Consider the following 71,809-nt stretch of genomic DNA (forward strand, 5'->3'; position numbering starts at 1 on the left):
GATGGGGAAAGACAGAGTCCCTTCTGAAGGTATGAGCTGACCCAGAAGACCTGTATGAAGTCTTGTGGCTTGTTATGTTTCCGAAGTGCTCTCAGAGCCAAGAGAACAGTGGTCTGAAAGAAAAGGAGAGTGGTTAGGAACTGTGCGCCCAAGAGGGACCACATTAACTTCGGTGGTCCTTCTTCCCACCCAAGGAACACACACACCTTTTGCCTTGGGTAACCACAAGTTTGTATTCTATGTGCAGTTGGCTGCCCCATCTGGTGGGCTTTGCAGTAGGCAGTGGGGAGGATGTTTTGTTAATGGAATTCAGCCTAAAGCCTGACCACTGTTTCTCCCAAGGGTAAAAGAACTCTCAAGAACACCCATAAGTTCCAACAGGCAAGCCCTCAGCACGTTCAGTTTGTTTACCTTGGTTGCTTTTCTCACTAAATGTTGCACCATTGTTATTTTTTCAAAAGGGCAACCGTGAATAATCCTTGCCTCCTTGAACCAAGCAAAGGGATGGTATTATTGAGAGCAGGTGATTGTTTAGACAGCAATCAGCAGAGTTCTCTCTGGAATGGACTGGACAGTAAATATTTGGGGCCTTCTGAACCATATGGTGTCTTGCAACTCATCAAATAATTCAATTTGAAGTCAGAAAGCAGTCAATGTGGCTTTGTTTCAGTAAAACCTTAATATTTGAACTTCACATACATTTTATATGTACTTATACTGTGTTCTTTTGATATTTTTCAGCTATCTAAAACCGGTTAAACCATTCTTAGCCTAAAGATTATGCACATAGAGATGGCAGGCTGGATTTGCCCCCATGGTCCATGTAGGTTGTTGACTCCTGGTCTAAAGTAATGAAAATCAATATTTTGGAGTAAAAAAAGTGCTTTATTTATTTTTTAAATTTACTCAGTTGAATTTTATTGATTACTTATTTTTGACTGTGCTGGATTTTCATTGCTCTACATGGTCTTTCTCTAGTTGTGGTGAACGGGTGCTACTCTTCATTGCAGTGGGCAGGCTTTTCATTGCAGTGACTTCTCTTGTGGAGCAAGAGCTCTAGGCACGCAGGCTTCAGTAATTGTGGCTTGCAGGCTTATTGAGCAGAGGCTCAATAGTTAAGATATATGGGCTTAATTAATCTTTGACACGTGGAATCTTTCTGGACCAGGGATCAAACTTGTGTCCCCTACATTGGCAGGTGGATTCCTATTCACTGTACCAGCTGTTCAAATGGTCAACTGTATTGAATTATACTTTGCATACAATAAGAAGTACCCATTAAAAATTTTAGTAGACTAATTTTCAGAACAGTTTTAAGTTCACAGCCAAATTGCGTGCGAAGTACACAGATTTCTTATATACCCCATGTCCATATTCATGCATAGCCTCTTCCACTGTGAACATCCCCCACCAGAGTGTGCATCTGTTACAATCAATGAACCTGCATTGATATATCACTGTTACTCAATGGCCATACTTTACGTTAGGATCAACTCTTGGTGAGGGTTTCTCTGGTGGCTCAGAAACTAAAGCATCTGCCTGTAATGCGGGAGGCCTGGGTTCGATCCTTGGGTCGGGAAGATCCCCTGGAGAAGGAAATGGCAACCCACTCCAGTACTCGTGCCTGGAAAATCCCATGGACAGAGGAGCCTGGTAGGCTACAGTCCATAGGGTTGCAAAGAGCTGAACATGACTGAGCGACTTCTCTTTCTCTTTTTTTTCTTGGTGATGGACATTCTATTGGTTTGGGCAAATGTATAATGACATGTAACTACCATTATAGCAGCATACGGAGTAGCTTCATTGCCCTAAAAATCTTCTGGCTCCACTTATTCATCCATCCTCCCCATTAAATGTACCAATTTAAAATTTACAGTTCAATGATGCATCTTTGCTCAGTCATATCCAATTCTTTGTGACCCCATGAACTGTAGCCCACCAGGTTCCTCTGTCTATAGAATTCTCCAGGTAAGAATACTAGAATGGGTAGCCATTTCCTTCTCCAGGGGATATTCCCAAGCCAGGGATTGAACCTGGTTCTCCTGCAGTTCAGTAAGTATTGACAATTAATCCAATCATGTAACCAGACTGCTACAATATAGACCTTTCTAAAGCCTCATGAAGTTCCCTTGTGCTCCTTCCTAGCCACTCTACCATCACCTCTAGCCTTAGACAAGAAATGGTCTGATTTTTGTCATTTAATAGTTTGGACTTACCTTTTCTAGAAGCTGATATGTAGCATGTACTCTTTTGTGTCTGATTTCTTTTGCTTGGTGTGATGTTTTTGAGATTCATCCATGTTGTTACATGAAACAACAGTAATTCTTTCCTTTCTAAGGCTGAATACTCTCCATTGTGTGGCTGTACCACATTTATTTATCCATTTTTCTATTGATGGACTTCTGGGTTTTTCTCCTTTATTTCCTATTATGAATAAAGCTGCTATGAACTTTGATATACAACTCTTTGGGTTAAACATATATTTTCATGTATTTTATCTAGATATCTAAGAGTGGAATTGCTGCATCATATGATAAGTGTATATTATTTGACTTTATAAGAAACTACCAAATTTTCCACAGTAATTATACCATTTTACATTCTCACCAAGGGAATTCTTATTATTCCACATCCTCACCAACACTAGTGGGGTTGCAGAGGTTTCAATTTGCATTTATCTGATGACAACAAGTAATGTTGAGCATCTTTTCATGAGTTTATTGGCCATTTGCTTAACATCTTTGTGAACTGTCTGTTCACATTTTTGCCTATTTTAAATTGAGTTGCCTTCTAAAGTCTTTTGATCAGCAGATGTTTTAAATTTGATAAAGTTATATTTATCAATTATTTTATGACTTTAAGGGAAAAATTCCCTTTCAATATTTAAAAATCCTATGGATGGATCCTCATATTATGATGGGTATATTTTAAGATCTATCAATTGAGAAAATACATAAAACAAAGGCTACTCAAGTTTGTTTCTTTTTATACAGCTTTACTGAGATATAATCCACACACTATCAGATCAGTTGCTCAGTCATGTCCGACTCTTTGCGACCCCATGAATTGCAGCATGCCAGGCCTCCCTGTCCATCACCAACTCCCGGAGTTTACTCAGACTCACGTCCATTGAGTCAGTGATGCCATCCAGCCATCTCATCCTCTGTCGTCCCCTTCTCCTCCTGCCCCCAATCCCTCCCAGCATCAGAGTCTTTTCCAATGAGTCAACTCTTTGCATGAGGTGGCCAAAGTACTGGAGTTTCAGCTTTAGCATCATTCCTTCCAAAGAAATCCCAGGGCTGATCTCCTTCAGAATGGACTGGTTGGATCTCCTTGCAGTCCAAGGGACTCTCAAGAGTCTTCTCCAACACCACAGTTCAAAAGCATCAATTCTTCGGTGCTCAGACTTCTTCACAGTCCAACTCTCACATCCATACATGACCACAGGAAAAACCATAGCCTTGACTAGATGAAACTTTGTTGGCAAAGTAATGTCTCTGCTTTTTAATATGCTGTCTAGGTTGGTCATAACTTTCCTTCCAAGGAGTAAGCGTCTTTTAATTTCATGGCTGCAATCACCATCTGTAGTGACACTGTTTCCACTGTTTTCCCATCTATTTCCCATGTGATGGGACCAGATGCCATGATCTTCGTTTTCTGAATGTTGAGCTTTAAGCCAACTTTTTCACTCTCCACTTTCACTTTCATCAAGAGGCTTTTGAGTTCCTCTTCACTTTCTGCCATAGGGGTGGTGTCATCTGCATATCTGAGGTTATTGATATTTCTCCCAGCAATCTTGATTCCAGTTTGTGTTTCTTCCAGTCCAGCGTTTCTCATGAGTTATAAGTTAAATAAGCAGGGTGATTCCTTTTCCTATTTGGAACCAGTCTGTTGTTCCATGTCCAGTTCTAACTGTTGCTTCCTGACCTGTATACAGATTTCTCAAGAGGCAGATCAGGTGGCCTGGTATTCCCATCTCTTTCAGACTTTTCCACAGTTTATTGTGATCCACACAGTCAAAGGCTTTGGCATAGTCAGTAAAGCAGAAATAGATGTTTTTCTGGAACTCTCTTGCTTTTTCCCTGATCCAGCGGATGTTGGCAATTTGATCTCTGGTTCCTCTGCCTTTTCTAAAACCAGCTTGGACATCAGGAAGTTCACGGTTCAAGTATTGCTGAAGCCTGGCTTGGAGAATTTTGAGCATTACTTTACTAGCGTGTGAGATGAGTGCAATTGTGCGGTAGTTTGAGCATTCTTTGGCATTGCCTTTCTTTGGGACTGGAATGAAAACTGACCTTTTTCAGTCCTGTGGCCACTGCTGAGTTTTCCAAATTTGCCGGCATGTTGAATGCAGTTCCACACACTATATGATTTAACAATTTAAAGTACAAAATTTAGGGACTTTCCTGGTGGTCCAGTGGTTAAGACTTCACCTTCCAATGCAGAGCGTGTGGGTTCCAGGCCTGGTCGGGGAGCTAAGAGCCCACAAACCTCATGGTCAAAAAAATAAAATATAAAAAAACAGATGCAATATGGTAACAAATTCAATAAAGACTTTAAAAATGGTACACATAAAAAAAAAAACTTAAAACAAAATTCAGTGTCTTTTTATTATACTCACAGATACATGTAACTGTAACCACAGTCAATTTTAGGACATCTGCATCACCTCCAAAAGAAATCCCATACCCTTTAGTCATCAGCCTTTCATCTCCCCATTGTTTTCCCCAGGCCTAGGCAACCACTAACCTACTTTTTGTCTCTACAGATTTCCCTGTTCTCAATATTTCATGTGAGTAGAATAATATAACAGATAGTTTGTGATTGGTTTCTTTCAATTAACATAACGTCTTTAATATTCATCCATGTTATAGCATATATCAGTACTTCCTTTCCTTTTTATGGTTGTATAATGATGGCACATTGATGGACAGTCACACTTTGTTTTTAGTTTCATCAGCTGATGGACATTTGGGTTGTGTCCATATTTTGGCTATTATTAACAATACTTCTCGAAACATTTGTGAATAAGTTTTTGTTTGGACATTTGCTTTCATTTCTCTTGGGTATACAACTAGGAATAGAATTGTTGGATCATATGGTAATGTTGTGTTTAATCATTTGAGGAATTGTCAGATTGCTATAGAAAGTGTCTGCGCCATTTTAGTTTCCCACCAGCAGAGAGTGAGGGTTCTGGTTTTTCCACATTTTCGTCAACATTTATTATTATCTGAGGGCCTCCCAGGCAGTTCAGTGGTAAAGACTCCACCTGCCAATGCAGGAGATGCAGGAGATGCAGGTTGACCCCTGGGATGGGAAGATTCCCTGGAGGAGGAAATGGTATTCCACTTCAGTATTCTTGCCTGGGAAATCCCATGGACAGAGGAGCCTGGGGGGTTATAGTCCATGGGAGCACAAAGAGTTGGACAAGACTGAGCGATTGACTGACATACACAGAGCGGATATGAAGAGATTCCACTGTAGTTTCGATTTATATTCTCCTGATGACTAAGGAGGTCATTTATTGTCTGGTTTTATACCTTCCATTGACAAGTCTATTTGTTAATAGATCTTTTGCCTACTTAAAAAATTAGGGTTTTGTCTTTTTATTACTGAATCATAAGAATTCCTTAATCGTCTGGATAAAAGTCTTTTATATATGATTTTCACATATTTCCTCCTATTATGTGAATTGCCTTTTCACCTTCTTGATGTTGTCCTGTGAAGCACAAAAACATTTATTTTTGATGAGGCCCAATATATCTACTTTTTTCTTTGTTGCTTGTGTTTTTTGTGTGTAATATCTAAGAACTCCATGCTAAATGCAAGATCATGAAGATTTCTCCTTATGTTTTCTTTTAAGAATGTTATAGTTTTAGTTCTTACATTATATTTTTGCTCCATTTTGTGTTAATTATGTTTATGATTAAGGGTCTGATTTCATTCTTTTGCATGGGGCTATTCAGTTGTCCAGCACCAATTGCTGATAAGACTGTTCTTTGCTCATTGAATGGTCTTGGTACGCTTGTCAAAAATCAGTGGAGCAGAGATGTATAGATTGATTTCTGGACTCTCAATTCCATTCTATTGGTCTATGTGTCTATTTTCACGCCAGTAGCATATTGTCTTGATTACATTGCTTTGTAGTGAGTTTTGAAATTGAGAAGTGTGAGTCTTCCTACTTTGTTCTTTTTTTCAAGACTGTTTTGGCTCTTGATTGTCTCTTGCAATTCCATATGAATTTTGGAATCAGCCTGCCATTTTCTAAAAAGAGTCAGATAGGATTCTTATAGGGATTGCATTAAATCTGTAGATTAATTTGGGAAGCATTGCCATCCTAACAATGTTAAATCTTCTGTTTCTCTATTTATTTAAATTTCCTTTAATTTCTTTCAACAATGTTTTAAAGTTTTCACAGTATAAATTTGCACTTCCTTTGTTAAATTTATTCCTTAGTCTTTTAATTCTTTTTGATGTTATGGTAATGGAATTGTCTCTGAAATTTTGTTTTTTGGATTGTTCATTGTAAGCATATAGAAATACAATTGATTTTTATATATTGATTTTGTTTCCTGCAACATTATTGATTAGTTTTAATACTTTTTAGTGTATCCCTTAGACTTTTCTATATATAAGATAATATTATTCACAATAGAGATAGTTATATTAATATTCCTTTTCCAAACTGGACAACTTTTGTTTCTTTTTTTTACCTTGATGTCCTGTGTGGGACCCCCAGTGCAATGTTGAATGGAAGTAGTGAGAACAGATATCTTTGTCTTATTCTTGATCTTAATGGAAAAGCATTCACTCTTTCACCATAAGTGTGGTCTTAGCTCTGTGTTTTTTGCTCATGCCTCTTATCAGGTTGAGGAAGCTCCCTTCTATTCCTAGTTGTTCAGTGTTTTTATCGTGAAATGGTGTTGATTTTTTAAAAATGCCTTTTCTGCATTTATTAAGATGTTCATGTGATTTTTTGTTTTTCACTCAAATTTTTAATAAATTTGTATTATTAATAACAATGACATCTACATGATCAAGAAAAATTATTTCTTCAGTGTACAGACTGATTGGTTCACAATGTAGCCTGACAAGCTCCTCAGTCCATGGAGTTCTCCAGGTAAGAATACTGGAGTGAACTGCCATTCCCTTCTCTGGGGGATCTTCCCCACCCAGGGATCAAGCCCAAGTCTCTTGCATTGCAGGTAAATTCTTTACCTTCTGAGCCAGCAGGGAAGCCCATTAATAGCAATGGCATCCACACAGTCAGGAAACATTATTTCTTCAGTGTACAGACTGGTTGGTTCACAACAGTGGATTCTTGGTTGTTTTGAAATGCTGCTGTAAATCTCAAATCCTGTAACCACAAATTCAGAAGAAGTGAAGTCGCTCAGTCGTGTCCGACTCTTTGCGATCCCATGGACTGTAGTCTACCAGGCTTCTCTGTCCATGGGATTTTCCAGGCAAGAGAACTGGAATGAGTTGCCATTTCCTTCTCCAGGGGATCTTCCTGACAGGGATCGAACCCAGGTCTCCTGCATTGCAGGCAGACACTTTACCCTCTGAGCCGAAACAAATTCAGAACCACTTCTCAAATAACCAGATGTATTCCTAATAATGGGGAGTGCTCAGTGCTTTACTTTGTGCTACTTGTCAGTTTAAATGGTGTTGCCGAGTCCTATAGTTAGAAGAGACCTAATTGCTTAAGCTGTATTCTGTCCAATGCAGGAATCTCCTGTGCAGTATCCCTAACACATGGTCATCAGCTTGGAATACACTTAGTTAAGAAAGCAGATATTTTGGAAAAGGAACAAAGGGCATTCTGTTATAAAGCTTTGGTATCATTTTCACAAAGGCACAGGTTGGGTTTTCTGTATATAGTTACTTGATATACTCAGAGTCAGAAACTCAGAATTTCATGCTTGGCCTCTACCTTGATTTGCTGTGTAACTCTAGTCAAGTCTCAGCTCCACTAAGCCTCAGTTTCTTTCTCTGTTAAATAGTAATAATAATGATAATAATAATGATAATGATGATAATAGCATCTCATTAAGTATATGCACGCATGCTCAGTTGCTTCAGTTGTGTCCGAATCTTTGCAAGCCCATGAATCATAGTCCACCAGGCTCCTCTGTCCATGGGATTCTCCAGGGAAGAATACTGGAGTGGGTTGCCATTTCCTCCTCCAGGGGATCTTCCTGATCCAGGGATCAAACCTTCAATCTGTTATACCTCCTGCATTGCCAGGCAGGTTCTTTACCACTAACGCCATGTGGGAAGTGACTTTTTCATAGAAACTGGGAGGCTTAAAACAGTAATTTATATGAAGATAAATAATATAAAATGATCTTCTAAATTCTAATTATTAGTATCAGGCTACCTTGGGATTAATGTCTTTAAAAGCTAGGCACTCAGTATTCACATCAATTCCTTAAAATTTCAGAAGAGCAGAGCCCAAGAATTTGTTTTCTGTTGGTGTAGATGAAAAGTTCCATAGGTACTTGGGTTGGAGTTGAAACCTAAGTCAGGCGAAAGGGCGTTGGCTGAAGAACTTAATGATAAGGGAGTACTGTGGAGCCGGATAGAACACCCCAGACTCCACTCCAGGACAGAGCTCTTCTATGAAACTCCTATGGGGCCTCCTCCACGCCTAGTATGTGGCAATATTACTACAAAGAAACCATCCCCACAAAGCACTCACAGTGGCAACATTGCTTTGGCTGCTGCATTTCAAGTCTGGAAGGAAGATTATAAATAACATTCTGATACTAACAGAGAGTTGTTTGGAAGACCAGTTTTGTAGCTTGTTACCTTATATTCAATAGCTGATTTCTCCTTGTACTGACCTTACCAAGAAGAAGCTGACAAAGAGTGGAGGAGTCAACCCTTTCCTCCTAGAGCAGGTAGCTTTGTTTTCCTGGTTCTTCTGCATCTGAGGACTTCATGTTGGCATTTGCTCTGAAGGGAAAGTAAGAGCTCTCAGAATATTTGTATTTCCCCAAGCAAACCATAAACCTCCAAATTTATTTCTCACGTCTCCCTTTCCTGTCTCTCTCTATATAAATCTCAAATCTAAGTACCCATGGTGGTTGTTATTCAGTCGCTCAGTCATGTCTGACTCTTGGCGACCGCATGGACTGCAGCACACCAGGCCTCCCTGTCCTTTGCCATCTCCTGGAATTTGCTCAAATTCATGCCCATTAAGTCAGTGATGTCATTCAACCATCTCATCCTCTCCTGTCTTTTCCTTTTGACCATGGGCTCCTATTCAATTTAGACCTTAGGCATGTAGCGCCATGAAAATATTTGAGCTAAAATCTCCCAGACAGGATCAGCATCACTTGGTTTCCCCCTTCAGGTGCTGTGTTCTGAACGCAAGAGCAGAGGAAATCAGATGTGAACTATGGAGAGAGTTTCTTTCCCAGTGCCCACGCTTCTTTCCCAGTGCCCAGGGGAGGTTCCCTGTCCTGGGAAATTACTTTTTAGGGGGAGAAGAGGGCATCAGAGAGCCCTTTGCTTGACCATCTGCAGCAGGAGCTGGTTTGAAAATAGCAAAACAGTAGCAGTTGCTGGATTGATCCTGTCAGCTGGAACCCTTGCTCCCCCGAAGAGCTGAGGTTAGCAGTTGTGTTTGTTACTCTGTTGCTGTCCTGTCAAGCTGGAGAACAGTCCAGCATTAAAAGGACCTGGGTGCGTGGGAGCTTAGAGCTCTTAACAGGCACTGCACTTTTTCAAAGGAGGCACAAGTGTGTTGAAAGTGGAGCACAGCCCTGCCAAGGTCCTTTGCTGGGGATGACAGATTGCATTGTCTGTTCTTTGCTACTTTGCTCTGATGCGGTAGTGGGCATCTCTGAGTCCATGGGAGGTGCTGGGGCCTTGTAAATGTAACATTTCCTGGGAGCCCATGGCTCCCACCTTCTTTTGCTGTTTTGTCTTAGTTTAAGGACCAAACCAGAGGTGATTGCTTGGTTTTCTTTCCCAAACACTCAAGAGTTCGGTAAGAACCCTTCAAAGAGTGTATATAGCTGAAGTACTTCCAGAATCTCCTGGGTCTGCCTGGCTGGCACAGCTGGTTGGAATCACAGTAACAAGGGCAAAGTGCGGGTCCTTTCCCTTGTGCTCCGCTTAGCTTTGTGCTGTTTCATGGCCATGGGCTACACCCTCTACCTCAAACCTGGTAAAATGTCATGGATGAATGAATGCAGATTAAATGTCTAACACAGCACCCAAACAGTAGAAGATATTTAATCTATGTTTGCTCAATGAATGAAAGCAAATCCACTAGAGAATCTTAGAATGACAACAATAAAATTGATTTTAGGGTTTCCCTGGTGGCTCAGTGGTAAAGAATCTCCCTGCCAATGGTGAAGACATGGGTTTGATCCCTGATCTGGGAAGATCCCACATGCTGTGGAGCAACCAAGCCCAGGTGCCACAACTACTGAACCTGAGTTCCCAGCTCTAGAGCCTGGGAACCACGACCTCTGAAGGCTGAGTGCTTAGAGTCCATGCTCTGCAACGAGAGAAGCCCCTGCAATGAGAAGCCCACGGACCACAACAAAGAGTAGCCCCCGTCCAGTGCTACTAGAGAAAAGCCCACACAATGAAAGAAGGACCCAGCACAGCCAAAACATAAATTATAAAAATAAATAAAGCAATCATTCTTAGAAAAATAAAATCTCATTGCAAACCCAGGGTCACATAGCTTTTCTCCTATGTTTCTTTGGAAGTTGTTAGTATCGCATTTTATATTTAGGTCTATGATCTATTTTGAGTTAATTTTTTGTGAAAAGTGTAAGTCTGTGCCTAGATGCTCTTTTGTTTTGCATATGGATGTCTAATTGTTACAGTATCATTATTGAAAAGACTATCCTTTCTGCACTGAATTTCCTTTGATGCTTCTTTGTCAAAGATTAGTTGGTTATATTTGTGGGGGTCTATTTCTTGGCTTCCCTGGTGGTTCAGTGGTAAAGAATCCACCTGCAACGCAGAAGACACAAGAGTCTCAGGTTCCTTCTGTGTATTGAGAGGATCCCCTGGAGAAGGAAGTGGTAACCCACTCCAATATTCTTGCCTAGGAAATCTCGTGGACAGTGGAGCCTGGCAGGCTGTAGTCCATGGAGTCAAAAGAGCTGGACATGACTTAAGGACTAAATCATCACCACCAGTAAGTCTTGAGGTCAAGTAGAGTCAATCCTTCAACTTTGTTCTTGATCAGTATTGTGTCGGCTCTTCTGGGTATTTTGCCTTCCTGTTGTGTTTCAAATCTCTTTGACTCTTTGCGTCCTAGCTCAGAGCCTTAAATAATCACAAGTTCTAAGTTAATCGTTCACTGTTTGTCTACCCCAGGGTACAGCTAAAGCCATTTTAATATTGCTTGAAAAGATTCTTTTTTTTTTTTAAGTTGTCTTAAATTTTCCTTCTGAGACATTCTCAACACTATAAATTTTGTATGTAATGCAAATGGATTATTATTAGTACTAGGCACCAGAATTATTCTTAGAGAAAAATGTGCGTTGTTTGGGAAAATATAGAAGGCATGAGACAAGACAACAGAAGTGGTGACAATGTTCTGAGATTGAAACAGGGAGAGCACTCTCTCTGTTCTCAGGGAGATGGTCCAGAAAGAGGGAAAGAAAGAGAAAGGAAAAAGAAAGAGTTTAAAGGAGGTCCACATTCAATGAAACAAGCGATAGAAATTCCACAATTTAAGATTAGGGACTTTCAGTGTTAAATTGGGCTTCCCTGTAGCTCAGCTGGTAAAGAACCCACCTGCAATGCAGGAGACCCTGATTCGATTCCTGGGTAGGGAAGATCTGCTGAAGAAGGGATAGGCTACCCACTCTTGTATTCTTGAGCTTCCCTGGTGGCTCAGCTGGTAAAAAATCCACCTGCAATGCAGGAGACCTGGGTTTGATCCCTGGGTTGGAAAGATCCCCTGGAGAAGGGAACGGCTACCCACTCCAGTATACTGGTCTGGAGAATTCTATGGACTGTATAGTCCACGGGGTAATTTGAAAATCTTCACGTTGCTATGATATAACACCTATTTTTGTCTCTCATCACCTCATTTTTAGTGAAGTTGGCCACACTTATGAATACTTTGAGTGAAAAGCTCTATTTTGTTTTAGGAATTCAAGAATTTAAGTTTTGCTTCTGCAGTGAAGAACAGAGATAGCAAATGTGGAAATTGAAAATAAGATGAATCCACCTAGAAATTGGTAACCATCTTACTGAATGTTAGAATTTTGATTGGGCAGGAATGGAAGTTTAAGCTAAGCCTATGTGGCTCTCAAGGGGCCAGAAGACCCCAGCTAAGCTAGCATTGGCATTATACATATTACAGTAAAGGCTCCTTTATAATTCTCAAACTACTCTAATAGTACTTTTTCTTTGACTCCATCAACAATCATGTAAAGGGAATCTTTTCTTTTTTTTTTTAATTTTATTTTATTTTTAAACTTTACAATATTGTATTAGTTTTGCCAAATATCAAAATGAATCCGCCACAGGTATACCTGTATTCCCCATCCTGAACCCTCCTCCCTCCTCCCTCCCCATACCCTCCCTCTGGGTCGTCCCAGTGCACCAGCCCCAAGCATCCAGTATCGTGCATCGAACCTGGACTGGTGACTCATTTCATACATGATATTATACATGTTTCAATGCCATTCTCCCAAATCTCCCCACCCTCTCCCTAGCCCACAGAGTCCATAAGACTGATCTATACATCAGTGTCTCTTTTGCTGTCTCGTACACAGGGTTATTGTTACCATCTTTCTAAATTCCATATGTATGTGTTAGTATACTGTATTGGTGTTTTTCTTTCTGGCTTACTTCACTCTGTATAATAGGCTCCAGTTTCATCCACCTCATTAGAACTGATTCAAATGTATTCTTTTTCATGGCTGAGTAATACTCCATTGTGTATGTGTACCACAGCTTTCTTATCCATTCATCTGCTGATGGACATCTAGGTTGCTTCCATGTCCTGGCTATTATAAACAGGGCTGCGATGAACATTGGGGTACATGTGTCTCTTTCAATTCTTGTTTCCTCAGTGTGTATGCCCAGCAGTGGGATTGCTGGATCATAAGGCAGTTCTATTTCCAGTTTTTTAAGGAATCTCCACACTGTTCTCCATAGTGGCTGTACTAGTTTGCATTCCCACCAACAGTGTAAGAGGGTTCCCTTTTCTCCACACCCTCTCCAGCATTTATTGCTTGTAGACTTTTGGATCGCAGCCATTCTGACTGGCGTGAAATGGTACCTCATAGTAGTTTTGATTTGCATTTCTCTGATAATGAGTGATGTTGAGCATCTTTTCATGTGTTTGTTAGCCATCTGTCTGTCTTCTTTGGAGAAATGTCTATTTAGTTCTTTGGCCCATTTTTTGATTGGGTCATTTATTTTTCTGGAGTTGAGCTGTAGGAGTTGCTTGTATATTTTTGAGATTAGTTGTTTGTCAGTTGCTTCATTTGCTATTATTTTCTCCCATTCTGAAGGCTGTCTTTTCACCTTGCTAATAGTTTCCTTTGTTGTGCAGAAGCTTTTAAGTTTAATTAGGTCCCATTTGTTTATTTTTGCTTTTATTTCCAATATTCTGGGAGGTGGGTCATAGAGGATCCTGCTGTGATGTATGTCGGAGAGTGTTTTGCCTATGTTCTTCTCTAGGAGTTTTATAGTTTCTGGTCTTACATTGAGATCTTTAATCCATTTTGAGTTTATTTTTGTGTATGGTGTTAGAAAGTGTTCTAGTTTCATTCTTTTACAAGTGGTTGACCAGTTTTCCCAGCACCACTTGTTAAAGAGATTGTCTTTAATCTTTTCTTTAGATTGTATAAATTTAACTCAACCTACATTAAACTGGACATTGTGACAATTACTAAGAATCTGCTTGTATGACATCCTATGAAAGTTAAAAGTGAAAGTGTTAGTGGCTCAGTCGTGTCTGACTCTTTGAACTATAGGCCCAGTCTGCCACACTCCTCTGTTCATGGAATTCTCTGGGCAAGAATACTGGAGTGGGTTGCATTCCCTTCTCCAGGGGATCTTCCTGACCCAGGGATCAAACCCAGGTCTCCTGCATTGCAGGTGGATTCCTCACTATTTGAGCCACCAGGGAAGTCCATGACAAATCATATGCAAGCTTAATTTTTACGTTTTAATGCATTCAAACATATGGCAGTAGGAAAGGCCTAAGAGCTTCAAAAATGGAAGAGAAGTCATTGAATGTAGACTGACAGAGCTGGAAGAAAAGTTAGGGACTGTCTTACCGATGAAGAAGTTAAGGTAAAGGGAATGAATGGTTTTCCCACAGCCACACAACTTTTGAGCAGTAGGTTTACTGGATCAATTTGAAGAGAAAGTCTTTTTTTCTCTGCTACAGGAATTTCTACAGTGGACCACCTCCCTATAGTACTTAAAGATCCTAACTTGGCCTTGGAAGAGAACTTGACCAAGTCAAGAATGTTTACATCTTTAGATCCTTGCCTGTGTTTCATAAAATAGTACTGGAGGATGGGAAGGGAGGGAAGGCTCAAGAGAGAAGGGATATATATATATATATGATTATGGCTGATTTGCATTGATGTATAACAGAGATCACCACAACATTGTAAAGCAATTATCCACCAATAAAAAAATACATAAATAAAATAATACTGGAGAAAAAAATGATCCACATAATCATAAAACACTGAACTTTAGTTTTCTCAGAAGTACCCCCTTCTCTGAGTCCAGATTTTGGAGGACATTGGTGAATGAGGTGCTGGCAGACAGTGAAGTAGTTAGGTAGGCTTTTTCCCACTTACTGTGTCTCCCAGGACTGAAGATAGTCAACTGAAAACCAATCAATATATGTTTCACTTTTGTTTTCTGTATAAATAGTTGTCTTATCTGAAATGACCTTTTCCAAGAGCTAATAGCCATAAATTTTTGCAGCTGGATATGTTTAGAAATGCCTCTTAGCTATTTTTGTTGATTTATTTTCTTCGTCTGTATTTGAGCAGTCCAGCTTTGGGCATGGAAGCAAGCAGCCCTGGGCACTAGACCTTTACCTCAAATGATGTAAACTCAGGGAACACAGTCTCTCTCCTGTGGGAAAGACCCCATTTGGAATCCCACAGAGTTATAGCTCAGCCCAGGAGAAATTACTACATGTTGGAGAATCATCTTCAGTTCCCTTCGTGGTAACTTTGGTCTGCTTCTCCCCAAGCCTGTTTTGAAATCTTATCTACCTATCTACATATCTATCTGTCTTTCAATCTCTCTATCTGTAACTCCAATGTCCAATAATACAGTGGTTATACATTGAAGTGAAAGTCACTCAGTTGTGTCTGACTCCATGGACTCCATGGACCCCATGGACTGTAGCCTGCCAGGCTTCTCTGTCCATGGGATTCTCCAGGCAAGAATACTGGAGTGGGTAGCTGTTCCCTTCTCCTGGGGATCTTCTCAACCCAAGGATCAAACCCAGGTCTCCTGCATTGCAGGTGGATTCTTTACCATCTGAGCCACTGCCTGCCAGTGCAGGGGACACGTGTTTGATCCCCGATCTGGAAAGATCCCACATGTCATGGAACAACTAAGCCCATGTGCTCCCTAACAAGAGAAACCACTGCAATGAGAAGCCCGTGCGCTGCAGCTAGAGAAAGCCTGAGCATCAGTGAAGACCCAGCACAGCCAAAAATAAAGTAAATAAATTTTAAAAATTATTTTTAAAAAGGGCCACAAAAATGAAAAGGCAGATAGTTTTTGCTATGTCACTTCATGGAAAAGCATATGTAAGATATGTTAAGTGAGCATTGCATAGAATTATAGTATGCAAATTTTATTTATACATTTGGGTAAAATTTGGACAATTTTCTCAAAAAGAAGAAAGTGAGCTGACAAATCTTTTTTTAAAGTCTTTATTGAATTTGTTATAATATTTTTTCTGTTTTATATTTTAGTTTTTTGGGGCATGTGGGATTTTAATTTCCCAACCAGGGTTTGAACTCACATCCCTGAACTGGAAGGCAAAGTCTTAACCACCAGACAACCAGGGAAGTCCCTGAGCTAACAATTCTTAATGACCTAATATATGTTGAGTTATCTCACTTAACGCTTAGAATAACCCTGTAAAAAGGCATTATTGCCTCCATTTAAAGATGAAGAATCTGAGTCTCAACAAGGTCAAATAACTTGCCAAAGGTGAGATAGCTCATATAAAGGTACAACCAGTGTTCCAGGTCAGTCCTAAAGCTAAAATCCGTGTTGTTTTTACTATGCCATGCTGCACTGAGAGAAACCCAATCAATTATTGGTTTAGGTAAAGAGCTTAGAATTATGACATTTTTTGGTTAAAAATTAAAATAAAAATAAATACAAAGATATTTTTGCTCTCTGTATTCACTGAGTAACTGATTTCTGAGTGAGGGAAGGAAACAAGAATGGTACCATGGAGGGAAATCATCATCCATCCGTCTTTTTACTGTAACCCCTTTCTTGACATCCATTTCCCAGGCAGCAATATGCAGGCTCTGAGGTCTAAAGTCAAAAGGCTTCTATGAAAAGAATGCAATCATTTAAGCCCTGAACATAAGACAGAGCAATAAAGCAATCAGTATGGTCAGGACTAAACTTAGATGCAATTTAGAAATAGAATTCTTTTTTTCTTTCTAAACCTTCAGCATTCTTTCCCCTCTCTTTTATAGGGATCCATTTTCAGTATCACAAGCTGTCTCTATTGAAATTAATAAATTTATTCCAGACTTCTGAGTGGTTCCCTGAAGACAATTTGGTTTTAGAAGCTGCTATAGATCCCACTAACACAGGCTTCCCAGGTAATACTAGTGATAAAGAACCCACCTGCCAATGCAGGAGACATGAGATATGTGGGCTTTGATCCCTGGGTCAGGATGATCCCCTGGAGGATGGCATGGCAACCCACTCCAGTATTCTTGCCTGGAGAATGCCCATGGACAGAGGAACCTGGCAGGCTATGGTCCTTAGGGTCACAAAGAGTCAGGCACAACTGAATCAACTTAGTATGCATGCACATAGATCCCACCAGCTACCCTAATGAGTGAGGGGCGTGCATTGTAAGTTTTGAATAATAGAGTGACTCTAGGAAGAGTGAAGAAGGTTCTAGAGCTACTTTTTAGGCTCTATAAGTTTGGCTTGGTATTAAATTTGAATTATTAAACAAGTCAGTATTTTAAAAAATAAACATTAATATCAGGGGATAAATGATTGAAGTTTAATTCACTTCTTTTCCTAAGATTATTTATATTTTAGCTGGAGATGGAACTCTTAGGGTTCAAGAATGAATCTCTAGGGGTGGGATTTCAGATATCAATCAGCAGGTATCAATTGATCAACAGGCCTCCATTGCTCCTGAAATTACAAACTTGGTATCCCTTATGAATCAGACATGGGACCTGGAAAGCTGAATTGATTCAGTTCACCACCATAAGGGTTAATGGATCCATTTGACAAAGGAGTAGCTGAAACTCTGAGGAGCTGTGGAAATTTCCCTGCATCTCACAGTTTGTAGGTGATAAATGGGTTAGAACCCAATACCTCTTCCTATGGGGCTTCCCAGATGGCACTAGTGGTAAAGAATCTACCAACCAATGCAGGAGACTTAAGAGACTTGAGTTAAATCTCTGATTGGGAAAATCCCCTGGAGGAGGGCATGGCAACCCACTCTAGTATTCTTGCCTGGAGAATCCCAAGGACAGAGGAGCCTGGAAGGCTATACAGTCCATGGGGTCGCAAAGAGTCAGACATGACTGGATTAACCTAGCACCCATGCACACCTCTCCCTAGAATTATAGAACCAGAGGGCTGGCAAAGATTTAAAGTTGCAACATGCATGTCTATCCTCCTTAAGACCTCCTCCCCAAATAGTTGTCACCTCCCCCAGTGACAGGGAACCTCCATCAGCCCAATGATTTTTCAGACATCGCTGTTCTGAGTGCTATGTCACCTTGATGACTCCACTAGGAGGACACAGGAAGTCTAAAATGTCTCTTCTCTTCTCTGACCCCTCTGTTTCAAATCCTTGCCTTATCCCAGTTGTACTTCTCTGAACTTGCTACAGTTTACCTCCAAATATGGGGCTCAGAACCAAACCTAGAGCTGCAGGTGAGGTCTGGACTCATTCATTCAGACCTTCATTCAACAGACATCTGTTTGATCAGTGCTAAACTTCATTCAGCTCAGCACAGAGTAAAGAAAGATGCTTCACCCCATTATTCAGGGCAGGATATGGTTTTGGTTGCTATCCAAGATCAAATTCATTCTGGTTTTAAGGGTTTATGGTCGGCTAGCTCTCCTAGTTTCTTTCCTATGACCTCCTGTTGCAGCGTGTGCCTCAGTCTCTACCACTCTGTTCCTCTGTGTGGAACAGAGGAACTTCCCCTATTTGTATGAAGACCCAGTCTGCAACTCTGGGGCGTGTGCCTACACAGGCTTTTATAAAACCCATTTGGATTGTAGTGAAAACACCTTTCCTCAGATCCCAGTCCAGCTTTTTTTTCCTTCCTGATGCCAAAGTTAACATATCCCCAATCTATCTCTGTAATAAAACCTAATTGCCAGGACCGGGAGCCATCTCTGCACTCAGGGGTCAATCAGGAGCCATGCTCACATGTACACGCAGATGCTTCGGCAGGCTGTGGAAAACTACCCATCCAGTCCCTTTCCCATGGCTTCCCACTCTGTTATCCCTCCTTCCCTGCCATTGCTTGTCACATGCACTTGAACTGATTCCGAGCAAAAATAGGCAATAGCCCAGTAACAGGGCACATAATTTAAGTCCAGGTCCAAATAGCATTTCTGGAGCCAGGATTCTGGAAACAGGAGGCTGCAGAACTTTACCATCTGTACTATCCTACCTTGCTTGTGTATTTCCTCACTCACACCATCCCTCCTCGCCCTGCTGTTTTCCCTTTCTCTATTGAAAGAGCTCCTTTCAATGGAATCTCTTGATGCTAATTCCACATTTATGGAGGGTCTTGTCTACCCATTAATCAGATAAGCAAGATTTAAATTCCAGAGAAATAAATCATTTGACCCTATGAACTGCTTTTAATGGTCATCCCCTTCCCCTTCCTACCTGTTGCAAGAGGAATAACAAGCTTCTCCTATCTTTATGACAGGAGGTAGCTCTGCAGCTTAGAAGGAGGTTCTTACCCAGTGACACACACTTGGAGATAGGGGTGCTGGATCCTTCATACTTCGTTTCAAAGAGATGGCTACCAGGTTCTTGACAAAGACATTCTTGAGTCATAATATTGACAAAAGACTTGTCTAGTCTTCAAAAGGATTTATATACATTTCAAAGAAATGTTGTTAATACCTTTAGCATCATCGACTCAACGGACATGAGTTTGAGCAAACTCCTAGAGCTGGTGAAGGACAGGGGAGCCTGGCGTGCTGCAGCCCATGGGGTCACAAAGAGTCGAATACAACTTAGCAGCTGCACAGCAATGCCAAGGACCCTGGGACTGTTGTCCTAAGCTTCCATCATCAATTCACTCTTTCAGTTTGTACATTTCATGAAGGGAAAGAGCTTCTCAAGAGAAAAGCCTGCACCCTCCAGAAGCACCTCCCTTCTTCAGTTCAGAAGCTTCTCACTCTTGTATCTTTGTTTTGTCGGTTCTTGTCACAGGAAGGAGACGTGGACCTTCTAACTGAGTCTCTGCTAAAGCTAAATCAGCATCTCCTCGTGTGCATGTGCTGTGGCAAGCCTCCCAGTACCCGTTCTTCACCTCACTGTGCAAGGCATGGGACCTGCACGCATTCACCTCTGATGAGTCAGATCTTCCTCGAAGGGCGGGGAGATTGTCAAGAATCTCCGTATCAACAAGCTCTCAGCATGGATTGAGGGGGAGATTCCAAACTTTTCCGTGAGAGAGAGACATTTCTTCCCCATCCTCCAAGTTCGTGCTGTGAATATTCCCCGCATTCTTTTCCATAAAAGAGCTCAGCAGAGCAAAATCATTTTTTATCAATTTTGTTTTCAGTTGTCATTTAGATCAAGTTTAAGCTTTTCTAGTTTTGAGTTGGAGTTCTGATGCCAAGTCTTTGCAACCAACAAAGACCTACCATATAGCTCAGGGAACTCTCTGCTCAATACTATGTAACAACCTAAATTGGAAAAGATTTCGCAAAAGAATAGATATAGGGATGGGCTTCCCAGGTGGCTCAGTGGTAAAGAATCCACCTGCCAATGCAGGAGATGCAGTTTGATCCCTAAGTTGGGAAGATCCCCTGGAGAAGGTAAATGGCAACCTACTCTAATATTCTTGCCTGGGAAATCCCTTGGACAGGGGAGCCTGGGGGTCTACAGTCCATGGGGTCACAAAGAGTCAAACAAAACTGAGCAAATAAACAAACAACAATGTGTATATGTGTAACTGATTCACTTGGCTGTACACGTGAAACGAACACAACATGTTCATCAACTGCTGTGCTTAGTCACTCAGTTGTGACTTAGTTGTGTCACTTAGTTGTGTCTGACTCTTTGTGACCCCATGGACTGTAGTCTGCCAGGCTCCTCTATCCATGGGGATTCTCCAAGCAGGATTACTGAGGTGGGTTGTCATGCCCTCCTCCAGGGAATCTTCCCAACCTAGGGGTTGAACCCAGGCCTCCCGCACTGCAGGCAGATTCTTTACTGTCTGAACCACCAGGGAAGCCCAAGAATACTGGAGTGGGTAGCCTATCCATTCTCCAGGGGAACTTGCCAACCCAGGAATTGAACTGGGGTCTCCTGAATTGCAGGTGAATTCTTTACCAGCTGAGCTACCAGAGAAGCCCACTAATCAACTATAATCCAATATAAAAAGTGTTTTTTAATTGTGCTGTCACAAGGCATAGTGCCTTCCTCACCCTGTGAATCTTATCCACCTTATCTATCTCTGCACACACCCTTTTGTAAAGTTTAACGTTACTGATTTGGCAGGAGGAGGTGTAAAAATTATGTCAGTGTTAAGACAGGACTTAGTCCTGAAAAATGTGTTGTCACGGAAGCATGACAGTGACTGACAGGTGTTAAATGACACCCACTGTTCCCAGTGGTGCACACACTAGGTGTTTCCAGGTGCAAACTGCTCCACAGGAGTGCAGGGAAGAGTAGTCTTTCCTGTCTTCCAGGGTAGTCAGAGTGTGTTGTCAGTCTCTTCTGAGTTGGAGAGGGGGTGATAAATGCTTCTGGATTACCAGGTTAGCCAAACATCCAGAAAATTTGAGTCCTTTCAGGATTTTCTAAAATTAATTTTGGCTGCACTCTGTCTTCGTTGCTGTCTGGATTTTCTCTGGTTGTGGCGAGCTGAGGTTACTCTCTAGTGGCAGTGTGTAGACTCTTCACTGCAGTGGCTTCTCTCGCTGTGGAGCACAGGCTCCAGGGCACGTGGGCTTCCATAGCTGTGGCACGTGGTCTCAGTAGTTGCGGCTCGTGGGTTCTAGAGCTCGGGATCAGTAGTTGTGGTGCATGGGTTTTGTTGTTCTGCAGCATGTGGGATCTTCCTGGCGAGGGCTTGAACCCATGTCCCCTGCATTGGCAGGTAAATTCTTAACCACTGGACCCCTAAAGAAGTCCTGAATCCTTTCAGTTTTGAGCAAGGGATTAAATAGAATGATCTGGGTTTTCCTGGATTACTGTTAAGTCCCATATATATGAATCTTCAAGTTGTAAACTTTCAAAGATGCAAACACACGTTAGCATGTCCAATCACCTAAGTTAGTTCGAGGGTCTGGTGTACACTGTCACGTGTAGACAAGTGACTGTGCTTTTGTGTACTTTGTACTTACAATACTTTATGGAGTATAGTCATAGAGTGTCTTTATTTCAAGCCCAGGCTATCTGGAAGCAAGTGTAACAGGGGTGGTGACATGTCTGTATTACTGTAGTTTTCAAGGTGTAGACTGTATGATTAACTATGTTTTCTTTATTTTTTGTGCATGTTTTTATGCATTATTTGTTTGAAAAATATTATAAAAACCTATTACAGTACTGTACTATAGAGCCCATTGTGTTCATTGGGTACCTAAGCTAACTTTGTTGGACTTAGAAATAAACTGGACTCACAAACTTGCTCTCAGAATGAACTCATTCATATGTAGGGGACTTAACTCTCTCGAGGGTTTTTTCTTTCTTTTTGGCTGCACTGTGGGGCACATGGAACTTGCCCAGTAGAGGATCGAACATGTGCCCCCTGCAGTGAAAGCTCAGAGTCTTAACCACTGAATTACCAGGGAAGTCCCCAGAGAGCCTTGTGAAGCTGTCAGAAGTTTTAAGAGGAGGAGGCTTGAGAAGAGTGTAACAAAAACTGAACATCTGTTCTCTGTAAAAAGAATAAGCAAACAAAACAAACAAAACGGATCAAGCCCCACCCCTAACTCCTCCCTTCCTGGCTGGCTTCTCCAGGTAGCTCTCTCTTGTCCTGGCACCCGTGAGACTGAAAAGTGCTGCAATGAACATTGGAGTACATGTGTCTTTTTCAATTACGATTTCCTCAGGGCACATGCCCAGTACTGGAGTGGTTGTGTCATAGCGTCATTTTAGCCCTAGGTTTTTAAGGAATCTCCACACTGTTCTCTATAGTGACTGTGCCAATTTGCATTCCCACCGACAGTGCAAAAGGGCTCCCTTTCCTCCACACCCTCTCCAGCATTTATTGTTTACCAACATGGATTTTTAGGCTTAAAACAATCCATGACTATCCTTTGAATGTTCCAAGGAGAAAATGGAACTTTCCTCTGGCTGTCACCCCTTCCTCTCTGCCCCAACACCTCCATGTCAAGGACTGTGCCCATCACTGAATTGACTGGAAACAGGTGAAGATGGTCCAGTTAGAAGGGGCTGCACAGGGCTTCCAACCCAGATCTGTATCCCAGATCTCTCCTAAACCCCGCATCAGGCCCCAAGTAAGCTCAGGAAGTAAGTCCAGGCTGTGTCTGGAGCCTTTGTACAGGTCAGAGAAGGACACACGACGGGAGACCAGGGTTTTGCTTTCCCTTGCTGACTTTTGACAAGCTAGACTGTCTGGGAAAGTTTGCACGAAGGCCAAGTCTATGGCTAAACTCGGAGCTCCTCACGTTCCAGGACTATCATTTCTGACCCTTTTCTTGGACAGTAAATAACTCTTGGCTTTGACAAACCAGGCCTGGTGACACATTGGTGATGGCTGTGGGTGGGGCAGAGTCTGGGTGTCTCCAAGCAGAGCCTGGGGCTCTGAGCCTAGTCTCACCCTCTCGACTCCTATTTCCTCATTGCAAAGATGGTGGTAACTGTGGCCCTGAGAGTGACCAAGACCGCGGTCAGATGTCTTACAGTGAGTCCTGTGGTGCTCCAGGCTCCAACACAGGGGAGACGCAGCCCCACAGCTGCCAGGAATATCAATGGTGATGACCCACAGCGTATCCCTCAGGGGCCAGCACCTCACCTGGAAAGGCACTGGATCACCCAAGCTTACTGCCACTTGCAGGAGGTGGCTGATACTGGGATACGAGTGCCCATCCTTTTCTTCACCTGGGACATGTGGGCTTTGGGGCTTCTTAAAGTAGCAGGTGAGGACTCAGTCATAACCTGCCTTAGGGGTCAGCTTCTCCGACTCCTCACCCATGTCATACTCACTTCCTCACAGGCAGGAGAATGTCCTGCGCTCGCCTCAACAGAACTACTGCCTGCAGCTCTCCCACCCAGGGCACTCAAACTAAGTGACTTTCTCTTTATGGCCACCATTCCCTCAGAGGTCAGCTTTAAGACGCGAGGTATTACTTACACATGTAAAGCTGACAGCCAGTGCGAAGCTGCTATATAGCACAGGGAGCTCAGCTTGGTGCTCTGTGACAACCTAGACTGGTGAGAGGGAGGCTCCAGAGGGAGGGGTTATACGTATATATGTAGCTGATTCCTGTTGCAGAGAAGAAACCAACAGAACATTGTAAAGCAATTATTCTCCAATTAAGAAATTTTAAAAGGTACTAAAAAAAGACATATGGTATTAACATCACCCCAGAAAAATGACTCGTTTTGTAGTTAGAAGGAAAAAATTTTTCAGGTGTATACCTTTGATATTTATTTCCCTTTCTGGAAGCTATAGGGCTTTCCAGGTGGCTGAGTGGTAATCTGCCTTCCAATGCAGGAGACGCAAGAGATGTGGGTTCGACCCCTGGGTTGGGAAGATCCCCTGGAGGAAGGCATGGCAACCCACTCCAGCATTCTTGCCTGGAGAATCCCATGGACAGAGGAGCCTGGCGGGCTAGTCCATGGGATCGAAAACTGACACAACTGAAGGACTGAGCACGCACGCACTGGAGGCTATGGCTTTCCTACAGAGGCCTGGGGAGGACCAGTGGGACCTCCAGTGACAAAGTTCCAGTGACTCTAAAAATCTGTACAAAAAATAACTTGAGAGACAGATTGAAAAGGAATTCCAAACTCCACAGACTTGCTAAGGTGAGATGCTGGAAGACGGGGGTGAGGTTAGCAGAGTTTTGAAGGAAAGTTAGGAAAGTGACAAGGAGGTGGGGAACTTTCGAGGGGAGAGATTTTTCTCTAATTTCCTGGATTACTTTTAATGGTTAAAAAAAAAATCCACATATGTTCATTTACTGCAAGAGTTCTTGTAATTTGAGAGCCTTTCAGGAGAGGGGAGGATGGCTGTGGATTTATACAGAGGGTTAAATCTCATGACATGAACAAGCAACGGGAGGCCCCACCTGTGTGTACAATGTACTTAAAGGATTAGAGCAAACTTTGGAATTATGATATGTTTTACCTGGAGCAGGCACCTTACTCTTTAAGCTGTTATTTCCTTGAAGGAGGTGGGAGGAAAGAAAACCATCAAGTCTCTCAGGTACTCAGGTGCATAAGACTCTCTGCTTGTGGGACTTAATGAAGATTTAAGTGCAGGTGGATAAAAGATGCATTATTGATATATTTTATTTTAAACCTTTTTTTCAATATTTGTGATTTCGGTTCCAAGGTGTTGCTTGCCTGTGCCCTGAATGAAAATGACATTTTCAGGGAGATACAGAGGCCAAGGGGCCAGGGAAGCAGTCATAGTCTAAGGGGCTAGTGAGTGTAGAAAGGGGAATTTTTTATTTTTTCTGTCTCGGTTTAAAACTCCATGTGTTCTTTTTTATGTGAAATTTAAAACTTTTTCTTTAAACTGGAATATAGTTGCTTTAAAATGCTGTGTTAGGGACTTCCCTGGTGGCTTGGTGGTAAAGAATTCCCTTTAGGAGACACTGGTTCGATCCCTGATGTGGGAAGATCCCACAGGCTGTGGAGCACTAAGCCCATGCACCACAACTACTGAACCCGTGTACTCTATAGCCTGGGAGCCACAACTACTGAGCCCATGTGCTGCAACTACTGAAGCCTGCTTGCCCGAGAGCCCGTGCTCTGCAACAAGAGAAACCACCACAGTGAGAATCTCAAGCACAGTAACTGGAAAGTAGCCCTTACTTGCTGCAACTAGAGAAAAGCCTGAGGACCAAAGAAGACCCAGCACAGCCCCCACACCCAAAAAATTCTGTGTTAGTTTCAGGTGTACAGCAAAGTGAACCAGATATACGTATACATACATCCCCTCCTTTTGGGATTTCCTTTTAGGTCACCACAGAGCACTGAGTAGAGTGCCCTGTGCTATACAGTAGGTTCTCACTAGTTAACTACTTTATACACTTGTTGTTCTTGTTCAGTCACTTAGTCTTGTCCAACTCTTTGCGACCCCATGGACTGCAGCATGCCAGGCTTCCCTGTCCTTTACTATTTCCCCAAGTGTGCTCAAACTCATGTCCATTGAATTGGTGAGGCCAATCAGATACATACGAGCATATATATGCCAATGAATTTCAAAAGAAGTGTTGCTTCTTGGGAAGTGGTTCCCATGTTCCCTTCAGGGTCTTCAATAAATAAAAGTAAATACTCAACATTCTCAATTTTTCCAAATGTATCCCTGGGCTAAAGGAGGTGATTGTTAAAATGACACAGACATTTCTTTCCCCTCCAGGTGATTAACCAGTAACAGAGTGGTGGTGGTGTTGCTGTTTAGTTGCTAAGCTGTGTCCAACTCTTTTGCAACCCCATGGACTGTAGCCCCCCAGGCTCCTCTGTCCATGGGATTTCCCACACAAGAATACTGGAGTGGGTTGCCATTTCCTCCTGCAGAGGATCCTCCCAACCCAGGGATCAAATCCACATCTCCTGCATTGGCGGGTGGATTCTTTACAAGTGAGCCATCAGGAAAGCCTGTAACGGAGGGTAGAACATTTATAAAAGAATGATCATCCTCTGCTATTCACTAAGCTACTCATTTCCATTATTTACTCTCCATAGATTAGTCAGGCAGGCGGGTGGGAGAACATGGTAACCAGAAAAACTCAGTAGCATGCACTCTTTAGGAAGCAGAAAATCACACACAGGTATGTCAAAAATGACACAGTACTTTATTATTTTAAAAACACTCAGGTGTTACAAAAAATACATAGAAAAATAAAGTTTGGGGTATTTGGCCAAACTTCGACTCACAGATTTGTGTATTAAGATTGGAGCAGAGTCCATTATACACATGGAGAACCTAAACCAATTTATTAAATAGGATAGACACAGGTCTGGGTCCGGGGTGCACCCCCCCCCAGTGTACCCATCAGGAATGGATATATTAGCTTTTCAAATGTTGTTCTACCAGTTTGGCTATGGCTGAGTGACTATGGGGGAAAAACAAGATGGATTCACCAAAACAAATCATTCTAAACAAAGACTTTTTTTTCCTTTTTGCAATGCAATGTATATCACAGTAAAATGTTTAACACTGCAGGTTTGGGGGCTGAAATAATTCAATGCAGAGAGATGCAGAGAAAGGGTCCTGACCAGAGAGTGAGCACTGAATGCTTAAGACATGTAAGTAGGAGAAAGCCCTGCCTCTGTGCCTCCATTTCTGTGCAGGCAACACGTGGCATTGGACAGTATTTCAATGTGGAGCTCAAACAACAGAAAATGAAGTGAAATGAGCCAACCTTCTATCAACTTTGGCAGTTTTGCCACAAACAGTAAATTGGACTTTTTTAATAGGAGGAAATTGAAAGGTTTCTCACTGAACAGAATTAAGTAGCGGGATCAAGAGATTTCCAGGGCTTGGGATACCTCATTAGTAACTGGCTTTTTTTTTCATGCTGATGTCTCCCCTCTCCCAGGTCACCTGAGATAACAGAATAAAAGCAGAAGCATGGCCAGAGTTTTCCTGTGCCCTCTTCTCATTCTCTCTGAGGTCACCAGGTAACTCACTTGGGGGGAACCTCCACTTTTTTGATAAGCATTCAACACAGTTCCTGAAACATCTGGACAGTTTCATTGGCTTGGTGATGGAAGCCACTATGATGTGTTCTGAAAATGGTTTCCTTTTTTTCTTAGCCTCTTCCAGCAAAGTGCCATCAGCCCCATCAGCTTGCTCATGGGCAGGGCTTCCTAAGGCCCACACCCCCTTCCTTCACACCCCGCCCCTTATCCCTGGATTCCCACCAGACAGCTCCATGGCACCTGACCTTCACTCTGCTGTGTTCTTCCTTACGGTGTGAAAGCTCACTACCTTTTACCTCCTTTGCCTGCAGGGATCCCAGAGGGTTTTGACTTTGAACTGTAACAACAGAGCCACCAGAAAGTCCTATAAAAGCAGCAGTGACCTTCTGAAGCTGTCATGTCTTTAAATAGATTTGGGATTTAATGCTGTATATTTTTAAAGAAAAGACATAAGAATTGTTAGGGTTTTTTTTAACATGCATGTCTTTTAGCCAATTCAGAATCTGCTCCCCCACTACTTTCCTTTTTTTAAACCCAGGAAGAGATAAAGCTTTGGTGGGGGGTAGGGGAGACAAGATCTCAAGGCTATATAAGCAAGGTGTATGTTAGGTGCAGTCATAAAAGTCTGGACTGAAAAGAAGTGCTTCAGTGGGTGACTGCCATGGAAAAGGAACAAAAAATAAAAGTAGGAGGAAGGAAGGAACTTAAAGAATTATGTGATCTGTCACACTGTAGTATGAATTACAGCCCGAAAACTCCAGGAACCTTCTTATTCTAAATTCTCAGGCCCAGAGCAAAAGGTCCAGAAGAGGATTTTTTTTTTTTTTAACCTTTTGCTAAGGACTCTTCCTTAGATCACTGTCTTGGATATGCAGAGATTCTCCTGGCCTGGGCTCACCTCCCGCAATAGAGTTTGGTTTATACAGCTTGTCTTAAGGCCACAGTGAGTGCTTCTTGTTCTACACAGGCCACTCTGTAAATACTTAAGTTGGCATATTATTTTAAAAGGAATAATCAGAAGCTTCTATTTTCATCTCCTCCTTCCCATCTCCATATCCTGTGCCAACCTGTGCTGGGCACGAAAGGTTTCTCTGTGAGGTCCTCTGTTTCCGTCTGTCCCAGAGACAAAGAGAAACCTTGGTTGTAGTCCAAGGCCAATGAGAGGCTTTTGACCGTCAGTTTATTTCAGTAGGTGACATCCTGAGTTGTCCTCCCCGCCCCCTCCTTCAGGTGGGCTCTTTCCAAGTGGATGCTCAGTTACACAAGAGGATGGAGTTGGCAAGAACAGAATCCTCAGAAGTGATGTGGACAGATCCTGAAAAGTCACCCAAGTGCCAGAAAGAACACTTGGCTCTATCCCTCCCTACTTCAAGCAGGGGTCTAAAAGCAAAAACAATCCCCCCTTCTATGTTGGGGGAACAATTTGGATATGAAATCATTCCCTGTCCCAGATCTTTCATTGGCCCATGAGTGAAGAATCTGGGATTTCCACACAAACCTCCATGTGTTCTGGTCTGTCTGTCTCTCACTGCCCAGCCCTTCCTGAACCCGGGGCCCTTCCATCTTCCAGATGGGCCACCTAGAGAAGACAGTTCCTGATCTAGTGTGGATGTCAGAGGTGGTGTTACCAGAAAGCTGGACTCCAGCCACCCAGGCAGTAAACATAGGGGTAGTAAGGGTAGGTATTGTGCACAGAGATGAGGGAGCCCTGTGAGAAGCCCTCCTCTTTGAGAGCTGGCAAGGAAGAGTGCTTCTCCAGGTTGCCCAGGTCCGAGGTGAGCTGCTTCCGCTTGGTCTTATAGCGTCTGTTCTGGAACCATATTTTCACTTGGGTCTCTGTGAGCTTGAGGTTCTTGGCCAGGTGAGCCCTTTCGGGGGCCGACAGATACTTCTGATGGCTGAACTTCCTCTCCAACTCAATGACCTGAGTGTGAGAGAAGGCAGCCCGGGAGCGCTTCTGAGGCTGCTTGGTGGCTGGGGGTAGGCTCTGTAAGGCGCTGGGAGGGTTTTCACAGTCCAGCAGATAAGTTTCTAAGTGCCCATCTGGAAAGGAGAGGGGAGAAGCCGGGGAGGGGAAGGAAAACGTTACATGGTAGCAGCAAAGAGAACAGAATTCTATCTACCCTCATCTCTTCTGAGTGAACAAACAGCCCAGTGTCAGTTTGGATACATTGCACTAAGGAACGCCTTAGTTCTTACGACCAACCTAGACAGCATATTCGGAGAAGGCAATGGCACCCCAAATCCCATGGATGGAGGAGCCTGGAAGGCTGCAGTCCATGGGGTCGCTGAGGGTCAGACACGACTGAGCGACTTCACTTTCACTTTTCACTTTCATGCATTGGAGAAGGCAATGGCACCCCACTCCAGTACTCTTGCCTGGAGAATCCCAGGGACGGGGGAGCCTGGTGGGCTGCCGTCTATGGGGTCGCACAGAGTCGGACACGACTGAAGTGACTTAGCAGCAGCAGACAGCATATTAAAAAGCACAACATTACTTTGTCAACAAAGGTCCGTCTAGTCAAGGCTATGGTTTTTCCAGTTATCATGTATGGATGTGAGAGTTGGACTGTGAAAAAAGCTGAGTGCCGAAGAATTGATGCTTTTGAACCTGTGGTGTTGGAGAAAACTCTTGAGAGTCCCTTGGACTGCAAGGAGACCCAACCAGTCCATCCTAAAGGAAATCAGTCCTGGGTGTTCATTGGAAGGACTGATGTTGAAGCTGAAACTCCAATATTTTGGCCACCTGATGTGAAGAGCTGACTCACTGGAAAAGACCCTGATGTTGGGAAAGATTGAAGGCAGGAGAAGGGGATGACAGAGGATGAGATGGTTGGATGGCATCACCGACTCAATGGACATGAGTTTGGGTAAACTCCGGGAGTTGGTGATGGACAGGGAGGCCTGGCATGCTGCAGTTCACGGTGTCGCAAAGAGTCGGACATGACTGAGCAAGTGAACTGAACTGAAGAGTTCTAACTCCTAAGAACTGCTTAGGAGTAAGGAACTCCCTGAGTTGGGCTGCTGGCCAGTCATGTAGATTACATGTTAGTTTCTTAATAGTCATCAAGTCTCCAAAGTAGGAGAGGCTAGTGCTAGAACTTCCTGCCCTATTGCCCTGTAGAGTTAAATAGGGATTCTGTATCTGTTTGGAGGAATGGGAGACAGGAGGCAAGAAAGACTGAGAAATAAGATATCAGTAAAGTGGGGCCCCCAAGGCATCCAGAGGGTCATCCAGAGTTAACATTTGGGTGACATGAGAGGGCTAGTGTGGTAGGAGAGTTCATTCTCTGGGTTTAATTCCCGTTTGCTTCCCTTGTGGTTCACCTGGTTAAAGAATCTGCCTGCAATGTGGGAGACCTGGATTCAATCCCTGGGTTGGGAAGATCCCCTGGAGAAGGGAAAGGCTATCCACTCCAGTATTCTGGCCTGGAGAATTCCATGGACTGTATAGTCCATGGGGTCACAAAGAGTTGGACACGACTGATTGACTTTCACTTCACTTTCCCTCAATAAACTGTTTCTCTCTCTCTCGCTCTGCACAGTCATGTCTGAACTCTTTGCAACCCCACAGACTGTAGTCAGGCTCCTCTGTCCAATGGGATTTTCAGTGAGCCACAGCCATACCTCATAGGAAAGGTGCCTATCGTATGGTGAGGGTGGATACCTAGGCTTATTGTGGTGATTACCTTGTAGTGTATACAAAGATCAAATTATGTTGTACATCTGAAACTAATAACATATTATGTTCCAATTTTACCTCAATTTAAAAAACTGATAGAAAAAAAATAAGTCTACTCTAAATATTCCCATGAGGTTATATATATAGCTCCTGGAGACCAGAGGAGCTCCTTGACTTACTAGTCTGTTTATTTTTTGGCGGGGGGAGGGGGCTTACTTGGACCATTTTTTAAGTCTTCATTGGAATTGTTACAATATTGTTTCTGTTTTTTGTTTTGGTTTTTTGACTGTGATCTTAGCCCCTCTACCAGGGATGGAACCTGTACCCCCTGCGTTGGAAGGTGAACTCTTAACTGGACCCCCAGGGAAGTCCCCAAGACTTATTGTGTTTTATTGCCCATGGGACTGGGAAGCAAAGGGCATCTTTGCTGATCAAACCCTGACTTATTAATATTAATATATTATTTATCAATAACTCGTTATATGTTAGTTATTGTGATTGCCAAGAGGTAACTGGGGCTGGCGAGGATCAAGGGTCGAGAGGTGGCTGGGATTGGTTTCGGGTTTCCATCTGGGACTGGAGCGTGGTGGGCGCTGTGTGCGTGCTCGCCTTTGAGCTCTGGGCACCAAGAACCCGCTGCGTAGGGCACCTTGCGGGGCGAATCAAGTCCATGTCTAAATCCTGAGCAGCCCTGATGCCGGGGCTCAGGGTTAAGCTCCGAGGCTCGTCCGTGGCGGAGGCCGTTAAGTCCCTTCGCCTGTCGCCGCGGGGCCCCGCAACCCTGCCGCCGGAGCTCCGGGAGGTCCGCCTAGCACCCGCCCTCACGCGGTTGCAGCCGGTGGGCCTGCCCATTCTTCCTGGGGGACCCAGCCCGGCCTAACCCGGCCTCTCCAGCCTCGCCGGCTTACCTGGCTCGGTCTCCACCGGCTTCTCGGCCTCCTCGCTCCCGGCGCGGGGCTGGTCGCTCTGCTGGTCCTCCGGCGCCTGGGCGCAGCCTCTTCTTCCCTGGGGCTCCGGCTTCGGGTCTCGCCTCGGGTACTGCTGACGCGAAGGCTGCGGCTGTGGGCTGCCCGCGTGACCTCCGCGCCGGTCAGAGCCGTCCCGAAGGATGTCCTGGATGAGGAAGGAGGTGAGCGGCTTGGTCTGGGTGGGCGGCACAGCCGGGGGCCTGCAGCCCGCGGCCCCCGCGTTCCCCAACCGTGGCTCGGGAGTCCGGAGCATCCCGGCGTCTTGGCCCCGGCGCCAGCCCTCAGGCCCCAGATGCAGCGCCCAAGCTGCGCCCGCGGCTCCCGCACCACTTTCACTTTCCGCGGCCCCGCGTACTTATAGCCCTTGGGGCGAGCCGCGCCGCCTTCCCATTGGCCGCGCGCCCGAACCGCGCAGCTGATTGGCCACCCGGCGATCCAGGTGAACGAAAAGGGAAGTCCCTAGCACAGTCTCGGTCCAGTCCTTACCATAAATGATTTCTTTCACAAGTTCCTTCTTCAGGATCCTGGCTTGTTTTACCAGGTTGAGAGAGAAAAGCAAAGCGGATCTCCTCCGCTCCAACCCACAATATGTTTAGCTGCTTCTGGGGAATCATGATGCAGAAGAGAAATACTCTATTTAGCTCTTGCTGCTGCTGCTGCTGCTAAGTTGCTTCAGTTGTGTCAGACTCAGTGCGACCCCATAGACGGCAGCCCACCAGGCTCCCCCGTCCCCGGGATTCTCCAGGCAAGAACACTGGAGTGGGTTGCCATTTCTTTAGCTCTTAGAGATTGTTAAAGTGCCTTTGCGTGCGTGCATAGTCATGCAGTCGTGTCCGACTCTTTGTGACCCCACGGACTGCAGCCCCCCAGGCTCCTCTGTCCACGGGGATTCTCCAGGGAAGAATGCCGGAGTGGGTTGCCATGCCCTCTTCCAGGGAATCTTCCCAACCCAGGGATGCAGCCCAGGTCTCCCGCATTGCAGGCGAAATCTTTACCATCTGAGCCACCAGGGAAGCCCAAGAATACTGGAGTGAGTAGCCTATCCCTTCTCCAGGGAATCTTCCCCACCTAGTAATCGAACCGGAGTCTCTTGCATTGCAGGAGGATTCTTCAGCTGAGCTACCAGGGAAGTCCAAAGTGCCTTTACTCACAAAGAAGTGGGTGGGGCAGTTTCCTTCATCCAACCTTACAGATGAGAATTCTGGGTGCCCGTCGACAAGGAGACATCTACTAAATCTAAGACTGTCAAAGAGACATGACAGCTAAGTGCAGGACCTGACCCCTGGCTGGATTCTCTCTTGCACTTTATTGGGACAGTCAATGAAAGTGGTCATAAGACTAATGGCTTAAAGTGCTGAATCAGTGTTACATTTACTGAAGTTACTAACAGTACCGTGATTGTATAAAAGAATATTCTTGGGAAATAATCACTAATGTATGTAGGGGCAAAGACCCATAATATATGTAACTTACCATCAATTGGTTTGGAACCAATGATACAGATAAATTCTATATGATAAAGTGAATGGCTTAAAATATTAATTGGTGAATCCAGAGAAAGGGTATATCGATGTTCTTTTGAACTATTTTTATATAAGCAACTTTTCTGTGGGTCCTAGTCTAAGACACCTTTCATTCAACTGAAAACTTTTCAAGACGATCATATGTTTGTGTGTCTGGGAAGGAGGGAAAGGAAGCAGGTTATCATGGATAAAGCAATTGCTAAAGAGATCCACACTCTACAATGGGAAGGTCTTTGGCAAAGATAGTTTTCTTCTGTCATTTTTCATTTAAAAAAATTGTTATGTTTTCTTTTGAAATAGTTATAAATTCCCAGGAAGCTTCAAAATCAGCACTCCTAACTTCCCCCAATGGTGACATATTATATGACTGTAGTATAATATTAAAAAACAGGAAACTGACATTGATACACACCATTAACTAGCCTACAGACCTTATTTTATTTTTACCATTTAAAAAGCCTGCATTCATGTGTGTGTGTGTCTGTGTGTGTGTAGCTCTATGCAATTTTGTCACATGAATAGATTCTTGTAAAGCCACAATTAAGATACAGATTGTATTTTTCCAAAAAACACCACCACACACACACAGAAAACCACCCTGATTTAGAATTTTACCAACATTATTACTTGTACATCCCCTTTTACATTAAATATTCACTTTGTCTTTTTCTGTCATATTCAAAATTCTATTTTGACTTTATTATCTGCATTTCAACTTTGTAAATGGTGTTTGTCTTTAATTACATGATAAAAGTAAAAAAAAAAAAAAGGATATGGAATTGTTCCATCACCACAAAAGTACTCCCTGTGCTATCTCTTTGTTTTTGTGTACCCAAACCCCTTCTGTCCATCAGGCACCTCTGGTAACACTAATCTATTCTGTATAATTTACTACCAGGAGAATATTCTATAAGTGGAATCAAGCATCATACAGCATGTGACCTTGTGGAATTAGGGATTTTTTTTTTGCTGAGGATGATGCCTCTAAGGCCACTCAGACTGTTGCATGTATTAATAGTGAATGCTTTTTAAAATTGCTGAATAGTATTCTACTATATGGATCTGCCAGTTTGTTAATTGTCCACTCACTGAAAGGCAAATGATTTGTGTCCAGGGTTTTTTTTTTTTTTTTTTCTCTGTTTTGCTATTTTGAATGAAAGTGTTGTAGACATTCATGTACAGATTTTTGTATAAACATGATTTTTCATTTCTCTCAGATAAATGTTAAGGGATGCAATTGCTGGGTCATAGGGTAATTATATGTTTAGTTTCGTAAAAACTGCCAAACTGTCTTCCGGAGTGGTTGTACCATTTTTAGGTTTCCACCAGTAACGTATGAGAGTTCCACTTTCTCCACATCCTCATCAGCAGCATTTGGTGTTATTGTTATTTCTTATTTTAGCCATTCTAATAAAAAAGAAAGCTTAGCACCGAAGAATTGATGCTTTTGAACTGTGGTGTTGGAGAAGATTCTTTTTTTTTTTTTTTTTGGAGAAGATTCTTGAGAGTCCCTTGGACTGCAAGGAGATCAAAACAGTCAATGCTAAAGGAAATCAGTACTGACTGTTCATTGGAAGAACTGATGCTGAAGCTGAAACTCCAATACTTTAGCCACTTGATGCTAAGAACTAACTCAGAAAAGAATCTGATGCTGGGAAAGATTGAAGGCAGGAGGAGAAGGGGATGACAGAGGATGAAGTGGTTGGATGGCATCACTGACTCAATGGACATGAGTTTGAGTAATCTCTGGGGTTGGTGATGGACAGGGAGGCCTGGTGTGCTGCAGTCCATGGGGTCGTAGGGTTGGACATGACTGAGCGACTAAACTGAACTGAATAAATGTGTAGTAATAGCCCATTGGGATTTTAATTTTAATTTGTATTTCCCAAATGGCTAGTGATGTTGAAAATCTTTTCATGTACTGTGCCTTGCATGTCTCCTCTTTGGTGAAATATCCATTCAACTCTTTACACGTGTTGTAATTAAATTTGGGGGGAGTTGTTGTTGAGTTTTGATGGTTTGTGTTTTTTTTTTCACATATTCTATATATGTCTTTGTTGAATGCTGCTGCTGCTGCTAAGTCGCTTCAGTCGTGTCCGACTCGGTGCGACCCCATAGATGGCAGCCCACCAGGCTCCCCCGTTTCTGGGATTCTCCAGGCAAGAACACTGGAGTGGGTTGCCATTTCCTTCTCCAATGCATGAAAGTGAAAAGTGAAAGTGAAGTCCCTCAGTCTTGTCTGACTCTTAGCAACCCCACGGACTGCAGCCTTCCAGGCTCCTCCGTCCATGGGATTTTCTAGGCAAGAGTACTGGAGTGGGGTGCCATTGCCTTCTCCGCTTTGTTGAATATGTGATTCCAATTATTTTTTCCTAGTCTGTAGTATGTCTTTCCATCTTTTTAACAGGATATTTCATAGAACAAAACTTCTTTATTTTGGTGAATTTTTATTTTACAAATTTTGTTATTGTAAGTCTAAGAACAAAGCCTAAGAACCCTTTGCTTATTCCTGAGTCTAAAGATGCACTCCCGTATTACCCTCTAAAAGTTTTAGGTTTTACTTTTAAACTCATGATCCATTTGACTTACTTTTTGCATATGATATGATATTTAGGTTGAGTGGCCTCTTCTCATTTTTAAAATTTAGAGCGGGGTGGCATTTCAAATCAGTATGGGGAAATGTAAATTATTTAATACCCAGTACTGCCACTTGGCTTCCCTGGTGGCTCAGAGGGTAAAGCGTCTGCCTGCAATGCAGGAGACCCGGTTTGATCCCTGGGTCAGGAAGATCCGCTGGAGAAGGAAATGGCAACCCACTCCAGTACTCTTGCCTGGAAAATCCCATGGATGGAGAAGCCTGATAGGCTACAGTCCATGGTGTCCCAAAGAGTCAGACACGACTGAGCAACTTCACTTTCACTTTTACTGCCACTTGGAAAAAATAAAGTTCTATCCTTATAACAAAATAAACCCCAGATGGCTCAAAGACTTAAAACATAAACAGGCACAGGAAAAAAAAAAATAGTTTAACCACACTCATCATTTTGGAAATACAAATCAAAACCATGTTTAGATACCTTCTTTCCACCTATCAGATAATAGAGATTAGAAAGACAGATGATGTCTAGTGTTTGTGGGTGTATGAGGAAGAGTTGCTCCCATACTGTTGGAGAGTAAGTCAGTTTTGTATATTTGGATGCCAGCTTGGCAAAACCTGTCAGAATTAAAACTGGGTGTATCCTTTGACACAGATATTCCATGCTTTGAGATTTACCCTGTGCTATGCTGTGCTTAGTCACTCAGTCATGTCCAGCTCTTTGCAACCCCACGGACTGTAGCCCACCAGGCTCCTCTGTCCATGGGGATTCACCAGGAAAGAATACTGGAGTGGGTTGTCATGCTGTACTCCAGGGGATCTTCCCAACACAGGGATGGAACCCAGGTCTCCTGTACGGCAGGCGGATTCTTTACCATCTGAGCCACCAGGAAAGCCCAAGATTTACCCTAAAAATCTACAAATAGACAACATACCGACTTGGGAATGTGTCTTTAATTTGGTCAGAGTGAGATTCAACTCGAAAAAAAGTTATAAAATGAACTCATTGTGTAAAAAAAAAAAGTAGTCACCAGTTATCTGTAGGATATTTTACATTTGAGCATTTTAACATACAGAAAATTCTGGAAGAGTATAAATATCTCAATAGAGCAGTTTCAGTTTCCTCTGGTCAGTGAGTTGGAGATAGCAGATTGGAAGAAGAGGAGCAGAACAGAGTGCGTTTCCTTGTACTGATTATAAATTTTAAAATTAAAAACTGAGAGCCAGAACTGAGCTTGGGCTCCTTTCTTCCATCACCTCTTCCTCAGATATCAGGTGTCCCTTCAGGATGGGGACACAGCCCCAGCACTTTCCTTTACATCGCTTCACTTGTGTTCCTTTGGTGCTTAGTATTTCAGATGTTTTCCTTGTTTGTATAGTGATTGCAGCCATGAGATTAAAAGATGCTTACTCCTTGGAAGGAAAGTTATGACCAACCTAGATAGCATATTCAAAAGCAGAGACATTACTTTGCCAACAAAGGTCTGTCTGGTCAAGGCTATGGTTTTTCCAGTGGTCATGTATGGATGTGAGAGGTGGACTGTGAAGAAAGCTGAGCACTGAAGAATTGATGCTTTTGAACTGTGGTGTTGGAGAAGACTCTTGAGAGTCCCTTGAACTGCAAGGAGATCCAACCAGTCCATCCTAAAGGAGATCAGTCCTGGGTGTTCATTGGAAGGACTAGTGCTGAAGCTGAAACTCCAGTACTTTGGCCACCTCATGTGAAGAACTGACTCATTGGAAAAGACCCTGATACTGGGAGGGATTGGGGGCAGGAGGAGAAGGGGACGACAGAGGATGAGATGGCTGGATGGCATCACTGATTCGATGGACATGAGTTTGGATAAAATCCGGGAGTTGGTGATGGACAGGGAGGCCTGGCGTGCTGCGATTCATGGGGTTGCAAAGAGTTGGACACGACTGAGTGACTGAACTGAACTGAACTGATAGTGATGAGTATCCCTACCTGTCATGCGGGAGACTGGGGTTCGATTCCCCAAGAAGGAGCCAGGAACTTCCCTGGTGGTGCAGTGGTAAAGAATCTACCTGCCAGTGCAGGAGACATGGGTTCAGTCCCTGAGTCAGGAAGATCCCCTGGGGAAGGAAATGGCTATCCACTCTAGTATTCTTGCCTGGGAAATCCCCTCCTTGCTATGTCAGTGCAGCTTAAACTGAGTGAAAATGACAGGCATAGGAAGGCACAAGGGGCTATTGCAGGCTTCTTTCGATGGAATAGAGTTCTGGAGAAGACGAAGCACCCAATTCCAAGATGCCTTGATTGCAACACCTGCAAATGGCAAAGGCGAGTTAAGTTGCAGATAGAATTCAGGTTGCTAACCATCTGACCTTGAGATGGGAAGATTATTCTGGATTATCTGTGATCCTGTGATCACAGGGCTTTTATAAGTGAATGAAGGAGGCAAGAGAGTCAGAGTCACAGGAGGAGAGGTGACAGTGAAGTAAGGTTAGAGTGATGGGAAGTGAGAAAAACCCAACTGGCCTTTGCTGGCTTTGAAACGGAAGGCAGGGGGTGTGTGAGCTAAGCAATGTGGGCAGCCTCTAGGAGCTGAAAAAGGCCAGAAGTTTGTTTCCCCACCTTCATGTCCTCCCTTTAGTAAAACCAAAGATTTTCTAGCACATGTGGGAAAAGAATTGTTTGGAAGCAGCTTCAGGTAATTCAGTGTGTCTTCGAATCCTAAGCCCTCTGGGAGGTGAGAGACAGTTGCTTTTTTTGAAAAGAGGACAGTGGCTAGTAAAGTAGCTCTGGATGTGTGACCTGGGGCAGGTTACTTAGCCTTTCTGAGCATGCCTCAGTTTCCTCATGCAAAATGGGTGTGAAAACAATTGTCTTCCTTGGTGGCTCAAACAGAAAAGAATCTGCCTTCAGTGCAGGAGACCAAGGTTTGATCCCTGGATTGAAAAGATCCTCTGGAGGAAGAAATGCAGCCCTCTCCATTATTCTTGCCTGGGAAATCCCATGGACAGAGGAGCCTGGCTCAAAGAGTTGGACATGACTGATGGATAAACACTTTCCCAAGGATTATTGAAAGGGAAGGTGAGGCCTTTCACAATAAAGAACCTCAGCAGCTGGCATGTAGAGAATGCCCAGAAATGGGTCGTTTCTATTAGTGGGGTTAGGTTCTAGACCCACCTGCACAGTAAACCATTTTTTTTTAACTTTTATTTTATTTATTCACTTATTTATTTATTTGGCAATATCAATCAGGTCTTAGTTGCAGCACGTGGGCTCTTCCTTGTGTCATGTAGGATCTTTCCTGTGGCTCCTTGTAGGCTCCAGAGTGCATGGGCTCAGTAGTTATGCGCACAGGCTTAGTTGCTCTGCAGCATATTGGCTCTCAGTTCCCTGACCAGGGACCAAACCTGCATCTTCTGCATCTCAAGGGCAGATTCTTAACCACTGGATCACCAGGAAGGTCCCCACAGTAAATCAAATTTGCTTTCTCCAGGCACACTGCACACTCCCCAAACAAATAGGAGCTCTGAATCTAGATGTGTCTGTGTTAATCGATCAGTCTCGATCAGTTAGTCGGTCACTCTTTGTGACCCCATGGACTGTAGCCTGCCAGGCTCCCCCACCCATGGAATTCTCCAGGAAAGAATACTAGAGTGGGTGGCCATTTCCTTCTCCAGGGGATCTTTCAGACCCAGGAATCAAATCTCGGTCTCCTGCATTGCAGGCAGATTCTTTACTGCCTGAGCCACCAGGGAAGCCCCTAGTAAAACTGGGGAGGAGAGTATGATGAATAAACAAACATTCTTGAGGTGTCTATATCATATAAACCCAGTATTCCCGGTCCCCCCTTGTCTGGGAATAAGACTCCACATTCCCAATGCAGGGGCCAGGGTTCGATCCCTGGATGGGGAACTAGACCCCACATGCCACAGCTAAAGGTCCCTCATGCCACAACTAAGTCCAGGTGCAGCCAAATAAACTTTTTTTAAAAAAATAAGTAAATGAAATTGTTTAAAACAAATTGATCCAATCAAATGGAACAAAACTTGAGAAATTTTGTTTAAAAAAAACTATGGCTGATTCATGCTGATGTATGGCAGAAACCAACACAACATTGTAAAACAATTATCCATCAATTAAAAAACAAAACAAGAAAAGACCAAAACAAAACCCAATATCCCAACTCTTCATCTCGGTTTTTCAAGGCCTCCTATGCACAGGCCTCAGCCTCCATGCCTTCTTTCCCCCTTTCCTTCCTCGCCAGCATGGTCCCCTGCCTTGACTGCCTCTTCTGTCATGGTTCCCACTGGCGTCCTGCCCGGTCCTATCTCCAGGCCGCTGAGCCTGCTGTGTGTGCATTTACAGTCTCTTGTTCATCTTCACCAGTTCTGTTTCTACCCAGAGACTCTGGAGACTTCTCCAGACTCCATCGCTGGCTCTGCTGCTCATTGGAGCATTTGATCCTCTACGGCCTTGGAGGATTTCATCATTTTCTGCTTCTCCATTGCGTGGTTGGCCTTCTTGAAGGTCAGGGCTGTGTGTCAGCTCTCCTTGTCCTGCTCCCTGCAAGGAGAGGGGAGAGAATTCACACGTTTTGAGTGCCCACACTGAACTGGCTGACTATGGACATTTCATTTGCACTGCAACCCACTGGGGATCATTTTTGACTGATAAGTAGATAGAAGCTGAGAGAATGAAAATAACACACTCAGGTTCTCACAGCTAACCCAGGTTGCTCAGGCTCCAAAGCCAGTGTCTTCCTCATAAGCCATACACTGGGCACAAAGCAGAGCTTCCCAGGTGGCGCTAGTGGAAAAGAATTTGCCTGCTATTGCAAGAGACATAAGAAATGCGGGTTCAATCCCTGGGTCAGGAAGATCCACTGGAAGAGGAAATATTACCCCATTCCAGTATTCTTGCTGAGAGAATCCCATGGATAGAGGAGCTTGGAGGGCTACAGGCCATGGGGTTACAAAGAGTCGGACATGACTTAGTAAGAGGCACAGAGCACAATCCATAGACATCCATGTGCAGGTTGTGGTGGTGTCTTCCATGGCTTCTTAAACAGAGTCCCTGGCTTTGTCTGCCCTGTTTCCTTGCTTCTCTCTCTCTTCTCCCATGGGAGCATGATAGCACCACCAAAAAGAGGGACAAGAAGATGAATTAAACCACCCTCCACAGAGTGGACTTCCCTGGTGACTCAGACGGTAAAGTGTCTGTCTACAATGCAGAAGACCCGGGTTCAATCCCTGGATCGGGAAGATCTCTTGGAGAAGGAAATGGCAACCCACTCCAGTATTCTTGCCTGGAAAATCCCATGGACAGAGGAGCCTGATAGGCTACAGTCCATGGGGTTGCAAAGAGTTGGATACGACTGAGCAACTTGACTTTCTTTTCTTTCCACATAGTTAGCTTGGATCAGAGGCACTGCCCCTCTGCGGTTCAAAGGCATTTCCTACCCCATGGATATCACTCCAGTAGTACATTTTTTCCCTATGGCATTTAGGTTAAAATTATTTTCCTGGGGATGTCTCTGGTGATCCAGTGGTTAAGAGTCCTTCTACCAATGCAGGAGACACGGGTTCAATCCCTAGTCTGGGAAGATCCCACATACCACAGAGAGACTAAGCTTGTGGGACACAACTACTGAGCTTGCATGCCTAGAGCTGGTGCTCTGCAACAAGAGGAGCCACCCAAATGAGAAAACTGTGCATCACAATTAAGAGGAGCCCCCTGCTCACCGCAACTAGAGAAGGCCAGTGCACAGCAACAAAGACCCAGCACGGCCAAATAAACAAACTAAAGAGAGAGATGACTCTTACGTGTAAATATGAAGATGCTCTGTGAATCTGATGACAGTTTAAGCTACCCTCAGTTACCCAATGGCATGATTTAATCAGACATTATTTTCCACTTGTTTGTTGGCAGAGTGCATAAATGCAGGGTATGAAGGGTGTAGCATGAGAACAGAGGGCAAGAAGGCCAGTCCATGGCCCAGGAAAACTAGCCTTGGAGGTGGTGTGGGGTGTGGATAGTACCCCCGAGCGGCTGGACCTGTGCTTCTCGGACTTTCAGGATGTAGAGAGATTATACAGGTATCTTGTTCAAAGACAAACTCTGCTTTAGGTCTGGGTAGACCCTGAGAGTTCTGATTTCTAACAGCTCTAACAAGTGATGCACATGCTTCCGGTCCAAGAACCTGCCTCCTGCCCACCACCAGTAGCGAGGGCCTGAGGGCTCCGGGAGCAATATGGGGAGTGGAGGATGCTAAGCAGAGGGCATGGAGGCTGCTGTAGCCCTGCATAATCGACTCCACTTCTTTTGCAGGAACTGCTGACCTTACACGTGCCTGTGCCCGATCTCTCTGCTTGGAAGCCCATTTGTGTCTCAGATGCCACACTTGCCAAAAGACCTCTCTGTCCCTCCATCCCAAGACCCTTTGAAAAGGTCTGTTGGTACTTCCTAATGGTCCAATGGTTAAGAATCTGCCTTCCAAGGCAGGGAACGTGGGTTTGATCCCTGGCCAGGAAACTAAGATCCCACATGCCATGGGGCAACTAAGACTCGACAAAGCCAGCCAAATTTAGGGGAAAAAGAAAAGATCTGTTCCTCCAACTCTGTACCTATTTCTGCCAGTTTTCTCTGCAGACTTCTCTGTATGGCAAAAGGGCTTTGGGTCTGAGGGAAAGTTCGGTAACAGAGAGTGACTCAGTTTTGCTCTGCTTCCATGAGTGCTGATCAACCAAGAAAAGCCATTAGGGAGGATTTATTGGGCAATAGGAACCTAAGAGTATTTTGTTAACAGTGCCCCTGGTCACCTGCTCCCTGCGCCCTCCATGGCTGCTTGCTTCTGGGGAGCCCAAGGCTGAGGAGGGGGGTCTGCAGAAGTTTCCATGGGCTCTAACTGGGTGGCCGTCATCCCTCTGCACTTAGTCTGCTCAACAGCTTAACAAAGGCCCTCACAGGGACATGCGCTGGGGGCTGTTTGTCTAGGGAAGGAGGCTGTGACCTTCTCACAGCCCTCCGGCTGCCACAAGCAATTTGAGACCGACTCTCTCCCACTCCCAGCTCTCAGCACCCCCTTCTCCATAAAACTGGGCAGGCCATCATAGATGGTGCATCAGAATGATGGTATCCAATGGGGGATGCAGTGGTAAAGAATCCACCTGCCAATGCAGGAGATGCAGGAGAGTTGGGTTTGATCCATGGGTCAGGAAGATTCCCTGGAGAAGGAAATGGCAACCCGCTCCAGCATTCTTGCCTGGAGAATCCCATGGACAGTGAAGCCTGGTGGGCTACAGTCCATGGGGTTGTAAGAGAGTCAGACTCGACTTCATACACATGTATGCACACATCATCTGAGAAGGGGCAGAACCAATTTCTGAGGATGCGGTGGGTGCACATCCCTCTAGAGTGAGGGGCTGGAGGCTAAGACTGTGCTTGGCTCTCCAGAGGGTTCTACTGATTCCCTTGACTGCACAGGGACTGAGGACATGAGAGACTATCCCACAACAAAAACTCCCATCTTCCAGAACTACCAAATGGGGTGTCTCTGACAGACATTTTTCTGAAAATCATTCAGGACAATACAGCCAGAGACCCACTGATCAAGAAAAAGTCACTCAGCCAGTGGTTCATATTTGGCCTGAGACAAGTCTTGCCCAATACAAGCAAGGACGGTCATGCTGTTTTCACAGTTCATAAGGGAAATGACCACCCAGGCATAGAGGGAAGGATGGGGAAGTACTTCTAGACCACCCTGCAGTGCCCTGACACTGGAAATGCTTTTGGCATCGGCAAAGGCTTTCATCCCATTCATATATTTACCCAAGTTTCCATTTCCTCTGAAGGGGCTCAGGGAGGGGAAAGAGAGGAGATAGAAAATGAGCTGGAAGGTATGGAGGCAGGATGTGCTAGAGAGGGAAATGTTCAGGACCAGGAGGCATCTGGCATTCCTATCTATTTATTTTTGATTGGAGGATAATTGCTTTACAATGTTGTGTTAGCTTCTGCTGTACAACAACGTGAATCAGCCGTAAGTACACATGTGTCCCCTCCCTCTTAAGCCTCCCTTCCACGCCCCCATCCCACCCATCTAGGTCATCACAGAGCACTGAGCTGAGCTCCCTGTGCCATACAGAAGCTTACCGCTAGCTATTTTACACGGGGTAATGTATATATGTCAATGCTGCATTCCTATTTAAAATGCACAGAATTGGGTGTTGAGAAACACAGGGAGTCATTTTAGAAGTGTGGAAACTGAGGTTCGGAGAATCAAAATGACTCATGCAAAATCACATGTTAGTGACCAAGTCAGAAAACTTTAACCCATGTGTCTCAATCTTAGGTCAGTTTTATTTCTATCTCTTAAAATATGTAATTTCTATTATAAGATGTTTTAAGGGATCAAAACATGCAGAGATAATTGCGATCATGTAACTTATGGCAGATTTTTATTTTTATTTTTTGAGAAATAAAATGTGACAGGCACAGCCAAAGTGTCCTTGCCAGGATTTTATTTCTATGACATACCAATGGATGGTAAGACCTTTAAAAAAAAGAAAAACTGTCCATGGCTCCTCTTGGCAGTGCCAGCAGGTAGCTGATTGATAAGTAGAAAAACTGATGGGTCAATTCAAGCATGACATTGCTTCTCCCTGGAGACTCTGGACAGAATCCACCTGGGTAAGAGGCAGGGGGTGGGCTGGGGTTGGGGAGTGGGGTAGCAGGAGAAGTCCAGGCTAACCAGGTGGTCTAAGAGATGAGGCTGGGGTTGGAGGCTGCTGACCTCTTGTTGCTGAGCTTGGCTCAAGGCCCCTCAGAAACTAACCCCTGTGGGCATGGTGGGCCCAGCGCATCCCTGATGGCTCTCTCCCTCAAACACAAAGAGAAGCCACTGGTGCCATCTGTGTTCCAAGCAGGAGAAAAAGTGTGGAGAGAGTGGTTGGGGATGGGGAAGAAGGCCAGGTAAGATGCTCATCTTGATAAACAGACTTACCCACCTCCTCCAATGAGGGCTCAGCACTGAATGGGGAAACCGGCCCATCCAATGTCTAGCCGTGTTAGGACCACCCAGCATTTCATGCGGATGGCATGAAAGATCTTTCTAAACCAGCGAGATTCAATGATACAGAAATCATTGACCTGGCACTAAAACAATAGTAGCTAAAAGTTACCTGACATTTAAAATGTGCTGTTCCAAGTATTGTACATGCATGCCAAGTGGCTTCAGTCGTGTCGGACCCTTTGCCTCCCTATGGATTGTAGCCTGCCAGGATCCTCTGTCCATGGCATCCTCCAGGCAAGAGCACTGCAATGGGTTGCCATGCCCTCCACCAGGGGATGTTCCCAACTCAGGGACTGAACCCTCATCTCTTATGTCTCCTGCATGGAGCGGGTTCTCTACCTGGGAAGCCCTCCAAGTACTATATTTTTCTTATATTAACTTAGTCCTCACAACAGTCCTCTGAATAGACACTATTTTATTCAAAATATTTATTTATTTATTCCTGGATGCATTGGGTCTTAGTCACAGCACTCTGGATCTTTCATTGTGGCTTGGAGTTCTCTAGTTGTGATGCACAGGCTCAAGTCCTCTAAGGCACCTGGGATCTTAGTTCCCAGACCAACAGTCAAACCCATGTCCTCTGCATTGGACGGCAGATTCTTAACCACTGGGCCACCAGGAAGTCCCTGAATAGATACTCTTCTACCTCCACTTTACAGAGGAGAAAACAAGGCACAGATAGGTTGACTAACTTGTCTGCAATCACTCAGCAATAGGTGCCCAAACAAGAAGCACACCAAGCAGAGTGGCCCTGGATCCTGGCAGCAAGATCATTTTCAGATGAAGTTTTACTTGGAAGCCAAATATATGACAGATAAAGGCAAACCTGGAGCCGCTGAGCCCTCCCCTCCAAACACACTCAGATCCATCTGTCTGTCCCAATGCTGTCCTGGGAACCCTCGTGGTGTTTCAGAAGCTGCTTGGAAAACCACTCGACGAGGGGCCTATGCAACTGACTCTCAAAGACTGGCAGCTTCAGGATGGAAGGCTTCATGGAGGAGGTGGGCCTTTTAAGGAGCAGGCACATCAGGAAGAGTGGAGTAAGTAGAGCACAGGAGGAAGGGCCTGCCTGGGAAGGGTAGCAACCTCAGCCACCACACAGAGTTTATACCCACAGCCCACGGGAGGGCTGTGGAGAGTTTGGAGCAGAGAGAAATGACACTGTCAAATTCGTGTTTTAGTAGACTTCTGTGGGTGTGGGGGACGGAGCAAGTCCTGGTCTAAGTGTTCCCTTACCACCACTTGTACAAAATCAATACTAAGACAGTCAGCAGACAACACTGAAGACCCGGAGGCTGGTGTGGATCCCTCAGGGTGTGTCTGGCTACCCTGGGGACAGTGGGTGTGTGTACACAGTGTAGCCAGTAAGTTATGGCTTAAGCTGGTAAGATATGCTGGTGTTCATGCATATCACCCTTGGACAATTTTGATCCTCTGGGGGGAGCCATGTTCTTCTGATCCTCTGATGGTTCCTCTACATCACTGCCCTATTGCTACTGCCTGCAGCCTAGGAGCAAGCTTATAGCAGCATCACAGCCTGGCCCACCCTGGAGCCTTGGGCCTGCTCTGTAGTCAGGAGTTTTATATCAGGAGGATTTTACACTATTAGGTAGGAGCATATGAAAGGCCCAAGAGTTGTATTGCCTCATTTCTTTACCTCTCAGATAAGAGATGCTGCTATTAAAGGGCTGCGATTAATGGGATTCCATGAGAGGATGGCAGGTTACAAGACCCATGGATGGGGAAGATGCTGATAAGAGACAAAATCCACTTCTCCCAGAGCGATGGAGGAACATAAAGGTGGCATTAGTGGCAGGTCTTTGGCCACGAGGACGTTTTCACTGTCCCCTGTTTTCTATTTGTTGCTTCATGGATGATATTGTGAACCCCAGAGACAGACTGAAAGGATGCAAAGTCATTCACATCATTCTGAGAGTCTGGATCATTCACTTTGGATTTATGGAAAGTCTCTTAGGCAGCAAGAAGATCAAACCAGTCAATCCAAAAGGAAATCAACCCTGAATATTCATTGGAAGGACTGATGCTAAAACTGAAGCTCCAATACTTTGGCCACCTGATATGAAAAGCCCACTCATTGGAAAATGCTGGGAAAGATTGAGGTTAGGAGGAGAAGGGAGCGACAGAGGATGAGATGGTTGGATGACATCATTGATTCAATAGACATGAGTTTGAGCAAACTCTGGGAGATGGTGAAGGACAGGGAAGCCTGGTGTGCTGCAGTCCATGTGGTCATGATGAATCGGATACGACTCAGGGACTGAGAAACAACAGACACGTGGAAGCACCTCCTTACACCGAGGCTGAGGCCCAGGGTGGGGGTTAACCCAACCCAACCCACCCAGCAAAATATACTGCACTGCCATTCATCCCCTTCCTCTGTAAGATCTGCTCTCACAAGGAACCATCAAAATGATGGTTATAGGCAAGTGAATTTCCCTGGGGCAGGGATAACCCTCAAGAAGAAGGGATTCTGCAGCTGAGGCAGACCTCCCAATGCCCTCTCATATTTGTTATCTTGCCCGGTACTCACTATGTCCTGTGATGAAAAGGATCTGGCTTGGTCTTTCAGCCTGGAGTTGGAAGGAAAATGCCATTTTGTCTCTGACTATGCAGCTGTGAGGATGTGATTCTGAGCTGCCAGGGACTGTGTACTTGGCTATAATTTCAGCGGGCCCAAGATAATGAAATTGACCAGGTAGAGAGAAACAGAAATGAGAAGTGACTGGGAAAGACTGGATGAACTCCAATCCCTGCTTTTAGCCAGTTTCACCATAAGCCTTCCTGCCACTCAGCTCTGGGGGTCAAGAAATTGCCTGGAATTTTTTTTTGCTAAGGCTGGTGTAAGTTGGGTTCTTATCACTTACCTGAGTTGTAACTCAGAGTCACAGATCACCACTGGTTTAACTAACTCCATTTCATCCAAGATGAAGTTGAAGCTGGAAGAGATCGAGTAACCAAGTAATTTGCCTTCCCTGGCTGAGTGGGTCAGTGGCAAAGCCAAGACAGATCCAGTAGATTTAATGACATGAATGCTCAAAGCAGTCATTAACTCAAGGAGTCAGGAAACTGCTGTGAGTCAAGAACAGTTCAGGGTATATATGTATCTGTTCTCCCCCCAAACCACTCTCCCATTCAGGCTGGCATGTAACATTGACCAGAGTTCCCTGTGCTACACAGTACGACTTTGTTGGATGTGTATGAATGGCTGAGTCCCTTTGCTGCTCACTACCACAACATTGTTAATGAGCTATACCCCAATACAAAATGTTTTTGGTGTTTAAAAACAAAAAAACAGTTCAATGTGAAAAGAGCCAATCAGATTAGTTTCCTCCCAGGGCGTTTGGAGCCTGGGGAGAAAAGTGAAAAAGAAGACAAGGTTGCAGGCTAATCTAGTGATATTGGCTTTATCAGCCCTTCAGAGCTAGTATTCCACACCCAGACAGTTATATTCTATTATAGATACCCAAGTTCGCCCAGCAGTTGTAATAGAATCAGTGGGTTTATATTCAGACTCAAATTACAAACTCTATGACCTTGGGTAATTCCCTCACTTTCCCTGGTTTCCTTTGTGTGAGAGTAGTCCTTCCGCATATGACTAATAAATGAGGCCGTTTATATGGAGGGTATCTGAGCCCTGGAAAGCACCCCACAGATCGTGTGGCCACAAGTATCATAATGCTATCATAATGTTATGCATCTTTGTCACATTGAAACCACGGCCAACAGCTGGTATCTACGGAGCCCTTAATCCTTGATTCACTGTCTCCTTCTGTCCACTCCCAACTGTCAACATCCAAACCGGAAGACAAAGGGGTTGACCTGAAAAAGAAATCTGAAACACTGCGTTGGAAGCAAAGGCTTTGGATGGAGGCCCAAGGGATTTGGGGAATTCCCTCCCCCCCCCCCCCCACCACCGCATAGCGGGGGAAACTGGAGGCAAGAGTGTCCCCTGGTGGGCAGTTTAAGTGCTGCAGTCATAGGCAGAGGGTTACTTCGTTGGTGCTATTGTGTGCTGTGCTTAGTCGCTCAGTTCAGTTCAGTTCAGTCCCTCAGTCCTGTCCGACTCTTTGCGACCCCATCAACAGCAGCATGATAGGGTTCCCTGCCCATCACCAATTCCTAGAGCCTTCTCAAACTCACGTCCATCGAGTCAATGACGCCATCCTATCATCTCATCTTCTGTCGTCCCCTTCTCCTCCCACCTTCAATCTTTCCCAGCATCAGGGTCTTTTCCAGTGAGTCAGTTCTTCACATCAGGTGGCCAAAGTATTAGAGTTTTAGCTTCAACATCAGTCCTTCCAATAAATATTCAGGTCTGATTTCCTTTAGGATGGACTGATTGGATCTCCTTGCAGTCCAAGGGGCTCTCAAACTGTGGTCTTCTTCAACACCACAGTTCAAAAGCTTCAATCCTTTGGTGCTCAGCTTTCTTTATAGTCCAACTCTCACATCCATATACGACTACTGGAAAAACCATAGCTTTGACTAGACGGACCTTTGTTGGCAAAGTAATGTCTCTGCTGTCTAGGTTGGTCATAGCTTTTCTTCCAAGGAGCAAGCGTCTTTTTTTTCATGGCTGCAGTCACCATCCACAGTGATTTTGGAGCCCAAGAAAATAAAATCTCTCACTGTTTCCATTGTTTCTCCATCTCACTCAGTTGTGTCCAACTCTTTGCGACTCCATGGACTATAGCCCGGCAGGCTCCTCTATCCATGGGGATTCTTCAGGCAAGGATACTGGAGTGAATTGCCATGCCCTCTTGCAAGGGATCTTCCCAACACAGGGATCGAACCCAGGTCTCCCGCATTGCAGGCAGATTCTTTACTGTCTGAGCCACCAAGGAAGCATATTTATGTTGTTACCTCCCACACAAATGTTCTTAGATTTCTGTTGTTGTCCAGTCACTATGTTGTATCCAGCTGTTTGTGACTGCATGGATTGTAGTGTGCCAGGGCTCCCTGCCCTTCACTTGGGTTACATGTAATATTTTATGTAATATGTCTACAGGATTGATTCTAAATGCAGATGTCCCTGGCAGACAGCAGGGCCCCATGGGAATATCTGTGATCTCTTACATCCCAAACATCTGAATGGGCTTCTCAGGCCAGACCTTTTCCCGCTTAGCACTCTCTCTGAGGCTGGGATGCAATATCAGGATCAGAAAGAAGCACAGTTGCTCAATGTCACACAGCAGCCTGGGTGGGAGAGGAATGTGAGGGAGAATGGACACATGTATATGTATGGCTGAGCCCCTTCTTTTTTCACCTGAAACCATCACAACATTGTTAATCGGCTATACTCCAAAACAAAATAAAAAGTTTAAGATTAAGAAAAAAAGAATCACAGTCAGAAAGCATGTGTTGGATGCTCAATCACTAGCAAACATAGCTGTATGTTTAGCTAGTTGAATAACAGTAAGCAGTCTGTAATATGTATGAAATGGTCTAGTGGCTTTCCCCACTTTCTTCAATTTAAGTCTGAATTTGGCAATCAGGAGTTCATGATCTAAGCCACAATTAGCTCCCAGTATTGTTTTTGCTGACTGTATAGAGCTTCTCCATCTTTGGCTGCAAAGAATATAATCAATCTGATTTCAGTGTTGGCCATCTGGTGATGTCCATGTGTAGAGTCTTCCCTTGTGTTGTTGGAAGAGGGTGTTTGCTATGACCAGTGTGTTCTCTTGGCAAAACTCTAATAGCCTTTGTCCTGCTTCCTTCTGTACTCCAAGGCCAAATTTGCCTGTTACTCCAGGTGTTTCTTGACTTCCTACTTTTGCATTCCAGTGCCCTATAATGAAAAGGACATATTTTGGGGGTGTTAGTTCTAGAAGGTCTTATAAGTCTTCATAGAACCATTCAAGTTCAGCTTCTTCAGTGTTACTGGTCAGGGCATAGACTTGGATTACTGTGATATTGAATGGTTTGCCTTGGGAACAAACAGAGATCATTCTGTCATTTTTGAGATTGCATTTCAGATTCTTTGATTGACTATGATGGCTACTCCATTTCTTCTAAGGGATTCCTGCCCACAGTAGTAGATATAATGGTCATCTGAGTTAAATTCACCCATTCCAGTCCATTTTAGTTCGCTGATTCCTAGAATGTCGATGTTCACTCTTGCCATTTCCTGTTTGACCACTTCCAATTTGCCTTGATTCATGGACCTAACATTCCAGGTTCCTATGCAATATTGCTCTTTACAGCATCAACCCTTGCTTATATCACCAGTCATATCCACAACTGGGTGTTGTTTTTGCTTTGGTTCCATCCCTTCATTCTTCCTGGAGTTATTTCTCTACTGCTCTCCAGTAGCGTATTGGGCACCTACCGACCTGGGGAGTTCATCTTTCAGTATCCTATCTTTTTGCCTTTTCATACTGTTCATGGGGTTCTCAAGGCAAGAATACTGAAGTGGTTTGCCATTCCCTTCTCCAGTGGACCACATTCTGTCAGACCTCTCCACCATGACCCGTCAGTCTTGGGTGGCCCCACAAGGCATGGCTTAGTTTCATTGAGTTAGACAAGCCTGTAAAAATTGACTTAAAATTCAGTCTTAAATTGAAGAAAGTGGGAAAGCCACTAGACCATTCAAGTATGACCTAAATCAAATCCCTTATGATTATACAGTGGAAGTGAGAAATAGATTTAAGGGGCTAGATCTGATAGACAGAGTACCTGATAAACTATGGATGGAGGTTCATGACATTGTACAGGAAACAGGAATCAAGACCATCCCCAAGAAAAAGAAATGGAAAAAAGCAAAATGGCTGTCTGAGGAGGCCTTACAAATAGCTGTGAGAAGAGAAGCGGAAAGCAAAGGAGAAAAGGAAAGATATACCCATTTGAATGCAGAGTTCCAAAGAATAGCAAGGAGAGAGGGGAAATCCTTCCTCAGTGATCAATGCAAAGAAATAGAGGAAAACAGTAGAATGGGAAAGACTAGCGATCTCTTCAAGAAAATTAGAGATACCAAGGGAACATTTCGTTCAAAGATGGGCTCAATAAAGGAAAAAAATGATATGGACCTAACAGAAGCAGAAGATATTAAGAAGAGGTGTCAAGAATACACAGAAGAACTATATGAAAAAGATCTTCACGACCCAGATAATCATGATGGTGTGATCACTGACCTAGAGCCAGACATCCTGGAATGTGAAGTGGGCCTTAGGAAGCATCACTATGAACAAAGCTAGTGGAGGTGATAGAATTTCAGTTGAGCTAATTCAAATCCTGAAAGATGATGCTGTGTAAGTGTTGCACTCAGTATGTCACCAAATTTGGAAAACTCATCAGTGGCCACAGGACTGGAAAAGGTCAGTTTTCATTCCAATCCCAAAGAAAGGCAATGCCAAAGAATGTTCAAACTACCACACCATTGCACTCATCTCACATGCTAGTTAAGTAATGCTTAAAATTCTCCAAGCCAGGCTTCAGCAATACGTGAACTGTGAACTTCCAGATGTTCAAGCTGGTTTTAGAAAAGGCAGAGGAACCAGAGATCAAATTGCCAACATCCACTGGATCATCAAAAAAGCAAGAGAGTCCAGAAAAACATCTATTTCTGCTTTATTGACTATGCCAAAGCCTTTGCCTGTGTGGCATGACAATAAACTGTGGACAATTCTGAAAGAGATGGAAATACCAGACCGCCTGACCTGCCTCTTGAGAAATCTGTATGCAGGTCAGGAAGCAACAGTTAGAACTGGACATGGAACAACAGACTGGTTCCAAATAGGGAAAGGAATGCTTCAAGGCTGTATATTGTCACCCTGCTTATTTAACTTCTATGCAGAGTACATCATGAGAAACACTGGGCTGGAAGAAGCACAAGCTGGAATCAAGATTGCCAGGAGAAATATCAATAACGTCAGATATGCAGATGACATCACCCTTATGGCAGAGAGTGAAGAAGAACTAAAGAGCCTCTTGATGAAAATGAAAGAGGAGAGTGAAAAAGTTGGCTTAAAGCTCAACATTCAGAAAACAAAGATCATGGCATCTGGTCCCATCACTTCATGGCAAATAGATGGGGAAACAGTGGAAACAGTGGCTGACTTTATTTTTCTGGGCTCCAAAATCACTGCAGATGGTGATTGCAGCCATGAAATTAAAAGACGCTTACTCCTTGGAAGGAAAGTTATGACCAACCTAGACACATATTAAAAAGCAGAGACATTACTTGGCCAACAAAGGTCCGTCTAGTCAAGGCTATGGTTTTTCCAGTAGTCATGTATGGATGTGAGAGTTAGACTATAAAGAAAGCCGAGCACAGAAGAATTGATGCTTTTGAACTGTGGTGTTGGAGAAAACTCTTGAGTGTCCCTTGGACTGCATGGAGATCCAACCAGTCCATTCTAAAGGAGATCAGTCCTGGGTGTTCATTGGAAGGACTGATGTTGAAGCTGAAACTCCAATACTTTTGCCACCTGATGCAAAGAGCTGACTCATTTGAAAAGACCCTGATGCTGGGAAAGATTGAGGGCAGAAGGAGAAGGGGATGACAAAGGATGAGGTGGTTGGATGGCATCACCGACTCAATGGACATGAGTTTGGGTAAACTCCGGGAGTTGGTGATGGACCGGGAGGCCTGGCATGCTGTGGTTTATGGGGTTGCAAAGAGACGGACACAACTGAGTGACTGAATTGAACTGAACTGAATATGTGTGAAATAGCATCAGAATATAATGGAAAGTAAATGAACTCTGGAGGCTCAACTTCTATCTCTATCTTTAGTGGTGGTGGTTTGGATAAATTTCTTAAACCCACTCAGGAAAATGGAGCAGGTTTGGCAGGAGAAAGGTAGAGAGAGGTGGGTTTGTTTTTCGATTGAGCTGTCTGGGAAACATTCAAATGGAGATGTCCAGGGAGTACTGGGTAATTTGGATCTGGAATTCAGGATGGAGGTGGGAGCTGCCGCTGTAGGTGTGGGATTTGGGAGAAATGGTAGGTAACCTTCAGACAAGCCAAACACCACGACTATAGACACGTCCAGCCTTCAATGTCATCTCACAGAGTCCTTGGCTCTCATGCATTTTAGCACCCACAGCCCTCTAATCTGTCTACATAGATTTCCCATGTTTTTCCTCCAGCCTTCCAAATGTGGGGCTTGTCTCAAGTTCTGTCTCTTTGAGGGTACCTTCTTTTGCCTTGATTTATTTCTCCTCTAAACATTTATTGCATTAGTATCAGCCAATCTTCTAATTACCTCCTTGTGTCTTCTATCAGTTAAGATATGCATTCAGCTGCTATAACAAAGGTCAAAATAACAGTGGCTTACATGAGACAAATGTTTATTTTTCTCTCATATAATAGATAGGGTGTAAGCAGATCCAAGCTGATAAGGTGGTTTCCTAGTGCTGGGGACCCAGGCCTCTTCCCTCTTGTTGCTCTGTCATACTCTAAGATAGCTGCTACTGCTCCCACCATTTCATCTGTATTCCAGCCAGGAGGTGGAAGAAAAAGGAAGTGGAGGGAAGTTACCTTCCATTTAAGGCTATGTCTTTAAATGTTGCACACATCACTTCTGCTTATACCTCTTTTGTTGTTGTTTACTTACTCAGTCATGTCCAGTTCTTTGCAACATCATGGACCATGGAGCCCAACAGGCTCCTCTGTCCTTGGGATTTCCCAGGCAAGAATACTGGAGTGGATTGTCATTTCCTACTCAGGGCATCTTCCTGACCCAGGGATTGAAAGTCTGTCTCCAACAAGTCTCCTGTGTTGCAGGTGGATTCTTTACTGCTGAGCCACTAAGCCTTATATCCCTTTAACCAGAACTTAGCTACTTGGCAACCCCTAGCTACAAAGGACTCTGGGAAATATCATCTTTAGCTAAAAGGTTTTGTGCTTAACTAAAACTCTGGGGTTCTATTACTAAAGAACAAAGGAGGAAACAGATATTGGATGGTATCTAGAAGCCTCTACAGCATGTTCAGTGAATTGAATGATTTATATGTTCATAATGTACCTTTTCTAGTTTTTCCTGTAGCATATTTGGCTGAATAGGTACCTGTCTTACCCATAGTTTTATGATCTTGAAGATAAGGACTCTGTTTTCTGCATCCTTGAATTCCTCTGATTTTGTATATATTTTGAAAATGATACTGGTTGTACGTGCCCCCACAATGTTCGACCTAATTTTCCTCGTTAGTGTTAGTTGCTCAGCTGTGTCTGACTCTTTGCGACCCCATGGACTATAGCCCACCAGGCTCCTCTGTCCATGGGATTCTCCAGGCAAGAATACTGGAGTGCGTAGCCATTCCCTTCTCCAGGGGATCTTCCCTACCCAGTGATCGAACCTGCATCTCCCACATTGTTGGCAGATTCTTTACTATCTGAGCCACCAGGGAAGCCCCTAATCTTCCTTAATACTTATTAATTAAAATTAAGTTGACCTACAAGAGAGTGGCTAGGATTAAACAGAGGGATTCTTTTTCACCATGGCCATATCCCCTGGCTGACAGAAATTCTTAGGGTCCCTGATGTCAGAGATTAGATGATCCCTGCCAGGAGTCAGATTTCTATCCACATATAAGGGCACTTTCTTCCAGAATGTTCTGATTCCCAAGGAGCCAGGTCAGAGCCAACTCTTTAATGCAGACTTTGTGGGGCCATGCAAGGAAGCCAGATAGCAACCATTCACTCATTTGTTCAATCAACAAACAGTATTGAGCCCCTTCTCCATGACAGGCACAGGGTGTATCAGAAGCACACGCGCGTCTGAGGCAGACATGAGGCTGATTGTTTAGATGGGACAACAGACAGAGAGTAAATGCATTATGATAGGGAAGTCCAAGATGCTCTAGGAGCAGGTCCTGGGAGACCTGAGCTACAGAGAATGTCCAGGGTAGGTGCCAGAGGGCCCAGTGAAGGATAGGAAACAGAGGCCACCAAAAGAAAGGCTCTCAAATCATCCTACCCTCTCCTTCTCCCACTGAGTCCAAAAGTCTGTTCTTTATGCTCTGTCTCCTTTGCTGCCCTGCACGTGTATGCCTATAGCCGATTCATATTTGATGTATGGCAAAAACCATCACAATATTGTAAAGTAATTATCCTCTGATTAAAGTAAATGAAAAAAAAAAAAAAGAAAGAAAGAAAGGCTCACCTTTGGCCCACTGAAGTCCTAATTTCGGATTCCAATTTCCTGGGCCCTAGGGTTTCAGGCAATTAAGCTGGGCCTGTGACGGGAGGAAGCAAAAGCTACTGACGTCTGCATGGGAAGGAAGCAGGTCTGACTGAGACCAGATTATGAGGACGGCCCCAGAGGGACTAAATCAGAAAGCGCTCTGAGGTCTGTAGCCGAACTGCGGGTATATCAGCTTTTCCTCCAGTGGAATCTGGACTGTGTCACTAAGACCACATCCTTCTATCAGGATGACTGGGATGGGGGGTGGGGAGGGCTTGCCAGAGTCTAAACAGAGAAAAAGGAAGGCAGAGGGACTTCCCACGGAGCTTTCTCTCCCCAGGTTGGGGGAGGTGGGAATGAGGAGAAACAGCTCAGTCTGAATTCTCTCTGTTCTCAGGAGCTGGCCACTGAAAAAACGAATCAGCCTCTCTGGGGGCACAGAGTCAGAGGAAAATGCAGACAAATGTGGTCAAGGGTGTGCCACAGTCAGAACACTCAAATATTCTGTCTGCTGACAAGTGCCTGAAAAGGCAGTTATATCTGTCCATCCACCTCCCACCTCCCTGGCATCTTGTGTTTTTTTGCGTACCCAGTCACATCAGTTTTGCCTGATTCTTTGCGATCCCATGGGCTGTAGCCCACCAGGTTCCTCTGTTTCCAGAAGGATTTGGAAGCAGGGGATTTGGAAAATGGGATTTCCTAGGCAAGAATACTGGAGTGGGCTGCTATTTTCTCCTCCAGGGGATCTTCCCGACCTAGGAATTGAACCTGCATCTCTTATCTCTCCTGCATCAGCGGGTGGGGTCTTTACCACTAGCACCACCTGGAAAGCCAGCATTCTGTTTGCTCACAAGTGCCAAAAAGGCAGTTATGTCTCTCCATCCACATCCCACCTCTCTTACTTCATATTTATCCCCTCTGGATGCTTTACAAAACATCCCTTTTAAGCTTTTTTTCCCCCAGGAAATAAAGAAAACAGTGTCACCTAACAGTCACCTGATTTGTGTGAGGACATGAACTCCTCGTTGAGTATTCAGTGGAAGTAACCCAGGACCGGGGGAGGAGTCTGGGGTCTAGTCCCAGTTCTGGCACTAACTTAATGGGTGGCTGCCATCTCTCTGACCCTCGGACTCTTTCTCTGCAAATGGGAACAGTAAAATGCTCTGCCTCGGATGGAGGTCGTGCGTACACAGTGAACTCATACAAAAGGTCAAAGGTTGTTGTTATATAGGTAGAAGGGCTTCCCAGGTGGCACAGTGGTAAAGAATCTACCTGGCAGTGGAGGAGACTCAAGAGATGCCACTTCGATACCTGGGTTGGGAAGATCCCCTGGAGAAAGAAATGGTAACTCTTTCCAGTGTTCTTGCCTGGAAAACACCATGAACAGAAGGGACTGGTGGGCTGCTGCCCATGGGGCTGCAAAGAGCCAGACATGACTGAGAAACTGAACACACACACACACACTCACACACACAGAAATCTGTATGCAGATGGATCCTTGCTTTGTAAAGCGTAACAGTTTTTAGAAGCCAGGACCAATTCCAGCTAGAGAATACAGCAGCCATACCTGTGAGTAAAAACTGCCAGCAGTATCCTGTGTTTATAGCAACCAGCTGGTTGCATTTTCAGTAAATAGTATATTGAGGCACATACATTCAATGGGGATATAATGTAGCAATGAGAATGAGCACACTTAAATTCCACCCAACCTCACAGATGAATCTCACAAACATCAAGTTGAAAAAAAGAAGCAAGTCACTAAAGAACGCATGCTAACTAAAAACAGAACTACTATATGACCCAGTAATTCCATTACTGGGCACGTACGCTGAGAAAACCATAATTCAAAAAGACACATGCACTCCCAATGTTTCATTGCAGCACTATTTACAATAGCCAGGACATGGAAGCAACCTGAATGTCCTTCAACAGAGGAATGGATAAAGAAGATGTGGTACATATATACAATGGAATGTCACTAGGCTATAAAAAGGAATGGATGGACCTAGAGTCTGTCACACAGAGTAAAGTAAGTCAGAAAGAGAAAATATATATCAACGCATATAGGTGAAATCTAGAAAAATGGTACGTGTGTGCCAAGTCTCTTTAGTCATGTCCAACTCTGTGCAACCCTATGGACCATAGCCCGCCAGGCTCCTCTGTCTGTGGGATTCTCCAGGCAAAAATACCAGAGTGGATTGCAATGCCCTTCTCCAGGGGATCTTCGGACCCTCTGTCTCTTTCGTCTCCTGCATTGGCAGGTGGGTTCTTTACCACTAGCGCCACCTGGGAGTCTAGGTATCTCTTAGAAAAATGGTACAGATGAACCTATTTGCAGGGCAGAAACAGAGATGCAGACGTAGAGAATGGATGTGTGAATGGGAGGGTGGAGGGGGGCAGGATGAATTGAATTGGGATTGATGTATATACACTGCCATGTGCAAAATAGCTAGCTAGTGGGACTTTGCAGTATAGTGCCGGGAGCTCAGCTCCATTCTCTGTGATGACCTAGAGGTGTGGGATGGAGGTCCTAGAGGGATGGGATGTATATATACATAGAGCTGATTCACTTCCTTATATAGTGAATACAAAGAATACAAAATACATAAGCCACTATATTTTATAGTGAATATAAAAGCCAACACAACATTGTAAATCAACTATGCCCCAGTCGAACAAAATAATACATGTACTATGAGTCTATTTATGCAACATCTATCACCAGGCAAAATTAAACCATATTGTTGAGGGATGTTTCCATATGAGTAAATCCATAAAGAGAAGCCTATGAATTATTATCACGGAAGTCAGAATAGCTGGTATCTCCTTTGGGGAAGGAAGGAAGGAAGAGGTCTGAATTCTTGGAGGGCTTTGGCGAGAAGGGCTTCTGGGAGCTGGCACCCCCTACTTCTTGACTTGGGAAGGTGTACATTTGTGTTTGTTTCGCAGTAATTACGTTGTGTGTGTGTGTTATATGTATTTTCTGGATATATGATCTAACCTACAATTAAAAAAACATAAAAAGCATTTGAATCAATAAAGAACCACTACAAATTAGAATAATAACCTCAGAGATCTACCTCCTTGATTTTATAAAGAGGCTGAAGCCCATAGAGGATACAAAGCTTGCTCAAGTTCACCTAGCGTGTCTGCAGAAGACACACCTAGTCACACTGCAGAAGAATGAAGTCCAACAGCTCCAACTCGGATCCTCCATCATCTTCCGTCTCTCTGAAGAGGCCTCTTTCTGGATGGTGGGATTTGGGAGCATAGCTATTATGCCAGGGAGTTAGTTCCCTTGTTTTGTGAAAAAGGAAAAGGGCAAGTTGGTGGACTGATATGGCGAAGACCTAGTATAAACTGATGAGTACAAACACTTTTTTAAAGGATTAACATGTTTATTAATTTAAAACTGTTAAACACAGTACATGTTAATATAATTATATTATCCCAAACAAAACAAAACAAAAAAAAACAGTTAAGAATGGCATTGTTTCACATTTTTGCAAAGTTCTTCAACATTTGGTTTAATAGAAGACGGCTAGATTTTCATATCTGTGTACACAGTCTGTGGCAATACATTGTTTTAATAAGTATGTGAAAAAAAATCTGTGCTCACATAGATATGTAGCTGTAAGAAGAAGCAGTATTTTAATAACATTTTCAAACAAGTATGGATATTCTTTTTTTACACTAAGATTTTTTATTGGAGTATAGCTGCCTTACAAAGTTGTGTTAGTTTCTGCTGTACAGCAAAGCTATACATCTATATATATATCCTCTCTTTTTTGGATTTCCTTCCCATTTATGTCATAGAGCACTGAGTGGAGCTCCCTGTGCTATACAGTAGGTTCTATTTTATATGTAGTATCAATAGTGTATATATATCAATCCCAATCTCCCAATTCATTTCACCCTCTTCCCCCTTGCTGTCCATACATTTGTTCTCTATGTCTGTGTCTCTATTTCTGCTTTCCAGATAGGATCATCTATACCACTTTTCTAGATTCCATATATATATGTTAATATACAATATTTGTTTTTCTCTTTCTGACGTAATTCACTCTGGGTGACAGAGTTAGGTCCATCCACATCTCTACAAATGACTCAACTTCATTCCTTTTTATGGCTGAGTAATTACAAACATTTTCAAATGGAATCTTTAAAGCTTTAAATATGCTCCTCCATGTTTTTGGAGAAGGAAATGGCAACCCAGTCCAGTACTCTTGCCTGAAAATCCCATGGATGGAGGAGCCTGGTAGGCTGCAGTCCATGGGGTCACAAAGAGTTGGACACGACTGAGCGCCTTCACGTCACTTCACTTCTCCATGTTTTATCTTCATAATGACAAAATTATGGGGAAAATAATACCAGAAATCTCTGGCCACCCTGAGGTCTACAGTTTGACTCATGTTCCATCGGATTTGCAGATAGTATCAAATGAAGCTAGCTTCAAGGGCCAGGGTAGGGGGTGGGGGGAGGAAGGACAGGGAGCCAGGAAGTCTGCAATTTTATTGACTTATCCACCTGGCCTAGGTGAGACCCTAGCCCTGGGACGGTCAGGAAAGGAACCTCTGCTATCTCTCTGAGAGCTTTTTTGTTTTGTTTAGAGGTCAATTACTTCCCATTTGGGAAACTTGTGAACATTAAGAGGTGACTGGAGTGACGGGACTGAACGATGCAGATAAGAGACTGATTGCTTACAGAGCGGCTCCCTGGTGAAAGCCCTGCCTTGGATAAGCTGCTCTCGGTAAGACACACAAAAAGGGGCAGCTTTCAGTGCGAAGGAGAGATTCCAGGACGGAAGATGGGCAGCTGATGGGGTGGGCTTGATGAGCTGAGAGAGGGATGTGTTTTAAAGTGATCCTGACAGGATCACTTAAAGTAGGGAGATGGGAACAGAGAGTTTTCCTTTGCTCTCCTTTCCTTTTGGAAAGAAATCTTAGTGTCCTGTGAATCTCAAATTTCCAAGCTCTTATCTAAGGGAAAAAATCACACGGGTTGCACATGGGCGAGGTTTTGTTATGGGTTTTGCTTGTTTGCTGGGGCCAGTGAATATGCTTGCTACAGCAAGCCAGACAGCAAAACAGAAAATGTCCCAGGTCAATGGAGTATCTTGGGTGTCTGTGAAAACAAGACCCACTCCTGCCTCCCGCTCTCCCTTAGCCAACTGAATGCAGCTTACAAAGTCGCAGAAGCTGCCCTTGAACTGCCTCTCCCACTACTAGAAAATATGAGTCAAGCTTTGGTATGTGCTGGGTTACTTTTCTTCATCCCTAAATCCTAGACCTTCGTCAGTAAGCAGTGTCTTTCCCCCAGTCACCAGGCGAATCCACCTCCTCTAAGCACCTCTCTAGGCATCCCAGCTCACACAGGATTTTCATTCTTTCTAGAGAGCTTACTGTCTGTCTGCCCTTGACATGTAGCATATCCCACCTTGTATTTTTAGATGCCCTGCTCATGTTAGTCTCTGGCATGCAGTTAGATAATAAATTCCTTAAGGGCAGCAGCCAAATCTTATTTTCTCTTGTGTTCCATGTTCAGCGATAAGTGAGATACTAATGATTGAACTAAGCTCCCGTCCTCTTCACTTGCAGACTTGACCACAGCCATCGCTCTCCCTCTGGGTGTTTCCATGTGGCACAAAGCCTGGAGGGCGCTGGGAGGCAAGGTCTATTCAGAACAACACTGCTGTACACTGGAAACTAATTCAACATTGTATTGGGTTGGCCAAAAATTCCCATACAATCTTACAAACTTTTTGGCCAACCTAATAAATCAACTATATATCCAGAAAAGAAAGAAACGAAAAGAACACCTGTCTGGTAACCACTCGTTGGGTTGCAAGAGAGTGGAGGGTGAAGAGAATAGCATTTACTAATTTTCTACTCTGTACCAAGTACCTTGCTAGATCCGTACAAGGATGACTTATATTTCTAGGTAAGAACTTTACCCAAAGAAGAACAAAAGAGTCTTAAAAATTAACATATAGTAGTCTAGAATCTGATCTCAGGGAAATTTAATACAACTTGTTAACAACTGAAGGCCAGAGAGATGGTTGTTCAGTGGCAGTATAGAATTTAACTCAACTGTCATAAATCTAAGGCCAGTGTCCAAGAGTAACTTTTCCTCTTGTAAGGGATAACTCCTGCCCCCAAAGTGAAAGAAGAATGACAACACTCTGACAGATTTCTCATAATGGTGATTTTAATTGTAGTCGCTCTCTTTTCTAGTCTTAGCTTAATTGACCAAGGAGTATTTATTGAGAGTTCCCAATTTAAAATATACAGACCGTACTTTTTAATCCCAGGCATATAAGACTGACTATAATTGAAAGACCCCACAGGGTGGTTTCTAAACACACTTTTATTAACAGATTTTTATGGAGAAATAAAAGAGAAAAGGGATGGAAGCAAAAAGAAGAGAATGTAAGGAAATTCTAGTAAAGAGAAATATGAGTAATTACACTTGTTCTTAACTTACACGTAAACTTTAAGAGATACAAGCTGTCAATAGTCAGGCATAGTTTACATAGTACCAAGCAGTCTGTGTTTTCCACGTTGGTAAAACACACACAGACACACGGACACACACACACACACAAAACTAGGGCAAATTCAGAAATGAGAAAATGCAGGGCTGGTACAATTTAAATATTAGAATTCATTAAATAATAGAAGTTAACTTTTGATACGGAGAAGGCAATGGCAACCCACTCCAGTACTCTTGCCTGGAAAATCCCATGGACGGAGGACCCTTGTGGGCCGCAGTCCATGGGGTCGCTAAGAGTCGAACACGACTGAGCGACTTCACTTTGACTTTTCACTTTCATGCATTGGAGAAGGAAATGGCAACCCACTCCAGTGTTCTTGCCTGGAGAATCCCAGGGATGGGGGAGCCTGGTGGGCTGCCGTCTATGGGGTGGCACAGAGTCGGACACGACTGAATCGACTTAGCAGCAGCAGCGGCAGCAACTTTTGATAAGTTAGTGGTCCAGGGGATGAAAATGCATACTTTTTCATTGTCTTAGGGAAAAAAAAAAGATATCCAAGAAAAAAAGAAATGAGTCTTATTTTCCTACTAATACCTACCAAAGACAACTTATTTGATACCCATGTCCCCATTAATAAAATGAGTTTGTTTTCAGTCTTCAGTGAGCGTGGTTTCAAACATATTTGTGCCTGGGGGAGTTATAATTTCTCCTAAAGTTCAGGTTTCCTGCCCATTATGTTAGGACAACTGGAAGCTCCTTACCTGATGGGAAGTTTAGAAGCCTGCTACCTTCTGAAAGAAAATCTATAGGAGCAGGCTGGGAAAGGGGTGGAGAAAGGTAACCCCTCCAAGAGCTGAAAGCAAGTTTCTCTCTCTAGGGAATTCGCTGTGTACTGAAGATTAGAACTTCTGGGTTTCATTTTTACTTTATTCTAAGCTCTTTAGCGGATATCGAGAAGTGGATAAATTCTAATGGCATATACACAAGACAAACACACAGACACATATATTTAGGCTGAGCTGAAAACAGGAGATAAGATGCACTTACAGTGAGGGAAGAACTAGAGAGTGGTGGATACCTTCTAGAGAACAACTGTGGCTCCAGAAAAAAAGCGCTCGCCTAGATTAACACTGAGTCCCACGGAGTGTAGCCCTGGAAGGGGGTGCTCAACGCAGACTAACCCCCACAGGAGCATGTGTCTCGCACAAGTCTTCTTTGCTCCTCGGTCCTCCTCTTCCAGGCTCTTCATCCCTCTCCCCTGGCTCATCTCATTTTCTCCTTCTTTCCCGCCTGTTGCCTTTAATTGAGGGGTCGAGACCCTCTACAACAACCCCATCATCTCGCCATCCTCCGGGGCTGCCGCACACAAATAAAAGAGCCTCGCAGCCCCTGGGGTTGAGGCCTGAAAAGTCTCCTGCCTCAGTACTAATCTGACCCCCGAAACTGTCAGCCACCCTCGGCTTTTCTCCTTCCCGGGTGTCGCTGGGTGGGCGGCTGGCGGAGGCCAGGGTTTGCGTCTTTTGGGAGGAGATCGCCGACAGGGCCTTCAGCTGGATGGCTGCTCGGGGGGCAATTCGCAGTCCCAGGCACCGCTCGGGAGAGAAGTGCCATCGGGTCGCCTGCTTCCTCCTCCGCGGCGGTCCCTCATCCCAGCCGCGACCGGACAGCGGGGAGGCGGGACTGAGCCTCTGGTCAGGGTGGCATATCCGAGATAAGACGCCTCACCAGGCCCTGACACCCTGCAGTGTGGCGGGCAGAGGGCTCTGAGGGCTGGCGCTCGGCCCACCTGCGCCGAAGCCCGAACTGGCCTGGGGGACTGGGGGTGCGGGGCCCGGGGGTGCGCCCGCGTAGCCGCCGCCGTAGCCGGCACAGTAGGGAGCGCCTGCGTAGTGGCCGTAGCAGGAATAGGGCGCCGCTGCGGCCCCGTAGGGGCCGGGGAAAGCGGGAGGGCTAGGTCCCAGGCAGGGCTTGCCATCGCGCACCAGCACGGGCACCGCCACCCGGCGCGGCGCTAGGGGGTGGCCCGCCAGTTCCAGGGACTTGTCCTGGCGCTGTCTCTTGCACTTGTAACGTCGGTTCTGGAACCAGATCTTGACCTGCGTCGACGTGAGCTGCAGCGCGCTGGCCAGATGCTCGCGTTCCGGGGCCGACAGGTACCGTTGCTGCTTGAAACGCCGCTCCAGCGCCAGCACCTGCGCCTGCGAGAAGAGCACGCGCGGCTTCCGCCGGGGCCGTGCAGTGGGATGCTCCGCGCCATCCCCGCGCGCGCCGCCGCCGCTGTCCCCTGCGCCTCGCTCAGGCACCCGGGTCCCGCCGCCGGGGAACGAGGCTCCGCTGAGGACGGACTCTAAAAGTACAGGAAGGAACACCGTCTGCGCCAAAGGCTCACCGGAGCGATTTTTCCAAGGGACGCCCCTCCTCCCTGGTAGCCTTCACCTTGCACGCCGGTCTCTTCCTTCTGCTTACCCTCTCACCCCGTCCCAGGTCGCTCTAAATGTTCCTTTCCCCCAAGTTGTCTCTTTTGTACCCGTGGTGATGATTGGTGCTAGTGGTTTAGTCCCTAAGTCGTGTCTGACTCTTGCGATCCCATGGACTGTAGCCCATCAGGCTCCTCTGTCCATGGGATTTCTCCTGGCAAGAATACTGGAGTGGATTGCCATTTCCTTCTCCAGGGGATCTTCTGGATCCAGGTGTTGAATTCAGGTCGCCTGCATTGCAGGCGGCTTCTTTACCGACTGAGACACCAGGGGAGCATAATGCAAGTTATGACTCTCTCTGTTTCTCAGTGTACAGCCGATTCCCCAAAGTTAGACTCTTGATCAAGACTCTAAGCTTCATTTTCTTCTTAGAATGTCTGTATCTGAGCTATTCACTTTGACTGCAATTCTCAAGTGTGGGTAAGTTTGGGGAAACATTTACTGCCAGTCTATAAGATAGAGATTAACTTTAGATTGCTCATAGTGAAGAGAGAGAGCGAGCCTGGTTATCTATTGTGGCCCCTGCTTCTAATGCAAGTGCTGGGGCTCCAGTGCTACCCACCTTTACTGACATCCTCGCTTCTTTTATCATCAGGGACCCACCCCGTGTTTCTCGAACACGATGCTTTGTAATCCAAATTAACAAAACAAAATAATTTTTGGCTCCTGATTCTTGGCTCAGAAACTAAGGTTCTCTTTGCAAGTATATAAATTTGAGATCCACATTTGGCTCTTTTTTTAAAAAGTGGGCTCTTTGCTCTTTGGGACCTCCCTGGCAAGCAGGTAGCATTGGCTCCTCCCTGACTTCCTGTTTGGAAGAGGCAGAGCTCCTCGAATATCACCCCAGGGCAGCTGTGCCCAGCCCGGCAAAATGCAAGCTTCCTTTCCTTTTATCGTACTCTCTCCTATTTTGGCAAAGCTCTGTTTTTACCCAAGGATAAGAAGGGAGGCTTCCCAGGTGGCTCAGTGGTTAAAAAAAAAAATTTGCCTGCATTGCTTGGCAGTGCAAGAAATGTAGGAGACTCGGTTTCTATCCCTGGGTCAGAAAGATTCCCCTGGAGAAGGAAATGGCAACCCACTCCAGTATTCTTGCCTGGAGAATCCCACGGACAGAGGCGCCTGGCAGCTGACAGTCCATGGGGTCGAAAAGAGTCAGACACAACTGAGTGACGGAGCAAGAACAAGCAGGGAGGCAGTGCTAAGTTTTCATGAAATTCATGAGAGGAGAAAACCGGAACGTGGAGTGATGCGTGTGCGTGGTGAGGTAGAGCACGATGCTCCTAATTACAGCCAGTGCTGTCGGAACCGGCTCAAATCCACAGCCAGCTGGCACAGTCTCCCGCGGGATGGAACTGTTTGGCATTTCAGATTGAGGAAACAAGACCTTCCCTCCGCGAAGCCTGTGTTCAGACAAACTGAGAACATCTCTCCCCACAAAGAGGAAAAATATTGACAAGGGTTTGTTTTCTTAGCAAATCAAAATGTAACTACTGGCCTTCAGTGACTCTGTGGAGCCAGCAAGACCCCATTTGGGAGTTGCTGACCACTCAGGCCGAGGGACTTCAGGCCACCTCAATCCCTCCTGGTCACAGTTTGGAGTCCCTGTCACCCTGTGTCTCCCTCCTGGTCACAGTTTGGAGTCCCTGTCACCCTGTGTCCCTGAAAGCAAGGTGGGGATGGCGGAGGAGCACAGAGTCCCCCAGGAGTGTCTCTTCCACATGTAATCAGTGGCTGCCATGGCCCCTGGGCTTTGATCCTGGAGCCAGACCAGGCCACTTCTCATTGTCACTGCCCCAGGTGTGGCAGCAGAGGAGGAGTGCACTGCAGTGTCTTCAGCTTCGAGGTGATAGCAAGAGTCAGAGGAGTGTGACGCTTCTTCAGCAAAGCCAAAATGAAAGGTCAGTTGGCTGAGCAGCACTGGGGGAGTTGAGGGCTTAGAGTCTGCTGCAGAATATTCACAGGTTTCTTTAAGAACACAACAAAGTATACGTTTCTCCAGGCTCCTGGCTGTTGTTGTGTTGTTGTTCAGTCACGTTGTGTCTGACTCTTTTCGACCCCATGGACTGCAGCACTCCAGGCTTCTCTGTCCTTCAGTATCTCTCAGAGTTTGCTCAAACTTCACTAAACACATGATGCCATCCAACCATCTCATCATCTGTCATCCCTTTCTCCTCCTGCCCTCAATCTTTCCCAGCATCAGGATGTTTTCCAATGAGTTGACTCTTCACATTAGGTGGCCAGAGTGGAGTTGGAGTTTCAGCTTCAGCATCAATCCTTCCAATGAATATCCAGGGTTGATTTCCTTTAGGATTGACTGGTTTGATCTCCTTGCAGTTCAAGGGACTCTCGAGTCTTCTAACTCCAAACTAGCATCTTTATTTTCTTCATGTGGTTAGGTTGAGGCTCAAATAGAGTGGCTGTGGCATAGCCTGGGTGAGGAGACCTGACCTGTGAGGATCATCCTGAAGCCCCCAGACCTGCATGAAGGCTGGGAACTGAGACGCAGAGTTTGGCAAGAGAAAGAGTGGCTTTTTCATCCCTCAGACTGTTGAGTCTCCCCTGCCAAAGCTTCCCGGATGGCAGGAGCCAACCCATCACAAGCCCTCTCCACCTCTTCCCTCCCTGCAGCTGGACGCAGATCCCTGGGTCTGTCTGCCAATGCACAGGTTGTGCCTTTGGAGACCAGACGCTGAGACTCTGCTGAAATCTTCTGTCTCCCAGAGCAGCTAAAACTCGAGCTGCCCTTACTGAGCTGCAGTCAGAGGAACTACTGGGCTGGCCACTCAGCAAGCCCCAAGAAAAGACTGGGCTGGGACTGATCCCAGAGCCTAACAGAGTTTCCTCTCCCAAAGCGCCCAGCTGCTTTGATGGCTACACTTTTGGCAGATGGTCTAGGGTAGAGAGAGACAAGGAGATGGCAGGAAAAGCTGGTGGTGATGAAGCACAGCTAAGATACTGCAGAGGGTCTTGCTGTAAGAAAGAAGCTATGCTCTGTGATGACCTAGAGGGGTAGGATGGGAGGGAGGTTCAGAGAGAGGGGATATATGTATACTTATGACAGATTAACTCTTGTTGTATGGCAGAAATCAACACAACATTGTAAAGTAATAATCCTCCAATTAAAAATAAATTTATAAAAAGGAAGAGAAACTGGAATTTCTGGGAACTGCCTCAGTGAGTAGGGGGGAATGTGTTTCTGGGAATCATGTAGGACAGGCTGTGGAAATCGTGAGCCCCCAAGATTCAGGACCTTGTTTTCGTTCAGATGTCTGGAGGGGATGGTAGAGGGGGCTGAAAGCCCAGTCCTTCTGACTCTTCTAGTGAAGAAAAATAGGGCCGGGAAGACCAGGAGATGAGTGTCCCCTACAAACGCCAATTGGTAATGATCTAACCCCACTCCTTGGTCTCCCTGTAAGATCCAAAACCCCAGCTCCTACTCACCTGGCTCACCCACCGGTTTAGCGTCCATCTCTGTGACTAACTCACAGGGACCCCCGGAAGGCTCCGACGCTTCCTGCCTTCTGTCTTCGCTGTCTGCGCTCCGGATGCTGGGGACCTCGGACCCTCGCTGTTCTGGGACCGGTCGCAGGTACTGAAAGTTTTCCGGGCTCCTCGGTGTCCTCTGGAGTTGCAAGGCATCCGGGCCGAGATGCTCACGCTCCAGGCTCAGGATGTCATTGACCGAAAAGGGAGTGGAGGTGACGGGGTTCAGTAACATCACAAAGGCGGAAGGGGCGGGGCTGGGGCGTCCCTGGTCCCCACAGAGCGGAGCGCCCAGAGCTTTCCGTTTTGTTGCTGCAGACCCCGCAGACTCAAGATCTGCGACAGACGCCCAGCGTCCCGGATTGCGCCTTCCCTCTGGACCATCCTTGCCAGACGACTGACCCGGAGAACTGAGTGACAAAACCGCGGAACCCCATTGGTTCTTGCAGAATCCACGTGTTAACTTAGCATCATCCCCTCCCGCCAACCGCCCACCCGCCGCAGTCCTTTCTTCTCTGCCCTCCTAATTTCTCACCAACCTCCAGCCACTTTCCGGAAGGTTTGGGTTTTCAAAAGCAAGGAAAAGGGGAGAGAGGGTGCGCGCGGCTCGCATGTAACGTGAATACATTACAAACCAGAGCTTCCGAAGTCAACCATGGGTCCCTCGGGACTCTCCTAGAAAGTGTGCGGAGATGGGGGTGGAACCCTTGCTCTGCAACCCGAGTCGGTCCCTCGCGACCTGGCTGGAAAACTCTAGAGCGAGACCTCTGGGCACGCGCAGAATTGGAGCTGAACGCGGGAGTCTTGGTGCGCGCACAGTCGGGGCCTAACGGCTGGGAGCTCCTTCCAGGGAGCAGAAGCTGGATCCTGGAGGAGTGAGTCTTGACCGTCCACGGCCAAGACTGATGTGGAACTGTCTCATTTATAGCCGAGTCGGGTGCGGGAAAGCGAGACCTGCCACTTCCCAGGAGGGACCTCTCAGCCCTGGAGCTAAGAAAGGCTCCGAGGGAGACTCTGGCCTCTTAGCAGGCTCGCGAGTGGGTGGAGAGGAGGAAAGGAACAGCTCTCGCCCCGGTGTAGGTGCCAGACAGGGGCTCACTTTACCTTTCACGACTCTAAGTTCCTTCTTTTCCTCCCCTAATTTATCTTCCCCAAAGTTGTCTTGAGTGTGTGAGCATGCGTGTAGGAACGCGGCGCCCCATGAAAGGGTGCTAGTTTTGACTAGCATCAAATCTTCAGAAAAGATCCTTGGACACAGCCAGCGCCGAATAAAGACAGCCTGTGTGTACAGTGAAGGAAATGGCAAAGAATTCCAGTATTCTTGCCTTGGTAATCCTACGGACAGAGGAGCCTGGTGGGCTACAGTCCATGGGGTCGCAAAGAGTCGGACACATCTGAGCGGCTAAGCTCGCACGTTGGTGTGTACAGTCGTTAGGAACAGGCAGGTGGAGTCCACAGACCCGGACTCGCTCTGGAACGTATCAACTGTAGGCTTTGGGCAAAGTATTTACTCTTCCAATCTCAGGCGTAAAGAAAAAAAATAAAAAAGGAGATAAGAATAAGACCATAATAGGATGACTGTGGCAACCCACTCCAGTATTCTTGCCTGGAGAATCCCAGGGACAAGAGGAGCCTAATGGGCTGCCGTCTATGGGGTGGCACAGAGTCTGACACGACTGAAGCGATGTAGCAGCAGCAGCAGCAGCAACAGGATGACTGTGAGAATTAAATGAGATTATGTGTGTGTATGAAACTGTAAGGATTATGAATACTTATACTACATGGTTCAGTCAAACATAATTCGAGGTCAACAGTCAGAGCAGAGAATCTAAGAAATTTAAAAAAAATTTAAAATTTTAAATCCAAATGAGACCTCATTAGAGTTCTTTTTGGAAATTCAGATAAAATGTTTCTCTGTGGGAGAGGTAGAGGGTGGGATGATTTGGGAGAATGGCATTGAAATATGTATAATATCATATATGAAACGAGTCGCCAGTCCAGGTTCGATGCACGATACTGGATGCTTGGGGCTGGTGCTCTGGGAAGACCCAGAGGGATAGTATGGGGAGGGAGGAGGGAGGAGGGAGGAGGGTTCAGGATGGGGAGCACATGTATACCTGGGGCAGATTCATTTTGATATATGGCAAAACCAATACAATATTGTAAAGTTAAATAAAAAAAAAAAAGAACAAGTTAAAAAAAAAGAATTTCAGTAAATTGAAAAAAAAATGTTTCTTAAATAAATCGTCTTTGGAGAGCTGGATATTGTAAGAAATGACTGGGAATGATTATTTCCTGAAACCTGGATAAACTGTGTACATCTCCCCAGTCTAGTGGGCACAAAATTTCTTGCAAAAATTAATGTAAATTTGATGGTTCTGCCAAGAAATGATTTCTATATACTGTATCGTTTGATCTTTACATCAAAGACATACCCAAGTGTTTTCTCTCTTTTCTTTCCTTATTGAGGAATTGAAATCACAGAAGCTAAGCAACTCAGGAGGTGACCCAACTCCTCAATGGCAGGGCAAACAGGGACTTCTGTTTTGCCAAAACAAAATCCTCCCACCTCCCTGAGACATGGCTTTGCCCTCAGAGATGTCAAAATCTTTCAATGACCCATAAATGTATTTAAATGTTTTTATTTCATGATTATAATAGTCATGCACACTTTGGAAAAACTAAGGAAAAGTTGAAAAGAGCATAAGCTCCATATAGAGATGATATTTTAGCTCTCTTAAGTATGTATTTCTGCATGTATGAGCTCATAAGGTAGATGCAAGCTTATATTTTTAAAATTTACTTTATACTCATGTCTAGCTTCAATAGAGTTTTTACAGTTATATTTTTAAATGGCAATGCAATAGTCCATGTTATGGCTGGCCACCTGATTCAAAGATCCGACTCATGTGGGGCAGTTCATGGAGTCGCAAAAAACCAGACACTCCTTAGCCACTGAACAACAGTGAATGAACCGTAATAAACTTTATAATTTTAGATTATAGCGATTTATTTTTCTGTCGCTGCGAATAGTTCTTCAAAGAACATCCTCGTCAACATTTTGGATTATTTTCTAGGGATAAATATTAGAATAAACAA

General features: G+C 44.7%; 2 protein-coding genes across 2 annotated transcripts; both read right to left on the reverse strand.

Moving 5' to 3' along the window:
• Positions 1-26,430: 26,430 nt before the first annotated feature.
• NKX3-1 (NK3 homeobox 1) lies at positions 26,431-32,290 on the reverse strand. The gene is made up of 2 exons (XM_006069544.4): positions 31,892-32,290; positions 26,431-29,344 (listed from the first exon to the last, which is right to left on the reverse strand). Exons 1-2 carry the CDS (start codon positions 32,202-32,204, stop codon positions 28,926-28,928), a joined length of 732 nt encoding a protein of 243 aa, XP_006069606.1. The 5' UTR covers positions 32,205-32,290; the 3' UTR covers positions 26,431-28,925.
• A 32,181-nt stretch (positions 32,291-64,471) lies between these two features.
• Positions 64,472-68,945, reverse strand: NKX2-6 (NK2 homeobox 6). Its single transcript, XM_006069543.4, has 2 exons — positions 68,669-68,945; positions 64,472-65,097 (listed from the first exon to the last, which is right to left on the reverse strand). The coding sequence occupies exons 1-2, from the start codon at positions 68,943-68,945 to the stop codon at positions 64,472-64,474; spliced, it is 903 nt and encodes a 300-aa protein (XP_006069605.3).
• Between the last annotated feature and the right edge of the window lie 2,864 nt (positions 68,946-71,809).

The sequence above is a fragment of the Bubalus bubalis genome, chromosome 3 (assembly GCF_019923935.1).
Source record: "Bubalus bubalis isolate 160015118507 breed Murrah chromosome 3, NDDB_SH_1, whole genome shotgun sequence".
NCBI classification, from domain to species: Eukaryota; Metazoa; Chordata; class Mammalia; order Artiodactyla; family Bovidae; genus Bubalus; species Bubalus bubalis.

Bases quoted from the DNA above. Each gene is read 5' to 3' on its own strand.
- NKX2-6 (XM_006069543.4), bottom strand. From the start codon at position 68,945: ATGTTACTGAACCCCGTCACCTCCACTCCCTTTTCGGTCAATGACATC. The intron at 65,098-68,668 runs GTGAGTAGGAGC...CTGTACTTTTAG, and splicing joins TAAACCGGTGGGTGAGCCAG to AGTCCGTCCTCAGCGGAGCC.
- NKX3-1 (XM_006069544.4), bottom strand. From the start codon at position 32,204: ATGCTCCGGACTCCCGAGCCACGGTTGGGGAACGCGGGGGCCGCGGGC. The intron at 29,345-31,891 runs GTAAGCCGGCGA...TCTCCTTTCCAG, and splicing joins GCCGGTGGAGACCGAGCCAG to ATGGGCACTTAGAAACTTAT.